Source organism: Rhipicephalus sanguineus, chromosome 7 (assembly GCF_013339695.2).
Source record: "Rhipicephalus sanguineus isolate Rsan-2018 chromosome 7, BIME_Rsan_1.4, whole genome shotgun sequence".
In the NCBI taxonomy this organism is placed as follows: domain Eukaryota; kingdom Metazoa; phylum Arthropoda; class Arachnida; order Ixodida; family Ixodidae; genus Rhipicephalus; species Rhipicephalus sanguineus.
The window spans coordinates 25,167,223-25,222,096 of record NC_051182.1 but is presented as its reverse complement, the minus strand read 5'-3'; the positions used below and the strand labels follow the sequence as shown (position 1 = coordinate 25,222,096).

Sequence of the window (54,874 nt, the reverse complement as noted above, 5' to 3'; positions counted from 1 at the left end):
AACGTCGGGTGTTCTTTGCATTTCGCACCCATTGAAATGCGGCAGCCATGGCCGGGTATTGGACTTAATTGCGCCCTGATCTTTTATCGAGGTCACTTAATTGTCATTTCACGATGATTTCACGTTGCCACATTTCATTGCTGCCTGGGTGTGAACGCATGCCCGCGTATTTCTTGCCTATTGCAACTGAAGTGTCCGATCCCCGCATTGGAGAAGGACACGGTCAGTACCGAGCATTGCGTAATGCGATAGAAAGAAAGAAAGGAAGAAAGAAAGTGAAAAGTAGTGCACGCACATGCGGACAGCTTCTCTTGCCACCGTTTTCGCGATAGGGCAAGGGCTCCTGCATTCTTTTATCTCAATTGCGCTACATCCACTTGTTGCACTCTCCTGTCACAATGATGCGAGAGGAACTTCCACTACAACTTTTACTTTCGTTTTGGGAAATTTGCAGCGCAGACACGGTCGTGAGGAAAGAAGATATAGCGCAAACTCACAACTCAGTTAACTGGTGAAAAGGAAGCACACACACACACACACACACACACACACACACACACACACACACACACACACACATATATATATATACCCAGGGGTGCTCAAGAGTGCATGTGCGCTTGTATATACCTTCTTTCCACACGTCCTTCTCTGTTGTGTGCGTGCTGGAAATTTCCCAAAATGTATCCATACCGACTTGCCCAGCTTTGTGTACGTTTACCTTATATTTTACTTTCGTAGTTGATGCTGGGCACGACAGTGGCTGAAGACATCACGTAATTATTACATACATTTATAGGAACTCAAATTTGGGCGAGATTGTAGGTGGTCATAAGAGCACAACAAAAGAATTACACAAGAAAGAACAAAGGGACAAAACAAGCGCTAAACTTCGAACTAACGTTTATTCTCGGCTATCCGCACCTATTTATCAATCAGACCAGATAAAAAAAAGTACATCATGCCGATTGAAGTTTTAGCAATGCCCTGTTGTTACTTCTAGCATAATATTTTTCATAGTGCTCCTCGTTTAATTATGTATATACATATATATATATTTAGCTGTGCATATCGGGCAGATTTTCTCTGCACACACGAAGTTTTGCAAGGTGGCACATAATGTACCAATTCAAATACACGGTCGACCTTTTCTTTTGCACAGAAACTTGCGCAGATTGCCAAAGCCACAAAATTCCACCTATGGAACCAGCTGGTCTGCTTTAGCCTCTATGAACCCCTCATGCACCTTTTCAACAGGTTGTGATAGTTTTTCTCAGGGCGTTTCCTAAGTCTTCGGATGATAACCACTGTAGTGTTTTTGCTACCGGCTACTTGACTAGATACAGTGAAACCCAAGCCGTTAAGTGAGCTACTGCTTTCAATGTGGCCAACTTCTTTGTCAAAAACATTGTTCTCCGCCATGGTGCCCCAACTGTCGTCATCACAGGTCGTAGCACAGCAATGACGGCACAGTTGCTCAGAGATATCCTTCATCGGAGAGGTACGACACACTGAACGGCAACTGTGCACCACCTGCAGGTTAACCGAGCATCTTAACAAAATCATTGCAGATGTGCTTTCGATGTATGTCACCATGGATGATAAGAATTGGGACAAAATCCTCTGACATGTTCCATTGGCCTATGACATTGCTCTTCAGGAAACCACTGGTTTTCTACTTTTTAGCCTGGTTTACAGCCTTGATGTCACCACGATTCACAACGTAATGTGCCTACCCACCACGTCTGACAAGACCACTCCAGATGCAGAAGTCTTTGTTCACCGCGCCAAAGAAGGGCGGAAGCTTGCGTGGCTATGCATTTTGTTGCAACAAAGTCAGGATGCTCACCGATACAACATCCATCAAAGAGCTGTAACATACGAGATGGGTGACCTAGTCTCTGTTTGGACCCCTATACGGTAAAACCACCCAGAAAACTGTTGTGCCAGTACTTTGGACCCTAATGTGTTCTGCGTCACTCAGACGAAATCAACTACAAAGTTGTTCCAGCAGAGACATCATGCCACTCTCGTAGACGGCATTCATCTGACATGGTTCACGTCACCACGACAAAGCCGTACCACTCACGCTGACTGCAAGTTACAAACTTTATGGTGGGGAGGCTCGTTTCTCAGTTCTTTTATTTTCTCCTAGTGGCGTTTAACCCATCACTAACTTTTGTGGCTCAGCTTTCACTCTTGTTTTAAGCTATGGCATTGAGACGATGCCTCTTTTTTTTTTGTGGGGAGAGGTTATGCCACGCTTTAGTGGCAGTAGAGGTTGAGGAGGAAGAAGTTTGTGGCCGCCATGGCCAAATGTAAGCAACCGTTCACTGCGAGCTGACTGTGAGTCATTTCTTCTCACAATTTTCAGTTGGGATGGCACCGTTCGCAACATGCACTGCCTGGCCATTGCTCGCTGCTTTTTACAACTGTTCTGTTTCGATTTCGTATCCACCAACAGACGTCCGTGATTGGGTGAAACCTTTTGCAGTGATGGGAATGGCTAAGACAACGAGCTGGCCAAGAGCATTCAGGAGCACATATTGTAGCTTAAAAGATTGCGTTTTGTAGCAGCTGCTCTCAGTTTTGTAGGATGTTGCCAAGGCAAAAAAAGAATTACTACAAATTTAAACGTTGACTAGAATGAATGAATGCTGGTTTGGAATCAAAGCTGGGCTAAAATTACAACAGCAATGTCTCAGAATGCTTCTTGAAAAGCAGTAACAGTAAGACATCAAAACAACACCGCATAAGACACGAAACAAACTGATTTGAAAAACTGCCATGCTGACAGGACTTTGAAATGTGGCTTTCAGCCGGCAACGGGGAAGTTTTATCACCACAAAAACACTGCAGTTACCTCTACTGAGTTGAATGCTTTTTCGTAGCACTAACTGTTTTGCTGGCAGAAAACGTACAGTTAGATGTAAATATAACAAAATACGCAACTTTTTATGATTTTGAATCAGCTCGCACAGAATAGGGTAAACTGGAGATCAGTGGGAGAGGTCTTTGTCCTGCAGTGGACTAAAACAAGCTGACAATGGCGATGCTCATAGAACACCATGTATTTTAATCTGCATATAATAGAACATATTTACCCACAATTTGAATTAATCACTAATATTTCAATTTACTGCCTCATTGAACAAACAAACTACTGCGGGCATCAGTGGTCAAACAAGTGAACTATTGGGCATGCAGTTTTTTTGCATAGAGGAGAATATGTTGCCAGCAATATTGGGAGAAAAAGAATGTCGCCTCACCAACAAGGCTAGTAGCTTTTCAAGCGATCACAATAAACAAGAAGTAGGGTGTTCACCTGTTCTGAAATATCACAGTATAGAAAGAAGCTATCCTTGACTTGCCGAAAAAAAAAAACCCCGACCAATTAGAGGCTTTTACCACAAATAAAAATGTTTTTCCTGTACACTGCTTGCTCCTGCAACAAAAAGTTATGTGATTTCTCTTTGATAAAACCGACACACAAGATTTCTGTTTAAACAATCCGTAATGGTGACTACCGTACAAGGTGTTGCTCGATTCTTCAGACTTTATGCACACGCAATGCCCCAAGACATAAAATGGGATGGTCATAAAGTTGCTGTAGTAGAGGTTGTTGTTCTGCTTCCACAAAGGCCATGCTAGTGCTACGAGTGCATGGAGTTATTGTATGTGGCTCTGAAAGGGAGCCTTTGGGAGCCATATATGTAACTCTGCAAATGCAGGGCCCAGTGAAAATGCAAAATTGCCCAAGCACACACATTTTCGCATAAAAGAATAACGACATATTTTCTTGTGCGTGAGTGCACGTATTGCACTTAGTTATATCGGGAAGCTTTGAGAAAGGCCAGAGATGTGATGGCACTCTTCACATTTGGTAGTGACAACTGCTGCCCAGCGTTGGCCACAAGTTCTCTTGGTCACCCCATGCTGCCTATCACCACGCTCCACGCTTCCACATAAGCAGCATGGGGCGATTTTGTTGTTCCGGAAACCTTGAGAGCCACATTTTGGAGAAGCCTCAGAGCAGTTTCTTTCATTTGTAGCAAGGATGTAGCAATTGCAGTGGCATTTGCCACTGCTCTTGGGTCACGCTCACTGCGGTTCTTTGCCTCAGGAAGCAACAAAAGCCATGCCCCTTCACATTAATACGCCGAACTAAGCTATAACTTTTCCAGAAAGCCAAAGAGTGCCCCATTCTATATCGAATATAGAAGATGGCTGCTTCCCAATTGGTCTGGTGCTGGGTGCATGTAGTGGCAACAGCAGGAGCGAGCTTATTTTCACATAGCTATGTTTGGTTTGCTATGGCCTTCAAGCCATTTCTTTGGTTCAGAACAAAATTTGCAACAGTCTTCTATTGTGTTTTGTAACAGGGGCACTCGGCTGCTATTCTGCACATTTTAAAGTTTATTAGGCATAATTTAGCATAACCTCTGCATACTTATCATTTTGACAACTTTTTGCATTTTCAGCGTGGTTTGATTGACAGGAGAAATGGGTGCGGTTTAAAGTTTTCAACCAAGTCGACCTATAATAAGGGGCAAATGGCAAATTCAGAATAAAAACGAGAAAATAATAGAGTTACATTCTACCAACCCAGGAGTGACTTAAGCGCAGCTCCTATGGTGAAGCAGTACAACTCTGCCATGTGTGTTCAAGGGAGGGTTGGGTGTATGAGCAAACTAAAAATGTCAGGAAAAGAGAGTGCTCCGAGGCATTAAGTATGCAGTGCGGAGGTGTTTTTGCCACACGTTTAACATTAGCCACATGGGGAAGAATTAAGCCAGCACAGAGAGACTGCTACAACACGACGGCATTTCCAGCACCTCCAACTACTACACGGACAGCTCAAGCTCCAGTGAACAATGCTCAAGTGCTCCCACGCATGTTGATCTATAGCGTCGCGCTCAAGGAAGTGCATAAACCATGCGGTAACTCACTCGAAGAGGAGTACTGTAGTGCCACAATCAGGTTACACTGCGTGGGTAAAGGTAAACCAAGCAAACATGTTGCCCAATATCATTTGGAGGGAGCTGTAGTTTTTACTGCCCTCTTCAGTGGCAGTGATGCGTAATATCGAACCACCTTGGAGAGAAATGGACAGCAATATACAGGAAGTTGTTTAGTTGGACCTCAAACCGCTAAGCCATTTCCCTCTCATTTCCCCTTGCATACTTGCATCCAAATGTTATTATACAAATTACTAGTGGTTCTGAACAACTGTTTTGTTATCCCATATAAATGTATACGATCTTCCTGTTTAAAGTAACTTGTATGGAAAAAAGTGGTGTGGCATAAAGCCAATATTTCATGCAAGACTCGAACAGCAGTGCCGCCTCATAATAACGAAATATGTTACGACTGAATGATGTACACAACAAAGCTATGGAGTTCACCTCGAGGTGTAATTAAAACCTTTTTTTTAATGGACTAACATTGTTTTGCCAGTACACGTGGCAGATCATCGAGTGGTATATCCCAAATTGTGGGGCTTGGCACTCATTTGGTACAGCAGTTCAAAAAACTCCTGTGCCACATTGTGTACTGCTACAATTAGAAAGCAGTCTTTTTTTTTGGCCTCTTTGTATGAGACACACTGCATGCTTTTTGCGAGTTTCAAGGAAAAAGTTTGCATTTAAGACGGACCTCTTTCTAATGAGGTCAGCCTGATGAAACACAAACATGCAAGCTTGAATACGTTCATTGCGAAATGTAAGAGTCACAGATGGTATTAAATTTCCATAAGCACAGCTTGTAGCAGCTGCAACTTTAGGCAGAATGAAGCTTTCAACTAATACTTTCCCGAGGCATAGAAAGGTATTGTTTATTGCGCTTCACTTGAAGCCACCAAATCCCTCATCCACCGACACATAACGAAACAGTGCTGCCTCTTTGGCCGACACCATTGTACTCATTGGTTCACGAATAACGTGTACAAGCACGACTGCTGGATGGAAACGCACGCAGTATGGCCTGCTGTACACTCTGAAACCAGCCTGATGGGGCTAGTTACCCGGGCCACCACCGTGGCGCCACCACAGGGGGACAGGGGCTGTGGGTGCCCTAGGGATGACATACGTGGCAATTATGTTTGAGCACGTGAGTCTTCCTAGTGACGAGTGCAATCTTTTCAAGTTCACCCAGCCCACATATCAGTTAATTACCACTCTCGCTTGTACATACCTGCTGCTGTTGGGAAACGTTCGATCTTGCCTTGCCCGATATGCAACTTCATGCGCCGATCGCTTTTCGTGGAAGAAGCAGTCACAGACATATTTTGCTGGGGTTTGCAACTAATTGATCCGGAGGTGTTACACAATGCCTAATGCACCAGTATTCTTCATATGGCTCGTAGTTCGTACCTTCAAATTTAATCATTTCATTCAGAAAAAGACGACTTCGAAAAGTGCCGCTGCCACAGTTTAATATCAAATAAGATAATACCATTTCCGTTCTCCAAACATTTTTACAGTGCACATACGATAAAGTACCACACACCACCACCATGAACTAATGCTTATAACATGTGCGTGACAATCTCATAGAGATGATTTGAGCCACTTGGGAATTTCCCAGACTGTAACTTTAACTCCATGTTGAATTCCAACAGTGAGAATAAAATGAGAAAAAAAAAACCATGGGTTTACTTAATACTAAGTCAGGGCTTTCACCTGGCATTGTTCTTTTATTTTGTTCGATTTTACACCTTTACTGAATCTCGTTAACTCTCCTCACAGCCTCAAAACATGTGACAGTGGTTTTTGGACAGCTTTAAAAGCCACTCAACCGCTGCACTGACGTTGCCAGTCCAATTTCAAGGCAAAGGTTGGAGCAACTTCCTCAAAAGTATTTCACAAAGTTCCTTCGAATACTCTGGGGCGTTCGCTTCACACATTAATACAGGACACTGGATGATGTGTGGTAACAGTGTGGAGCAAAACAAAATGCACAGTTCCCACTCCTTCTCAGATCCACTGACTTCATCACTCTGTTGACGAAGTTGCATGTCAGCTTGCAGATTCCAATGAGCGCTGGTGTCGGGCACTTGAGATGCCTGCTGTCAAAGGCTACTCCTTATGTCGGGTTTAAGACTTGTAGCCACACCTTGCTGCTGCAAGTGCACGTTCTGCAAGTGTTACGGATCTGTGCAGATACAGTAAAACCTCGGTAATTTGTACTCGGTTAATTGGGAATCCCGGATAATTTGTATTATTTGCGCGGTCCCAAATTTTTACATGTAAATTTAACCAGATAATTGGTGCGGCCAGTCTGCGACTTCCCGGTTAATTGGCACACTTGGCCGCGACTTCCAAGATATACAAAGGGTGTTGCGAATCTCGGAGGCTGTAACTAAAACATGCATTTTTTTTTTTGATGTACGGATCTCGAAGGCCATGTTTTTTTTACCGGAAATACGTCGTAGACGCCATGTTTTAGCAATTGCCAGGCGGCGATGCGTGCGGTTGCGATCATGATCATCATCATCTCAACAGCGATGTTAGCCACTCTAGCGAAGTGAATGTTTTGTGGAGTCTTTGTGCCATTTGGATGTCGGCTGGCGAGCATTGTGCGATTCGGTGCGACTGCTCCATTTGTCTCCTGTCTCCGCTTGAGTGTCTTCCCTGTGAATTAGATGATTGAGGTGTGCTTGGAAGGAAGATGCTGAAGTACAAGAGCTTGTCCCTGCACGAAAAGGTGTGCTTAATTGAAGAGGCCAGCAAGTCGACGGCGTCGAAAACGGCTCTCGCCGAAAAGCTCGATATGAGGCTTTGCACGCGGACGAGGAGTGCACTCCAATTGGATTCTCCGAGTACGCAAATGTCGAGTGCACAGTGCAGACGTGTTACGGCGACATCGACAGCGAGATAGCTGCGAGATCGACCGATTCGGCCTCTAATGTTGACAGCGATGACGAGCCCTCCCGAGCACCCCCTTTGGCGGATGTCATCGATGCCTTGAGTGTTGTGCGCAGCTTCGTCGAGTGCAACGGCGGCGAGGCTGAGATGCTGCGCCTCATTGACAGGCTGGAAAATCTGACTTCCAGTGCTGGGAACTACCGAACGCGTCAGTCACGCATGGAGGAATTTTTCTCCAAGTAGGCTGACTTGCCACAATAAAGGTGTGACTTCCGTACATCACGTTTTCTGGCTGATTTCTTTGATTTCGCGTTGTTTCGGATAATTGGGAATCCCGCTTAATTGGGATATTTTTCTCGGTCCCGAGGCCTTCGAATTAACGAGGTTTTACTGTACAGTAAAACCTCGGTGATACGATCACGGCTCGTACGAATTTCGGGGTGTTACGAATTTTTCTTTGGTCCCGGCCAATGCCCATTAGCCTGTAATGTATTGGAGTACGGTTGTTGCGAATCGGTTTGTACCCCACGACGTTTGATACGAACGTACGCTAGCGCACAGGTACAAACAGGTGCTGCGCGCGCTGTGGCGGAAGACGCAGCAGTCACGTGCAGGCGTGGGCATTCGCGCTGCGCGACCATCAACGGTGCGTCATTGCCTCCGAGATAGTTCGTGCGACTCTTGGAGGCCTTTATGCGCCTTCGTGTTTAGATTACAGATGACGGTGACGTCGCGCTTTTTTTTTTTCTCGACGCGTTGACGTGTGCTCCTGTACTCGATGCAGCAGCGTCTTTGTACTGCGTTAACACGTGCCTGCCACATCGATGCAAGCCATGTCCCCGCAATCAGACGTTATATGAAACAAGACTGAAACTTAGGCTGCGGGTCCATCATGAAGTCCCATGAAACGTGGACGAAGACCCCAAGAGACGAAGCGGACGGTCTTGGCAAAAGAGCTTGGCCTCTATCTATCGCGTGCAGAGCGCTTCTTAAGTCACTTTCGCCGCAGGGCTTTGGTGTCATGCAGAAAGGCGTAGTAAGATTAGGAAGGGGCTACTAGCAGTCACAGGGCACAACACAGGCACGTAGCCAGGATTTTTTTTCGAGGGGGGGGGGGGCCCAAGGCCTAATCGAAAGAAAGTATTTCCATGGCAAAAATAAAACAAAAGTTGCCCGGGAATATAGATGGCCGGACGAATTTCGATGGGGGGGGGGGGGGGGGGCCGGGCCCCCCGGGCCCCCCCCCTAGCCTACGTGCCTGGCACAACACATCTGGTTCATTGATTACACATGCGTACATGCACCGTACATTTACTATCACAAGTATGAGCGTTGACGTCTAAAAACTTTACTGGCAATCATTCAGAGCTGTTCATGATGTCACTACGGCCCTGCGAAACTCTAAATCAAAACGTATGCCAACTTTCTTATTAATTTTCCATGTTTTCTGGTGATACGAATTTCAGATGATACGAATATATTTGGTAACCGCGCGAGATTCGTATCACCGAGGTTTTACTGTATAATAATTAATGACAATAGTTGTTGGGGTTTAGCGTTCCAAAACAACAATATGACTAGAGGGACACTGTAGTGGAGGGCTCCGTAAATTTAGACCATCTGGTGTTCTTTAACGTGCACCTAAATCTAAGTACACGGGCCTCTAGCATTTTCACCTCTATTGAAAATGCAGTTGCCGTGGCCGGGATTTGATCCCGCAACCTTCGGGTCAGCAGTCGAGTGCCATAACCACTAGACCACCGTGTAGTGGAGACGCCGTAGTGGAGGGCTCCGGAAATCTTGGCCACCCGGCGTTCTTTAACGTGCACCTAAATCTAAGTACACTGGCCTCAAACATTTTCACCTCCATCGAAAATACAGCCGCGGCGGCCGGGATTCGATCCTGCGACCTTTGGGTTAGACCACCGTGTAGGGTATCATATTCACACATGTATATCCATGTAGACCACTGTGTAGGATATCTGTGTGGATACACGTGTGAATATGATAGCAGCCTTTACTGTGAATGCTGCACTGCTAACACGGCAAGGAGCTGACACCTGTTGCTATAGTCACTCTGCTGTTAAAACAAGAGTCAATTTCTATCCGATGTGGTAGTTTAGCACGTAAGGCATTGTTCTGCTAAGCTCGAGAATACAGGTTGGATTCCCGCTGGTCACAGCTGCGATTCAATGGGGGTGGAATGCAAGAACACCTGTGTGCTTAGAGTTAGGTGCACGTTGAAATAACACCAGGTGGTAAAAATTAATCTAGAGTACCCCACTGTAGTGTGTCTCATAATCGTATCGTGGTTTTTTCGCATAAAACTCCAGAAATTATTAATAATTGAGGGTGGATTTCTGTAAGAATGCTGCTGTGCATGACTTATCTTACTTGTGAAAAGTAAAAAAAAGATTGCATTCACTGCAGAGTGCCCATGATTTTTGCACATAATAAAATACATTGTATGAGACATACCGTGTTAATAATAATATCTGGGGTTTAACGCCCCAAAACCACGATATGATTATGAGAGACACCGTAGTGGAGTTCTCCGGAAACTTCAACCAACTGGGGTTCTTTAACGTGCACCTAAATCTAAGTATGCGGGCCTCAAACATTTTCGCCTCCATCGAAAATGCAGCTGCCGCGGAGACATACAGTGTTATACATTGTATAAAACGTGTTAGACACATTGTAGGCAACATTGTAGACACACTGCGGACAATGCGTTATACATTGCGTAACACGTTGTACAAGACATACTGACAGAAAGGAAAAAAAGAATGTGCGCCCTATACTACTATACCGTAGTAAATTGGAAAGTATGGCAGATGGTACGAACACCATGGTTAACATTTCTCGCATTGAGACTTTCCGTTTTAAGAAAACTAACAATGCAACGAACAACCTAGAGACTAGAAGAACATTGGTGCCTCAGTTGCAGTGGTCGTACGGTGGGAGACCAAACAACTCTGGTTTAAAGTCTTCCAGGGAGTTGAGGCACAGCGTGGCACTCTTGCGAGAGCCTTCGTCCACACGGGGATCGGGCACCATGACCACCTGCATGCCTGCAGCCACGGCGGCCAGCACTCCATTGGGGGAGTCTTCAAACACCAGAACCTGCAGGAGGAAGCACGTGCGTCAAGAGACACACTGGTACTAACAAAGGGGCAGGAATGGAATGACCAATCTCAAAGGGCCCCTAAACCACCCAGAGGTCAATATTTAGTTGTGGTATTGCAGTTGTGCACAAGCCTTCAGCAAACAAGCAGCCACGAGAATTTTTCGAAATGGTGCTGTACTAGGGGAGCTTGATGCGTTTGATGATCCAAAAAAAGAGGCCCTTGCTCACTCTGCTCTTTTTTTCACTACGCTCCACTCGTCAGCTCGTCTCCTTCTGGCCAAGTGCTCTTCCTCACCGTGCAAGCAGGAAGAGAGGTGAGCACATGCACTTGCATGCAGACAAACAGGTTCTTTTTGCGGATGACAAGAGCAGACGTGAATGCTGATGTCATGGCCAGTACTATGAATTACCGAAAGGCCTGGAGAGGAGAGGGATTGTTTCTTGAGATTTGTGGCACACTCGCGGCTTGTGGCACTGCCACATTTGGCATTGTTCATCGTGACGGCATTCTGAACTCGATGCATGGTTTCCTTGAAATTAAAAAAATTATCGGAGTTGGTTTAGGGGCCCTTTAAAGGTAAATATGTCGCGAAACAGGAAAAAACCAGCAGAAAACACATAAGACAATGAGACAAAATTGACGGAACTACAGCTGGCATTTACGACTGAAAGAAATGTGCATTTGGAGGCAGAGGTGTGTGCACGGTGCATGGTTCTCCATTGGGGGGAACCCAGGTTCACCAAAGCACAATCCCCTCCGCCCTTTCTGCTGAGTCTGAAAGAAAAGAAGCCCCACAGTGGATGCAAGTGAAGCGATAACATGGTTCTTAAACGGCCTACCTTTGGTCCCCGGCTTTCTGGGATGGGGGTGGGAAGCAAACAGTTATTGGAATGCAACACTAGAGGTATCCGGACACCATTATTGTCAAAAACCTGCGTTGCCGTAACCCAGCACATTAAGCAGAGGTGGGACAGTAAAACTTCCTGGCGATCAGCTAATACATAATATTACATTTCACTGAATGTCGCCTTGCTATGGAAAAATCCCCAACATGAGCCATATTATCCATATTTAAGGCCGCATAAAAAACTCACGAAAGCGTAAACGTTTGTCCTATGATCGTTATGTAGGGAAAAATTTGTCCTAGCCTAATTTATGAAGAAGAGATTTTTGAAAACGCATTTTACGAGCCATAGTTTTGAGCTTTCTGAGAAACTTCACATATGGTTTGTGGCACTGAAAAATTTGGCGGAAGATTTCTGGCTTTGGATAGATAGTCTTCGATTTTTTTCATTCAAGTCGCAGATGGTTGAGCACCAAGGCTGGGACAGTTGGGGTGGAATAACCCAATGATGATGATCATAATAATAATAATAATAATAATAATAATAATGAAGATGATAATAATAAAATAATAATAATAATAATAATAATAATAATAATAATAATAATAATAATAATAATAATAATAATAATAATAATGATGACGATAATAATAAGAATAATAATTTTTTGGTTTTCACGTTTCAAAACCATGATATGATTATGAGGGTCGCTGTAATGGAGAGCTACGGCAATTTCGACCACCTGGGGTTCATAACGTGCACCTAAATCTAAGTACACGGGCCCCAAGCATTTTCGCCTCCACAGGAAATGCAGCCGCTGCAGCCGGGATTCGATCCCGCGACCTTCGGGTCAGCAGTCAAGCACCATAACCACTAGACCACCGTGGAGGGTCTTGGAACACGCATGTAGTTTGGAGAAGAATGGAGCAATTGGAGCAGCGCTTCCATCCATGTCCTGGTGAGAGAACGAGGGTTCACGACTGACAGCCAGACCCTAGAAGCTCTACAAGAGCACGTGCATCTGGGTCGATTACTAGCAGAGGAGTCTACTCATGCTGAAGAAGTTCATCGAAGAATAGGGATCAGTTGGAGCAAATTCAGCAGACATTCGCAAATCTTGCAAATCAGTTCTGCGGAATCCCGCAAGGTGGCGGAAGGGTTAAGAAAGGGAAAATAGACAACCACCCATTTTGTAGCACGAAGCCACAAGGAAATCCATACGGATTTCTCAGAAATAAAGACCCTTAGTTGCCGAAAAATTCGTCCTGGTCTGGGGATCGAACCCGGGACCAACGCCTATCCGGGGCGGTCGCTCTACCAATTGTGCTAACCAGGAAGCTAGCAATTGGCAGCGCGAGGGCGAATCCATCGACAACAAAAACGGGTGGTTGTCTATTCAACATTCGCACGGGTGCTACAAAAACGGGTGGTTGTCTATTTTCCCATTCGCAAATCTTGACAGAAAGTTTATCACTGTCCCCAAAGTGGAAAATGCGTAACTGTTGCATTTTGCTGAGCGTACTAACATTGGAAGATAAAAAAAAAAACTTAAAAAGAACCAGGGAGTGTGCAAAGCAAGGGAACATGAAACTGTAGCACTGATAGGTTGGCAGACAGCAGGGTGGATCAGAGAACAGAGAGAGGTAGTATAGATATTAAGACGGAAAAAGTGAACCTTGACAGGTCCTGTAATGTGAAGGACAGCCAAGTTATTAGTAGTGTGATGAAATTAAGAAACTTGCAGGCAGAAAACAGGATCAGCTTGTACAAGACGGGGTAAATTGGAGGTCATTGGGAGAGGTTTTCGTGATGCAGTGGGTATAAAATAGGCTGATAATAATAATGATGACGATGATGTTTGAAGCACACAACCTAGCTGTCTACCATATCGAGCTAAGCAGAAAGAGGCAAGAAATATAGACAGGAAAGAGCTGTTGGACGTGAGAGACTTGTTTTACAGCGAAAGCTGTTATGAGATCATTTCAATGGCCGTTTTTGACGCCGTAGTTGTCCGCCGCCGCCGCTGCCGCCGCCGCCGGTGTCCGTAACCGCTATCACACGAAATAAGAAAAAAAAAAAAAGGAAATAAGAAAAATTTCCAGGATGGAACGAGGTTCGAACCTGGGCCCTCTGCGTGGGAGCCCAGTCTTCTACCTCTGAGCCATGCCGGTGCTTGAAACTGCGATGCAAAAAGACCCTATACAGGCTTCATGTCGGGAAGGAACCACACTAGCATATGCAATATAGCGTGATTGAAGAGTAAAATAACAACCAGGCGTCACACAAACGCGAATTCTGTAACCGGGCGTCACACAATGCGAATTGCGCGACGAGTGGGTTGTTGAATGCTTCCAACCCATTACAACGGCATCTGCGATAATTCTTCATCGTCATCAGCCACACCATCAACAAAGTGCGCATAATGTCTTACGGGTGTTTAGCCAGTACCACGGTTCTCCGCAGAGTGACGAAAAATTGCATAGTGGCTGCTTCCCTACTTCACAAAAATTATGATTTACAGCGTAGTGGGTTCCTCGCAAGTGCACTTCTGTTGGTTGCCAAGGAAGCCCATAAGGCTCCCATGATCCATTTCCTCAGGGTCTCAATAAAGTTAATTCCCTCCCTCTCTCTCTCTCGCTCTACGTTTCTCCGGTTAAGGTATGTTATATAGCATGGTGGGACAGTTAAATAACGACCGGGCGTCACACAATATGACTTACGTAACTAGTGGGTCGTTTAAAGCTTCCAACCCATTATAAAGGGCTCAGCCATAATTCTTCATCGTCATGAACTGTCGCATCAACAAAATGTACATAATGCCTTAAAGATGGTACCTCGCTTCTCCGCAGAATAACGAATAACGTCGTAGTGGGTGCTTCCTAACGTCCCAAAAATTATGATTTGTGGCGTAGTGGGTACGTTGTTAATTTACTTGTATTAGTAGCCACAGGAGAGATTATAACGGGCTCTAGAAATGCCGCTCTTCCAGCTTTCGCTGTGACTGTGCTGCGCTTTCCGCGCAGGCCTGGCGTTTTTGTTGTTGAGTGGGGGGCACCCCTCCCCCCTGGATTGGAGAGTGCCTCCAATGAACGCACAGCAGCCAGGGGCAAACTTGACTGTTTTAGCCCTTGTCCCAAGTTCAGTGTCTTTCTTTTTCCCATTTTAAGGCTGTTCTTTCCAGTATTCCTCTATAAATATGAACAATAGCCCTGCAACAAATTTTGTTTAAACTGCTTTAATTTATGATAAGACAAGAATGATGAAATGATACAGTGAGGGTTGCTGAGAACAGAAAGCCACTCCGCGACTGACAACGTGCTCGATGACGAGGCTGATGACGACGCAACCAGCGCAGGCTACAATGAATAAAGCATACCTTTTCAGGTGGAGGTGCATTCTCAAACTTTCCAGCAGCCACGAGAAAGATGTCTGGGTGCGGCTTGCCCCGTGCCACCTCGGCGCCATCGCCGCCACACACTATGTGGTGGAACTTGGCAAACAGCTCCTTGTGACGGCTCGTCTTCAGTTCAAAGGAATCTCGTTTTGAGCTGGTTGCCACGGCAATGGGCACCCTGCTTCGCTGGAGGTGATTCACAAGCCTCTCGGCCCCTGAAAGCACAGTGCACACAGAGCGGCTCTAATGACCAAGTTGTGCCCAAGTAACGACCAATTCTTCAAAATCGATTCGAGCTTCCTACGTGGGGATACGCTTGGCTGCATAAACCTAACCCAGAATGGCGTGGCACAACATACTAGAACCTGATATCACCCCGTATTTATTTTTTTATTTATGTTACCCGCAGTGTCACATGGTATTTCAGTTGTGCCTTACCTATATACGTAGCACAAGTGAACCCACATACAATAACTTATCCTCTCTATTAAACATGTCCTTTGATACTAAACAAACAGGCCATTAGATATACCAGAAATTGGGCTCCATAGATCTCCTGCCGGTGCGCATAATGCCAAGGCAGTGGGTTCGATCCCTACCTGTGGCAAGCTGTTTTTCTGTCCACTCTCATTTCCCTTCATCTCATAATTATTATACTTCAATTAAAAACTACAAATAACACCACTTACACAGTCCTCAGTTTTATTATTTGTTGGCTTGACACGTTTGCGTTTAACGAAAATGGGCCTGTCAATCAATTTCTTTCATTCACTGTTGTTGCACGTTGCACATTGCACTTGCACGTTGGTAATGCCACACCAGTAATAATAATAACTGTTCAGATTTTACTAGGCTTGTGCGAATATTCGAGCAGCTTGAATAAAGTATTCAAATTCAATACAGTTAATTTCACCTCTCTATCTCTTTCTCACGTTAGCATATGTTACAAAGCGTGGTGGGAGACTGAAGTAACGACCGGGCGTCACACAATGTGAATTACGTAACTAGTGGGTCGTTTAAAGCTGCAAACCCATTACAAAGGGCTCGGCCATAATTCGTCATCAACTGTCGCATCAACAAAGTGCGCATAATGCCTCACAGATGGTACCTTGCTTCTCCGCAGAATAACAAATAATGTCTTGGTGGGTGCTTCCCAACTTCCCAAAAATTATGATTTGTGACGTAGTGGGTACGTTGCTAATGTACTTGTTGTATTAGTAGCCACAAGAGAGTTAACAACGGGCTCTAGAAATGCTGCTCTTGCAGCTTTCGCTGTGACTGTGCTGCGCTTTCCGTGCAGGCCTGGCGCTTTTTGCTAATCGAACGTGTTTCCGCGATCATTTATTAGCCCCGCGATGCAGCAACATGATTTCTTGTGCTCTGGGCTTCCCCAACATTTACAGTAATTCTTTAAGGAAAAACTGGTATGATGCAAAGGAGACGGGGACGAAGCGAAGGCACAAACTGACAGACACGGGCGCCAACCAGTTTACCAGTTCTTCCTCAAATAATGAACCAACTAGCTCAGAAACAAGCCTTGTTTACAATAATTCACCTGGAACGAAGCCTCACCACTTCTCGAAAGCTTGTTTAGAGGAGAGACATGAACACGGATTCAAGTTGTTCATTGCGACAAATTAGGATTCTCCTTTGTGTTGACTGATCGTGTTACTGCAGGGTCAGCTGGTCAGGGCTTAGAACATTGTGCCATATCGGTCATTTTTCGATGCAATTGTTAATCACCGCATGGCCTCTAAAACGCTGTGTGTTGTCTCGCCGATCAACAACTGTGTGTATATTTTTCCACCATCGTTCTTATTTTTTGGTGCGCAACCTTGACATAACAGTCTAGAGCCTACGAGAAACACACTAAAATCTGTGGAGGGCATTTCATGGCCAATACAAAGACCATACAAGAGGAGCACATTGTCTGCTTGCTAAAGCATTTTTTTTAATTTTCATTTTCTTTACAAGAAGGCTGGAACAGCTGGCTCGGGCCTCTTTTCCAGCCACTGCGATGGTGGCTTAGACACTTCAGCAAATCTTTGAATTCCACTGCATGTGCGCTGCTTACATTTCCAGCTGAATGCACAAAGCTACGACTAATGCGTGCAGCTTAGCTGGGTGATACAAGTAAGCCTTGTCTTTTCTGTTTATTTCTTTTTTTTTTGGCCTGGCTATACTTGGACTTTTTGTGTATTCCTTCCTTGCATTTGGCATACCTATGCTCTCGGATGACTTGATTACGAGTGGCAAATTCCGTAGCATGTTTGCACTTGCCGGACATGTCTGCTCTGCATTGGTGAGTTTAAAGGGATGCTGAAGTGGTTTTACAATTCGGTAAAACTTTGTTGTTAACAAGGACCAACATTATTGTCGACGATGGCGTAATTTTTTTCGCTGTTGTGGCAGCAGGAGCTTTAAAATACGCGAAAGAAAAGTTCGTCTTGCTCCGCCCACGCGAACGCGCCGAAAGTGTGGGTGTGACCGGATCTACGTCATCGTCGGTAGTTTTGGCCACGGTGGTAGAATAACAGGTGGCCCGACGCGCCGCTCTGCCAATGCGCCGCGCGTATCACGGAAGTGCTCGAGTTGCCGCCGCTTTTCCGCAAGGTGGCAGCAGGTATCCGCCTCGTGCATCGGTATGGTGGCGCCACCGCTCGGCTAAGACGGTTGTGCCCTCTCCCAACCCCCCATAGGATCTCATGCATTTTGAATGAAGTTTGCGATTTCGTTGCGCAAAAACAAACTAGCGCCATCTCTCGACAATACGCCACACCGACGACGCAACACTTCCTCTTGCTTCCACCGATACGCGATGCTCATCTAGCCACCATAGCGATGCTCCTAGGTGCCCCTCTCTCCACTTTCTTTTATTTCTTTCGGTGGTCGTGAGAGCGCGCGCTGTGCTGTAGCGCACCCGACAAGACCGGCTGGGCTCGTCGCTTTCATCGCGTCTTCCTTGAACGTTGCAACGTTAATATTGTGTTAAGGCGGTGGCCACACGTCGGACGATGAGCCCTGATTTCGTTCAGCTGCCATCTCATCAACGGCAATGTTTCAGACGCCTCAGTTGTGTACTTTTGTCCGTTGGTTGCGGGACAAGATGGCCTCCTGCAAGACCGCGTTTTTCCAAGTCAGCTGTGTGCGTAGTTGTTGGCGTCGCAGCAGTTTGATGACGCGAGGACGTCAACTGGTGCTACATCGTGGGAACCGCTGAAGTGACTGCAAGCTTGACGACATTGTGCCAGAATATTCTAGCGTACTGCGCGCGCACGATTGTACTACACTTAAAATACCGCGCTTAGCCTCGCGTGTCAACCTGGTACGCCTGTGTGCAACAAGTGTGTTGTTATCGTTGTTGCGTCGGTGTTATGCAGGTTTAGTGTCGTCAGGTTGTTTTAACTGAGGCAAGGCCTCTGACCGGAAATGGAAGGAGCCATTTTCGAACTCACACAAAAAGATAACTTTATGGCGCACAAAGGAAAGATAAAACAACAAAAAAAAAAAACACAACAGCACCAAATAAAGTCAAGCTATGCCTAAACTAACATCATGGTGTCCGGGGCTATCAAGTGTATTTAAGTTTCGGGGGACATTCGAGAAAAACAAGTCACCGGTTTTGAGTCGCTGGTGGTGGCTCGGGCGGCGGAGACGTCGCTGACACGCTGACGGTGACTGCGCTCGTGGAGCGGACGATGGGTTGAGTCGGCGCAGAGGTTACCGGAGGGAGCGGCCTTGGCAAAGCGGCTGGCCACCTTCCTGCCCACGCACCTAGCGTGGAACCTGGCGGCAGGCACCCGGGCTCGTCCCGTGGCTGGCAACTGGCAGCAGGAGCCCTCTAAGCAGCCGGGACAGTGATTTCTGCACTCCACGGAGGCTCAGCTGCCCGGATCCGCTGCTCGGACGATGGGAGCGACCAATTTCCAGAATTGCCCGTCTCTCGAGGACGGAGGCAGACGCTGTCGGGCCCTTTGTGCTCGAGTCCGAAACCCGACGGCACAGACCCTGACACCAGCGTCTCGTCCGAGCTGTCCGAGTCAGACTGGCTGCCTTCTATTCCTCCTCTTCCTCTTCTCACCCGTCCGCCGTGCCATCTTCCTATTGGCGGCGGCCACACGTGCCATGCCCCGCCGACGTCTTCCTCTTTGACGTGTCGCACGTGTCCGTTGCGCGGTGCTTCTGTAGCATCACCCACCGCGTTTGGAACCCTTGCGCCACCAACACCGAGACACAGCACCGAATACATGACGCGCGCATTGTTCGCGCACTCACTCATCACAAGAAAGTCCCCCCCCTCGATAAGTTTTTTTTATATAAAAAAAACTTATAGCGCGATGAGTGAAGCTTAACTAGTTAAACTGTCTCTACATACATGCATGGTCACTTCATAATCGCACCTGCACGATGAACAGTCACCGATTAAGTATTCAGTCCTAAATTCTGCTCAAAAAGTCTGCACCGACATTTTCTGATCCTTTTATATGTTTACTCTGAAGGAATACTCCTGTAGAACAAAACACCATCGAAGGACCCTGCTATTAAGGTGTTTAGCCTGAGAGAGATATGAGAGAGGTTGGTGGTCGGTTTGAATGACAAACGTGGTCCCGTAAACGTAAATGTGAAATTTCTCAACAGCCCAGACCAATGCCAGACATTCTCGTTCAATGGCCGAGTAACGAGTTTCACGCGGAACCAGTTGTCGACTAGCATATGAGACCGGATGCAAGACGCCGTCGTGCTCTTGCATGAGAACGGCTCCTATTCCTCTGTCTGACGCATCGGATCGAATCACATACTCTTTTTCGAGGTCGGGCGCCTTGACAATAGGTCGAGATGCTAGTGCCGTTTTAATAGCTTCAAATGCCGCCTCTCTTTCGGGTGTCCACGTTACACGGTTGCTCTCTCGCTTTCGGGTCATTTCCACCACAGGGAGGACTTTTTCAGCATAGTGAGGGATCATGTCTCTGTAGTAGCCGGCCAGTCCTAAAAATGAGCGCACTTGCTTCTTGGTTTCCGGTTTTGTCGCTTCCAAGATCTTTGCAGCCATGCTCTCCATCGGACGAACCTCACCACCTCCTAAGACATGGCCCAAGAAAGTGATCTCGCGTGCTCCCACTTCACATTTTTGGGGTTTCACTGTCAGGCCAGCATCCCGTATTCTGCTGAACAGTTGTTCGAGCGTCTTCAGATGTTCATCCCACGTGTGGGTGGCGATGAGTACATCATCTATATAATGAACGACATTTGGGATCCCAACCAGCACAGCCCTCATCAGCCGTGTAAAAATAGCCGATGCCGTCTTAATCCCAAATGGCATGTACCGAAAGTGGTAGTGGCCTGATTTGGTCGAAAAAGCGGTCTTTTCTCGGGATTGCTCTTCAAGTGGCACCTGCCAATATCCCTTCGTCAAATCTAACTTTGAAAAGTACCTTTTAGTTCCGACGTCTGCGAACATCACATCTGTTCTCGAAATAGGCTCGGCATCGGATATCAGGACGCTGTTTATACGCCGGAAATCGATGCAGGCTCGATAGGTCTTATCAGGTTTCTTTACGAGGATGAGAGGCGAATTATAAGGAGATTGGGATCGTTCTATCACTCCAAGCTCCAACATATCTTTCACTTCTTTTTCGACGATCTCCTGCATGGCAAAAGGTAAGGGATATTGCGGCGTGTGTATGGGGTCTGACGTTGTCAGTTCAAGTCGGCACTCCACCAGGTTTGTGCTCCCAGGAGTCTCGGCGAAAACATCCTTGTGCTTATTCAGCACGCTCTCTACTTGTTCCCTCTGTAGGTCGGTCAAGTCTTCCGACTTTCGGACGGCTTCAATTCCGAGTCCTTTTCTTGGCTCCAGACATTCAATCCGGTTGTCAGTCTCCTCTTCCTCAACCACAACGAATGTCGACGCTTGAAAAGGGGCTGTCGGTTCTCTCTCCTCGTATCGTTTCAGCATATTGATGTGGAACAGCTTTTTGCTGTCGCCAACATCCAACCAATAGTCAAAGTCGTTTTTCTTGCCCGAGACGAGGAAAGGTCCTTTCCAGTGCATCAGCAGCTTATTCTGCTTGGTTGGGAGCAATACCAACGCTCGATCTCCCACCTTCAGTTGACGGCGATAACTCCGCCGATCATAATATTTCTTTTGTGAGACTTGGGCCTTGCTCAAGTTTTGATGCGCGAGGCGTATCGTTTCTTCTAGCCGCTCACGCAGGTCTAAGACATATCGGTACGTGGTTTTCATTTCCTCGCTTATTTCGTCTTTAGTCCAGAGCTCCCTCAGTACGCTTAGCGGACCTCTTGCTTGTCGCCCGTATATGAGCTCGAAAGGTGAAAACCCGAGACTTGTCTGCGGCACCTCGCGGTAAGCAAACAAAAGAGGAGCGAGATATCGATCCCACATCTTTGGTTGCTCTTGGCACAACTTGCGTAGCATTCCCTTCAACGTGCCATTAAAACGTTCTACCATCCCGTTGCACATTGGGTGATATGGTGTGCAGCTGAGGTGTTTGATGGCTAGCATTTCATTCACATCCTTCATCAACTTGGATGTGAAACAGGATGCGTTGTCACAAAGAATCTCTCGCGGGAAACCGATTCTGGAAAACATTTCCAGCAGCCCTTCTGCCACTGTTGCCGAATCGATCGCAGGTAGTGGTATGGCATCAGGATACCTAGTGGCAAAATCGATCAGCGTCAGGATATATCGGTTCCCTTTGCTCGAGATCGGTGACAACGGACCGATTAGGTCCACGGCCACTCGTTCAAATGGTGTATCAATTAGTGGCATGCGTCCAAGCGGAGCTTTGCCGAGTTTTCCCTTCGGTATGGTCCGTTGGCAAGAGTCGCATGACCGGACGAATCTTTGAATGTCCGCTTGCACTCCGGGCCAGTAAAATGCACTGAGTATTCTGTCGGTGGTCTTCTTTATTCCCTGATGACCAGACAATGGATTTTCGTGGGCTAGTACCAATACTTGGGCACGAAGACTTCTGGGAACCACCGCTTGCGCAACAGTCTTCCCTGGACAGAACTGGTAAGAGCGGTACAAGATTCCGTTGTCGGTGTAAAACGACTGCGCTGTGGACCAAGCGCCAACATTGGTCCGGCCAATCTTCTTCCTACAAACCTCCAGACTCGAATCTTGCTCTTGCTCCCTTTGGAACACCCGCCTTGACACGTTCAGTAGTGCCAGATCACTCTTGTGGTGCTCCTTCACGACTTTCACACCAACGACCGCCGGATTTTGCCCGCTTATCGAAGTGAGCTTGCGCTCCTGCCTTCGGAATCCATGGTCGCCTTCCGTGACTTTCGTGAGGTTCTTCCACTTAGGATCGGGGTCCGTGTGGTCCCGTGCCCCAGGGACATTGCCGACTATGACGTCGTAGAGGGGGTTTTCCAAACATTTTACCACAGCTTGCCCACTGTAATAGGGTGAAAATACGGTGACCTCCGCTTCCGGAGCTTCAATCGTGCTCCCATCCGCGAGCAGCAGCTTTGCTTTGGTGCCGATCAAAGCTCTATCGGGGACCAAAGACCGGCGTACTACCAGACTGTTGCTGCCCGTGTCCCGTAGCACTGAAACCGTCTGTCCGAACACCTCCCTTGGCAAGACAGGCAGGTTGTAGATTCCATTGGGTGGATGTCCGTACGCTCGTCTTGTACCTTGACTGGAGCCCCCCGAGCTCTCCTGTCCTGAAACAGCGACTGGTGACGAAAGACAAGCTGTAGCTTCCTTTCCGCCTCCACCTTTCCGTCTGCAGGACTGAGTGTCGTGACCCGCTTTCCGGCAGAAGCCACAATAGGGTTGGCTGACTTTCGTGCGACAGTCTGACGCTTGGTGTCCTGCTTTGCCACACACGAAACATTTGGCTGGGGACTTGCCAGGTTCGCCAAGGTTTTTCTGCCGGCTTTCTTCTTTTTCCCGAAAAACAAGCAGGTTGTTTTGTCGCTGGGCTTCCATGAAATGATCAGCCGCTTCTGCTATTTGTTGAACCGTTTTGCAGTTTCTTTCGCGAAGAAACAAAGAAAGACGGCTATGGCAGTTGTTGAGAAGCTGTTCTGCGACTATCAAATCTCGCGCTGCTTCAAATGTTTTATCGTGCTCGGCCATCTCTACCCATCGATCAAAAAAACTAAACAGCCTCGTAGCGTACTGCCTAGCAGTCTCATTGTCGAGGGGCCTACTGCGACGGAATTTCTCTCGATATCCATCAGCAGTACAACGGAAACGCTGGAGCAACGCCTTTTTCACAGACTCATAGTTCAGCGAGTCTTCAGGCGACAAACGGCCAAACACCTTTAATGCCTCACCATCCAGGCACAAACTCAGGCCAGTGGCCCATTTCTCTTTAGGCCAATCTTGACCATTAGCAACCACCTCAAATCGCTTTAAGTAAGCGTCCAAATCATCCCGGTTCTCGTTGAACACGGGAATCAAACTATGAGGGTTCACGATTGGTGGACGTGTTACCTCCGGTTCTCGGACTCGAGTGGTTGACTCTGTGGAACCTCCAGCTTCAACTATCTTAAGGCGTAGCTCCAGTGCTCTCTGTTCAAGCTCCAATCTCTGCTTTGTTGCTTCACGCTCTGCGACCCGTTCCTCACGCGCTTTGTTAGCCTCTTCCTGAGCCCTTTCAGACTGCTCATCTACCCACTTTTTCAGTTCCGCGCCCTGCAACCCCAAGCGCTCGCCCAATGCTATAAATTCTGCCGTACTCATAGCGGTGATCGTCTACTCAGAGAAATAAAAAAAATGGCTTCGTCCTGTTCTGTCCTGTCGTAGCGGACGCCAATTTGTTATGCAGGTTTAGTGTCGTCAGGTTGTTTTAACTGAGGCAAGGCCTCTGACCGGAAATGGAAGGAGCCATTTTCAAACTCACACAAAAAGATAACTTTATAGCGCACAAAGGAAAGATAAAACAACAAAAAAAAAACACACACACACACAACAGCACCAAATAAAGTCAAGCTATGCCTAAACTAACATCATGGTGTCCGGGGCTATCAAGTGTATCTAAGTTTCGGGGGACATTCGAGAAAAACAAGTCACCGGTTTTGAGTCGCTGGTGGTGGCTCGGGCGGCGGAGACGTCGCTGACACGTTGACGGTGACTGCGCTCGTGGAGCGGACGATGGGTTGAGTCGGCGCAGAGGTTACCGGAGGGAGCGGCCTTGGCAAAGCGGCTGGCCACCTTCCTGCCCACGCACCTAGCGTGGAACCTGGCGGCAGGCACCCGGGCTCGTCCCGTGGCTGGCAACTGGCAGCAGGAGTCCTCTAAGCAGCCGGGACAGTGATTTCTGCACTCCACGGAGGCTCAGCTGCCCGGATCCGCTGCTCGGACGATGGGAGCGACCAATTTCCAGAATTGCCCGTCTCTCGAGGACGGAGGCAGACGCTGTCGGGCCCTTTGTGCTCGAGTCCGAAACCCGACGGCACAGACCCTGACACCAGCGTCTCGTCCGAGCTGTCCGAGTCAGACTGGCGGCCTTCTATCTCCTCCTCTTCCTCTTCTCACCCGTCCGCCGTGCCATCTTCCTATTGGCGGCGGCCACACGTGCCATGCCCCGCCGACGTCTTCCTCTATGACGTGTCGCACGTGTCCGTTGCGCGGTGCTTCTGTAGCATCACCCACCGCGTTTGGAACCCTTGCGCCACCAACACCGAGACACAGCACCGAATACATGACGCGCGCATTGTTCGCGCACTCACTCATCACAGTCGGTTAATATTGAATTGCAATTGGAATACCGTTTTTGCAAAGGTGAGTGAAGCTGTAAGTAGTTGCCCTTCTCTATGCTCGCTACTCCTCGAACATTACTTCCAGAATCGCATTTTATGTTTTGTTGCACGTACCAAAGGAGAATCTAGCATATGAGATACATTACACGCGTGCGCATTTCCTATATAAATCTGAGTAATGCAACGCGTGCGCATTTCCTATATAAGTCTGAGTAATGCCATGATCAATTTAAAGCGCATGTGTTAGAGGATTGTGGCTTCAATGGTGAAAGTGATTAGATATTCCGAAATATGTGATTGCAATGCAGTTACAACTTTCTCATATGTTAACACGGTCTGTGAACAAAAAAAAAAACGCTGTCTGAATGTTTGTTGGTCATTTGCTTAAGTACTTTCACGCATTATTATGCAGCTGTGTGACGGCTGTTAAAACGTTCAGCAAGTTAGATTTTGGTTTTCTTGGCCTAGTTGAGTGCTACGAGTGTTGGGCGAAGATAAAATCGTGTGTCTTTTGTGCGTTTCTTAAGCAGGCATACAGCCGTAATAGTCATTGTTGTTGTACTGTTTGGGGTGTTCAATAAAACAAGAATGCTGTTTTGTACTGCAACAATTTTTATTTCATCTGTGTTAACAGATCACGCAAAGAACTTGGACACATGCACGTAAGAAACGTACGCAGTGCATCGCGCGCACGCATAAAAAACGGGCCTGTCATTTTAAAACAAATAATATAGAACAATCGACGTAACAGACGGCATGGTTGTCTAGTGGAGCAGCGTCAGCAGTACAAATATCAAACCAGAATGAAACATGAATAGAAAAACGGAGAGTAACAGGCGCTTTGCCCACGGCTTCTATGAGCCGCGCATATCCACCTATCGCCACCGTCCGCCGTTGGTGGCGCCACCAGTACCACTGAAAGCAGCAGCGCACGAGGCGGATACTCTAGGCCGATATCTCCGCTCCGGCGCATTTGAAAGCTTATGGCCAGAGTGCGTCGCGAGCATTTAAACTGCAACTTACATCTTTAACTTATGAGAAAGTGATCCGCGGTGTATATATTACACCAAAGAGGCCTAAAGCAACACTGAAGAGTTGCCGTCGCTTAGAACGGACGCGCCACTAATGAAAGCATGCAACGCAACCAGCATTGCAGCCGCGTCTCTTCCTTTCTGCTTGATCATCTTCCATAAATGCGGAGGCGTCCGTGGGTGCAAGCGTCCGAAGAGCAAGAGCGTCCCTATGCGACGCAACCAGTGTCGCAAAGTCGCAATCAGCCTTCGAGTCATGATCACGGCCAGATCACTGTGGTCGTGATTAGGTGATCCCACGGCTTGAGATCCGCTCTGATGCGTCGCGTTTGTTGCGCTCTGTCAAACCAACGCACGTGACCGCATAGGTGTTTCCGCTCACTTTGCAAGCTGGAACCATGGCTGAAACCACGGTGACTCGATCTGTGCCGCTGATGCGGCTCCAAATTGCAAATCTGTCTACAAAACGTGCAAAGAAAAGCTGTGTCTTTTCTCCGCGCCGAAAGACGAAAAGCGACTGCAGTTGTGGAGAAATGCAATTCCACGGAAAGACCGCCAGCTACAGTCCTCCGACATACATACGATAACGTGAAAACCAAGTGCTTTTTTTTTTTCACTCTGTACACTCGCTGGTAGAAATTTTCACGCTTTCGAAAAAAAAAAAACGCGCGTGTCTCTTGCAATCGGCACCCTGTCAGTCATATCGGGGCTACCCGCGCCAATTAAAAAATTTTAAGCTTCATAAAGCCTGGCGCTCTTACTTTGCGGTCGAAGCTGGCAGACAGCCACTACAAGCTAGTAAAAGCACAAACAACCGTTTAAAGCCACAAAGTTAGCTAGAAAAACCGGTTTTTACAGCCCAGCGAGAGCTTGCAATGCGCATCTTTCGGCCCAAAAACTCGTCGCGAACCTAGCGGCGGCCGCGAGCAACTCGAGCAGTAAAGCGGCACGCTCGCGGCACTCGATGGGCCACCTGTTTTATTCTACCACCGTGGTTTTGGCGGAGCCGTGGCCTCCGTGACTACTTCTGGCTGCGCGCGTTGGTGGAACTGATCGCGAAGGCCATGCTTTTACAGAGCTGATGGCGCCGATGACGCGGCACACCGAAGTTCACGTCACCGCCTTCGCTCAGCAGTTCAAGAAGCCCTGCGGCTGCAGCCGCTCTTTTTTTGCCAAGAAATGCCATTTGCGTTCACTTCTGTGAACTCTTACATTGGTTTTCGAATTCAGCAAGGATCAAACTATGATTACACATTCCAAAGTCATTTTTTTTTTTAAAAAGTGCTTCAGCTTCCCTTTAAAGGGACCCTGAAACGGTTTTGACGAATATGTACGAACACATTGAGCCGGTAGAACAAGTCCTAAGGATCATTTACAGACCGATTTAAGCTCTGTGCGAAAACCGTGTAATTTATTACAAGGCTTTAAAGCTGCGAATCGCCACCGATCACAGCGGCTCAGCCAAACGCGTTTTCAAACCGCCCACTTCCAGTGCGCGTCGTATTGGAAGCGCGACGTCACGCAGGCGGCTGATCTGATTGGATATGTCCAGTACACGTCACTGAACCTCCTGTGGGCAGCGAGCGTCGTCTGCCTGTGTTACAACGTACTCCGTGTTGACGTGAGCTGAGCGAGAGTGTTTATCTTGAGGTTTCTTTTCTTGGACATAATTAATTGCCCCAGCCTTGTTGTGTACTACGTATCTAGCAATTTCTAGCAATTGGTGACTTGTAAAGCTGTGACATCGTGCAATGTTCGTGAGGCATCTGGCGAGCGGAATCCCTTCAGCTTGTCGCTGCAATGAGCGTCGCGCTCTCGCTATTCGTTCAACGCCACGATCCACGCTTTTGTGGCTGTAACTTCACCCCTGAAGACACAACCACATTGCCCAAGTTTACGCTTATCGATGACCGTTCTCGAATTATTTTTGTTTGTCCGCATGCTGTTGCAGATTGTCGCCGTACAGGAGAATAAAATAAGATCTGCTGGTAGTGTGGCGGCACCTGTCGGAGCAGATATCAACCACTCCGCGAGCTTCGTCTTTGTTGGGCCTCCGAGATTACGCGCAACCCGTCGCGAAGCTCAAACCGTCGAGTGCGCTCATGAGAGCGCTGCGATCGCCGGCGATGTCAGGGTGTCTGTGAGTTGAGGGTGCAAGGCAATGGTGAGGAGGAGGGTATAGATATAAATTCCGTAGCGGCCTTGGTACAGAGTGTGTCGCTTAATTTCTGGTGCGAATAATTTGGGGATGCTCCTGCCTAAACGCTGACAAAACTTCAAAAAACCGTTTCAGGGTCCCTTTAAGGATGCATTTGCTTCCAGAGAGCTTACATACAGGAAAGCTGGGTGAAGCGTAACAATCCCAGGGAATTAAAACCCTTATCTACTATTAACCTTGATGGTTTTTTGAAGGCACGTTGATCCGCGTTTGGTAGACACACCGGCCTTAGTGTTCTTGCATCTGTACACCGAGTTAATTCTTTAATATGGACATGGCATGTTTTTTAGAGCAGCCTGCCTTTAGCGATGTTCATTCAAACCTTGAATGATGTCCATTCAAGGCTTCGGCATTCCAAAACCCAGTGAGCAGTTTTAGCAGAACGCATGTAGACAGTGTGCTCACGCACACCATACAAACAGTACGCAGGGAGGGCGCTGAACCCCCTCGCACTTGTGGCACTGCCTGCCCAAGCACTGTGTGCCAATGGAGGCAGCGTGCCTGGACCTACATCACAGTGACAAGCACCAGGTACATGTGTTGTGTGCCTAGAAGCCATTTCAAGGCTGCTCACATAACAATGCTACTCTACACTCAAACCTCGATATAACGAACACGAATATAACGAATTATCGGTTATAACGAAGTAAATGAAGAATACTCTTGTCACAAATACAGTGTTACCAATAAACGTTTACAACGAATTTTCGGATATAACGAAGTTATTTTCGTGGCAGATGTGGCTTTGTTACAATGAGGTTTGAGTGTATTACCAGCCCAGTCGCAGCTTTGCCAGGATGGTTTCAGTGGCACATACAACTCGCATGTAATGAGCTCAGCCAAAGTGAAATCTTCGTGCAGTTGGACTTCAAAGCAGCCCTGCTACACCTTTTGAAGTTCCTGTAAAATGACCTTTCTAAAGAACTCTGTTGCCGAACAAATCTCCTGCCACAAGATGTTTGAAAATCTGTAAACTAAAAGCGGTGTTACTATTGCACAAAACGGGTGCTTTCATTTTCCTTTAATCACCATGAATGATCTGGAAGCTACACAGGGTCCATGAGAGACAGCAAGCAGGTAACGTGCCCCCCAAAAGATACGACACCGTGCATCGAGTGCTTTTTGGTTTTTTTTCCCCTTGTTTGGCGCTACTGCCTGCTACTTGTGGTTCAGACATGTGTGGCTGCAGTACCTGCACACTTCATTATGAAGAGCGTAGATATCCACAGACTTCGAAATCAAATGTTGCAGGTTCGGGCCCAGAGGTGTTTCATTATCCCTTTAATTAATTTTTATTTATGTCATACTTACGGCACTACAAATAGAAACTACAAATAATGTTCCCCGTGCCTTAAGTGGCTTCAATATTTGTTGACTTCATTAAATTGTGTCTAACAAAGAAACTAGCCCACAAAACCATTCCCTGGCCTTCATTTGTTCTCTCTTCATTAATATAGAAGAGAGGGCAAGCGACTTCTGGCTGTTTTTGACAGGAAATTGTGCATTCCCTGCTCCATGCAGTCCCAGAATATTTGGCTCATGTGTAGAGTGCTCACAGATTGAAGCATGGCATAAAAACTTTTAGTGCGACAACTCGCATGTGCAACTGATAAACTGATAAATAACCACGTCATATTGCTACAAATCTGACTGCTATGTGCATTGGCTCTGATGTATGCGTTAAAGTTGAAATTACGTTGATGTGACACGAACTGAAGACGGTGTAAATGAAAGTACACATATTGCTTAGCCCGAAATTGTCTCGTTCCAATCCATGAGCACTGTACACAGCAGTCTTGACTACCAATTGGCGGTATTGTTTTACTTATATGATTTTTTATAAGTGCCTTACAGGCCCCTAGAGGCATTGAGTAAGGGGGATAATGCAATAAATAAATAAATAAAACAAAAGGAACGGGTATAAACGTACACAGAAAATGATAATATAATAATATAATATGTGGGGTTTTACGTCCCAAAAGAACAATATGATTATTGATCAGTGCTGTTAACTTTTTGGCGAAGTCACCAGGTCGCTTCCTAAAAGTCGCCAATTTTAGCCAAAAGTCGTTAAAGGATGATGATGATTACTTTTATTTCATATTTTTTTAGTTTTCGACTGGATAAAAAAAGATAACACGTGAAGGGAATTTTTTAAACAATATTTTAAATTACTTTCTGTGGTGGCGAGTGAACTGAACGGTCGGAATACAAAGATACTTTCTAGCGTTGGACTACGCTGCTCAGTTCTGGCCTGGACAAGCAACTCTGGGCGATCCAGCGGGCCGAGGAACATGGAGCTGCCGGGAGACGCCGCTACCTCCTCTCCATTAGCTCCTGTGTGGGAGCCCAGCCCAGCAATCTGCCGGAAATTAATACAGTCAAACCCCGCTACAACGAAATTGACGGTGCTCAGAAAAATGTTCGTTGAAGCGAACATTTTGTTGTAGTGAAATCGAAAAATATATGGCTGACCTGAGCTAGTAGAACAGTGAAACTTTTATTTCCAAAATTCAAAAAGTATCACCTGCTTCCTTTGCGTCCCCAGCAGCGTTACGACGCGATTCTCATATATGCATAGTGACGCCACGTTGAAAAGCACGCAGAAACAACGGCTTCCGCGAACGAATCAAACAGGCATGGGTGCGCAACACGAACTGCACAGTTGCACCAATACGCTAGCACAAGCTACTCGCCGACAATGGCTACATGCAGGCGTGCTATCGCAGTGCGATGACTTACGCCTTATTCTATGCTATTCTTAGCCACCACTCGCGGCTGGCTGATCCCGTTGATAACGCAGACGAATTGTTGCTCTGACGACCGGTTGCACTGGCCAAGCACGAAAAGCACTGGCATTGGAAAAGGCACCATTCCGCGACTGCACCCCAGTGCTGCTCGGGTTGATAACGTGGATGTGACGGATGTACCGTCGCTTTGATCACTAGCGAAGCGCGAAAAGCACGAAAAGTATTGCAAAGGCACCGTAAAAGCTATCGTTTCGCGATTGCACCCCAGTGTCGACAACTGAGCTTTGGCTTCGGATTGTCTGCGACTCAGAAGCAACTCAAGCCAGTTGCGAAAGCAGGGCAGTCTGATCGCCGTCGCTATCAAGCAATGGCAGCCCCCATGCTCACTCAACAGCGGCGGTTTCTGGTGGTTCCAACACGCGATTCAGACTTTGAATTCGTATTTTTGTTCTAAAATGCATCAAAATGTCCGAGATTGTGTTTATTGCATGGTAAATTAAATTTCTGAGCCCGGAATGGCATTGTCAAATTTCGTTGAAGCGGAACGGCAGCAGAAAAAGTGTTCGTTGTGGCGAGCATATTTATGCATAGACTCCTATGGACTGTTGACGGGGAACCGAGAATTTTTCGTTGTACCGGAAATTTCGCTGAAGCGGAGTTCGTTGTAGCGGAGTTCTACTGTACATTTCTTTCCTCCCTCTCTCTTCGCGAAGCAGAGGAATGCATAGTGTGCGTAAATTTTCTGCATGTTCACCATGCTTTGTCCGCTTATGAAGATACTGCAATTCTACCAAAACGTCCTTACATCGTTAATTTGCTTTCAGCAATAGCCTACTGCATACACAGCTGCTATGTAACGTTTGATGTAATATATTAACACAATGTTAAGGAACAATAAAACCTAAAATCATTTTATTGCACACATTTCACACAAGTCGCTACAGTCTACACGACAAATCGAGCAAAAGTTCCACCTCACCACGCTTCATCGTCTGAAGGCTCGACATTGCTTTGCGCACATGCACTGCTTCCTGGCGCGAACGCTGAGGAGTACGCTTGCATGGTTCCAACTTTTCGTGTCACTCTGTCAGGCAGGTCATAAGTGTAGCAGCACTTTCCAAGACGGCGAAGTCTGCTACGAACGCTTAAGACCGCGTTTGTACTGGCAGTGCTGAGAGAATTTCTGTGCTTTGTTTAAACCATGCTTAGTTGGCTAAAAACTCTTTCCACTTCAGCGTTTGAGAGTGGCAAGGAGAGCACATCAACTGCGAGCTGGGCGAGCTCGTGAAACGGGTTCGAGCCAGCTGCATCACGGTAAGCAAGGACCAAGATGCAATGGTGTGGTTGGTGCTGGCTCAGCTCACCAGGGTTAGATTCTTCCACTGGGTGTCCATGAGATCTATGTTGTTTGGTTGTAGACCAAAATGTTCAGCCAACTCCGCGACTGGTTCCTTCAGCACTCACAAGCATGCTCCCACAGACAGCCGTGCCATGACCTGCAATACGTTGAAGTTCGATGGCAGACGTTGCCGAAGCTCACTTGACAGCTTAACTGTGAACGCAACGCAGCGCTGGCACACCAAGTCGACTTCGGGACCAGCTAGCAGCGTGTTCGCGAGTTTCTCGAACTCGTATCCCAAGTATGGCTTGGGGTCCAGGTGACCATTGATGGGCTGGCACAGTGGATCGATCTTCGCCGTTGGAATGATCACTTTGCTGCAAATAGTCTTAATCGGGAGCGTGAGATCTTCAAGGAGCTTTGCGGGATCCACATCGTTCTTCTCGTAGGCCTTGTTCATACGCCGAACTTCTCATAGAATTGGCCGAAGGTAGAGGAGGTAAAGCTTATTCAGCAGATCAGAGTACATCTGATACAGGAGTTCTGCGGTATAGCATACTTCCATCAATCTGGCCTGTTCAAAATGTTTGAGCAACATGTCCTATTGATCGAGGACTCCGACCACCGCCGGCTCCAAAGATATCCATCTGGTATTGCACACCCTTGGAATCGCCAGTGGTTCTTCTTCATCGCAGAGGCTCTTGTAAAGCTGACTGAACGCGACCTTGCGCTTTGAAGAATGAGAAAACCACATGTGTGTTTCGCGCACCAAGAAGTCCATGTTCCTGGGAAGTGTTCCCTGAATAGCGTGGGAAAGTGTGAGTTGCAGCGAATGGCAAGTACATCTTACCATAGTCAAGTTCGGGAGTTGCCACTTACGCTTTGTTTTCTCGAAAACGCCGTTGTTGACGCCCGTATTCACCAAGGCGTTGTCAACTCCAATGCCGAGGAGACGCTTCGTGTCGAGTCCCATGCGCGCGAGGAAATTTTTCAACGCCCTGACGATTGCCACAGCCGTGCCATCGTCCAATTCGACAAGCGCAAGGAACGTTGTCACAATGTTCTTCCGAGCAGCACTGAAGTATCGCACCACTACACCCAGTAACTTGGTGGTCGAAACATCTGTGGCCTCGTCGATTATCAGGCTGTATTTGAGGTCCCCGATGTCAGCCACCAAGAGCTGTTCGAAGTGCGGAGATAAGAGATTCACTATGATATCCATGCACTTGCTCCGGTGCATGCACAGGCCTGCTGCGCTTTTGCTGTCCACGAACTGTTTTTTGCAAAGTTCTGTCAGGTGGTCAGCGGTGAGGAATGCTGTGTGCTCACGTATGAACAGGCAGAGAGCGGCTTCACTTTTGCCGCAGGAAGACTCGGTTGCGGCTGAATACTGCAGTTTCTTTTGCCGAGAACTGCAGTACGGTTCCGATGACTTCTTGTGTTTGGTGGTGGTGGCATGCTTCTTGATATCGGAAAGCTTGGCATAGAATTCGCTCATACAGTAGGCACATAATGCTTTCATTGTTTTGTTCTCCACAGGATGTAATCAGCCTTTAAACTCGGGCAGAAATTCCCAAATTTTCCGATAATGCTGCTCATACTTGGGAGGCATAATAAAGCTAGAGCCAGCGAGCTGGCATAGTACACCTAGTCCTAGAGTTTACCGGAACAGAAGGAGTGCTTGGAACTACCGCATTGCATGGATGGATGGACGAATGGATGGAAGGTTGTACCCTTTAGATCGGGCGGCGGCTCACGCCACCTAGCCGTAATACAGTTAAGTACCGTACTGCACGCTAAAGATCGCAGCGCCACAAGTGGCTTGATCCTGCTTTGGCCTCACTTTTCGAAGCGCATTCCAAGCACTCCACTGTGCTCATGGAGTTTCCCAATATTCTATCACACTCTACTTCAACTTTTTAAAGTCCCCAAAAAGACGCTAAGACTCCAAAAAGAGAGAATTGTCGCTAGCACGACTGAAAAATATAGCGACTTTCTCGCTAAGTTAACGCCACTGTTATTGATTATCCCTCCCATACCTTGTCTTTGCACTGCGTTGTGACATTAAGGGTCTCAGTGGAAGGGGGCTGGAATGAGTGGAGCCAGGGGTGGGGGTGGGCACACTGTGGTGAAACTTCCCCCCCCCCCCCTAATGCACTCCTATTGCAGGTCATCCCCATAGATGGACGATCTCGAGAGCTTGCCCCTCACCAGGCATGAGTTGGGCCGTGGGGAAGAGTTCCCGGTGCATCTGGTGTAGCTCGGCCTCGAGCTCCTCCACGGTGAGCGGCAGCTGCAGCCTGTCGATGATGATGCGCGTCGGCTCGGACCCAGCGGTGCCCATCACGGCCGACTTGATCTCCCACGTGTAGTCCTTGCCGTAGCGCTGCGTCACCCGTTGCGTTGCCTCCGTGTATAACGACTCTGTGTCTGGGGGAAAAAAAAGAAAGAATTGAGGAGCCATTCCAAACTGAAAGTGTATGGACAGTGAAACTGTTTAGCACAAGACACAGAGGATGCGGGAAAAGACACTTCTGCCCGGTTTAGTGGCACAGGCACTAAGCCATCCCGACATGGTGAACATAAAGTAACAAGCCTAACGTCCACATTCTGCTGGTCGAGAGCCCATGTCCTGTTTGTCTTTTTCGATGTGCCATGTAAGCACAGTTTACAACAGAGGTGACATAGAATTTCAAACCTTCGCTGATCACACGACCTGCAACTAAATTGTAAATGCCTGTCCAGAAAGTCCCTCTTGAATTTTGCGTATGCTCCTTTAACATTTTCCAATTGAGCAGGGTGCCTTTTTTGCATCATCTCGTCTGGCTTGCTGCATGCACTTGGCGTTTTGTGCACGATTTTTAAGAACCATGGACCAGTGGTGATTAGTGGGGCATGCCCAATTTCTGTGGCACATTTATGCTTGCTAACAAACAGAACACCCTAGCCATACATGGCTTCACTGTAAAAACAACGGCAAGTGAATTAAAGAAAAACAAAAGTGAATACAACAGCTACGATACAGTGAACTTACAATTTCAGTGAATTAAAAGAAATTTCAAATTTTTGGTTGGCCTGTTTTGTTTTCAGTGTACTTACAGCTGCACAATTCAAACTGCACCATTCAGTTAATGTTGTGAATTTATACTTTTTGCTAATCCGTAACAGAAACATTAGCTGTCTTTGTTCCCCATGGCTACACATTTGCGCTCAGATTTTTTCAGAACAGCCAAAAAAAAGAAAGAAAGAAAAAAAAGACAAGAAAGACAATTGGCTGCCTCCATTTGTCGATGCACATAAAAATGAAAAAAAAAGAGCAGCGAAAAATAAAAAGAAAAAAATGTAAACGATGTATCAGCAATGCGTGCACTAATTGACCATCTCTACTTGTCCCTATACGTTGCACCGTGTCATATTTACGCTTTCATCTGATGATTCAAACACGATTTTGAGTGCCTTTCAAGTGTGAATATCGGAGGATCTGCCGTACTAATACTAATCATTGTAACGAACTTAGAGCGCGGAAAAGCTGATAGACGAACAAAGTATCACATGACATGACCCTTCCTTGTGATAGTTTCTTTGTTGTCCTTTCTGTGCGCTAATGTCATTACACAAATGTAATTCAGACTAGCCCACCCGTCTATCCTATCACTGTAGTGTAGAATTTTAGCTTATGCACATACTGGATAAACAAAAGATGTGAGAAACCACGTAAGTATAATACAATAGAAAGTCCCAGTCACAAGAGTAAACTGAAAACTGCCTTCAATCAATCAATCAATCATGTTAATTAAGAAAAAAAATGCATTTACAGCATAATACATTGAGGCAATATGTTTTATAAAGGAAGCCCAAGTATAAAAGCTGTAAGGGCCTCCCATCAAGGCGGGATAAAACAAATTTTCAGTGACCACAGGAATGAACTGACATTGCAAAATAGTGCGTGTGGTTTTTCAAAAGAACATCAACGACAACACAGGCATTCTGAATAGCCAATAATTACGCTAATTAAAGCAATGCAAGGAACCACGTTTTTGCAGGGTGGCTAAAACGGACTAACAGCAGCAATTTTTGCCAAAATTCTGTACTGTTCCGAATGGAAATGGCAACATAACAGGCAATTCGTTTTCTGTAACTTGCAGTAAACTTTAGTACAAGAAATTTGTTTGACAGAGGAAATTTTGTTGGACATCAATTAGTAGATTGATGAATTAACAAAGTGTCTACAGAAACTTGAGAATGGATTACTTTAAACTGCTTAAACTACATTCTTGCAGAGAGTAACAAAATTCAGTGGTTTCACGAGTCAAAAGTGCAGTACAATGATAAAACATGCCAGAGAGAAGATTCTGGATTAAGCTTTACCACCTAATGTTTTACCACCTTTACCACCGGGTGTTTAGAATCGACTACATCACAGGCACTCATAGCTCGCTTCATCAAGACACTTTGTGATCCACCCCAGCAGCCAGGCACCGTTAGGTGCCATCAAAACTTGGAAGTGTGCGAATTTTGATTTTTTTTTTTCCGTTGGGGCTTAACGCGCCAAATCCATATGTTTATGAGAGATGCCGTAGTGGAAGGCTACGGAAATTTCGACCACTTGGGGCTCTTTAACGTGCGCCTAAATCTAAGCGCACGGGTCTCGAGCATTTTCGCCTCCATCGAAAACGCGGCCGCCGCGACCGGGTGAATTGTAATTTTCTGGACGGACCCTAATTCAATAGTACCAACATCGAAACGAATACTTCTCAAATACTGATGAATCGTTTGTAAAATAACAACGAAGTGATGCTTACACTTTAGTATTCATAACATTCGTAATACTAAAAGCGCAACCCAGCAGCAACAAATATGCAGGTTCTCGACCTGCACACAACACTTATGTGCAAATGATCGTAAATTATGGGCTGCTCGAACGACACAGGCTGCTGCGCTGCGTAAGCGCTATTTGCACATATGCTTACGCCCGCGTAGATGGAATATGCCGCACTTTTGCACCAATTTTGTGTTCGCTTCGGTGCAACTGCAACCTGGAGATACATGTAAACTATTCGAAAATATATCCGCATTTACGAACAGCGGCTGTTCGATTCGATATCGGAAATTTATAAATATTCGCATGGCCCCGGAATCCAAAGCATCGTGTACCAAGTGCGGTGTTCACCACAACAACGATGGCCCCGGGTGTTTAAAATCTGGACAAAAGATAAATGTAGTGGATCGTTACCCAGAAGCAGACCATCCATGTCAAAAAGCACGTGTGTAACCGGCTTGAAGGCGGCCCTTGAATCGGTTGCCATATCGTGTACCCTACTCGGCAGCTCCTCCTTTGCAAATAGTTGAGGACGCTTTGTCAAAGCGATTCAGTAACGCCACGGCACAGGAACTCGAGTTTGGAACCGGCTAGAACCGGCAATTAAAACTCGCACGGCACCGGCACGCAGCTTTGTCTACGACTCGTTATGACTTGCAGTGGTCTCTGGATAAGTCGCAACCGCGGAACCGCGGTTATTTCGAATCGTGCTGCAGAAGCGTAGTAGTCTCTGGTAGTAGTAGAGGAGCGCGACACAGGGGAAGAAACGTAGTCGAGTGCACAACGCGTAGAAAAACCGCAGCAATTTCTTGAAGGGACAGCCTAAAAAGAACAACAGGACAACAGAAGAAGACGCACAAAGCGCACACAGCAATGTGCAGTCATCGTTTGTTTTGTGTCGCTCATTCATTGGCAAACTGCTAGTTTTCAGTCGTTCAAGAGCGCAATTCTCTTCTCTATTTTCTCGATGCACTCGCAGAGGAAGCTCTCTTTCTGGTTCTCCACTGGAGACAGGTGGCGCAGGCAGAAATGTGGCTGGGGAGATGGAGAGGGGGGTGGCAGGGCGCGCCCTTGATTCGACGTGGAGTATGGGCTAGTATAAGTGTGGTCGAGTGTCGAGTGTCTGTATCCCATGGCAGAAAAAAAATTCGGGAGGGGTGGGGGGGGGGGGCACGGGACCGGTGTGCCACCCCCTGGCTGCGCCACTGCTGGAGACGTGGGCTGCTCAACATGCTGCTACTCGCCGGGTGAGTGATTCACTATCCGCTCAATCTGGACGCGAGTACATTCGTGCAATCATGTGGTGTTTCGAAGCGATTGTGGTATTTTTTATGACGCCGTGAAGCCATGCACGTAGCCAGTGTGTTTTTCTTTCCCTAAAGGGAGGATATAGCACCAGATACCAACCCGAGAATTATATTTGGTGTTAGAGAGAGAGAGAGAGAGAGAGAGAGAGAGAGAGATAACATGCCTAATGGCTAAATACGTTTAGCTGAGCTAGTTGGAACCAAGGAGGTTAAACAAAATTGCTGGAGTGGCAATTATTGCGCAATAGTGAAGCCGTGCCCACCAAAAGATGGCGGCTGCCCCCGCCATCTTAGTAGGGGCATAATAACCCATCGGCGTTTGGCGAAGGAAAGCGAGCGTTTTCCACGCACGCCAGAGAGATACTGGTGCAAGTGTGTCTTTGTGTTACTAGTTTTCGTAAATAAGCCTCAAAGTCATGGCACATTTTATTGGATATCAATCGCCAATACTCCTCTCGACGGGTGACTTTTGTCGGCAACAACGATCTTTTATTTTATAATTAACGTAGCATTTAAAATGACAGATCAAAGCCATTTGATGTCTTAGTGGGCACCACCAGAAAAGAGCATGTTTCCGAGCACTTTGGTGCGCAAAAGCTGGCTTCACTTTCGCTGGCAAGGCGTTTCGAGAGCTCCCACTCCAGAATTTTAGGGCCGAAGCTCCTTAAAGCGGCACCCGTTCGTCCCTCGTAGTTGTCGTAGTCGTAGTGCGTAACCAGTCGTAACGCTAGTACCAGATCTTGACCTCCAAGGTGGTGCCGGTGGGAGATTTTTCCTGTGCGTTGTTGAACAATAAAAAATTCGCAGCGTGCGCGTTAACTAAAAGCCGAATTCTTCTGTCTCTCATTCCCCATTAGCAGCCATTGGCATGTTCCAGTAGGAAACGTTAGTAGAAGTAGAAGTGTAAGTGTTAGCTAAAAGCCGACTTCTTCTGTCTCTCATTCCCATTAGCAACCATTGTTTACCTCCAAGGTAGTGCCTGGTGAGATTTCTCCTGTGCGTGATTAAACAATAAAAATTTTGTTCAAAACGCCGTTGATTGATGAAATAAACCAACGAAAGACGCCAGATGTTTTCTAAAAGCAAAACGAAAGAACGACAGATGTTTCTAAAGCAAAACGAAAAGACGCCAGCTGCTTAACGAAAGACGCCAGATGTTTTCTAAAGCAATGGTTTTCTAAACAATGAAAATTCACAGCGTACATGTAAAATTAAAGTGAGCTGCAAGTCGTCATAACTCATCGAACCTTTAGTATAAACGCGCCCGATCTCACGTCAGTGATGATGTACTGGGCAGAATTCACGGAAGATTCACGGTTTACCGATGAACCTCCGCAGCTTCGCCCACTCATCATCATTCACTCCGTGGATATGCTGTGATTTTTTTTACCAAAGCTTCCCGTGGGAAGAACCACGAACCCCCCTTCCTTGTCCGCTTCAAGTAGCGTGAGGTCGTTGTCAACGAAATGATTCACAACGCGGTGAAGCGCCTCCGAGCTCTTCTTGGGTCGACAGTCGACGCCTTTGCAGAGAGCATCGACTCCTTCGGACAAAACACGCTGCTGCTCATCCTTCTCAGCCTTCTGAGCTACACGACGTACACTCGCAAGAAGTTCATGCCCGCTGATTCTTGGCTCCAAGCTGAACTTGGGGCCCTTCTGAAGAAGGTTATTCACAACTGGTGGTACCGAGGCTCCCTCCAGAAAGGTAACGCTGTCACTGCGGACCTGTGGCCGTATTTTCTTAGGTAAAGACCGCCGCACTTGATGCCATAACACCTCAGTAGCTTGGCTTGCCATGCGACGATGTTCTTGCAGGGAACGGACGCCAGCGGAGTCGCTGGCGTCCGTTCCTTTCTTCGGGTTATTGGAGCCTTCTTCGGGCCACTGGAAGTGTATGACCAAGATCTGGAAATCAGAGTGCTGGAGACAGGTGCGGTTCTTGCATGATTGTCTTCGAATTTTGTGCCTTTCTGGGCATAGCGACTTCGCTGGCGTCCGTTCCCTGCAAGAACATCGTCGCATGGCAAGCCAAGCTACTGAGGTGTTATGGCATGAAGTGCGGCGGTCTTTACCTAAGAAAATACGGCCACAGGTCCACAGTGACAGCGTTACCTTTCTGGAGGGAGCCTCGGTACCACCAGTTGTGAATAACCTTCTTCAGAAGGGCCCCAAGTTCAGCTTGGAGCCAAGAATCAGCGGGCATGAACTTCTGGCGAGTGTACGTCATGTAGCTCAGAAGGCTGAGAAGGATGAGCAGCAGCGTGTTTTGTCCGAAGGAGTCGATGCTCTCTGCAAAGGCGTCGACTGTCGACCCAAGAAGAGCTCGGAGGCGCTTCATCGCGTTGTGAATCATTTCGTTGACAACGACCTCACGCTACTTGAAGCGGACAAGGAAGGGGGGTTCGTGGTTCTTCCCACGGGAAGCTTTGGTAAAAAAGCCTCGGAAGCCATTGCTAAGAATTTCTTGCCTTCACAACACAAGCCTTCAAAACTGAAGTCCTCTGTGGTCAGCTTCCTAAAGGAGCACAATCTGGTTGCCACAGAAGGTGAGTTCTTGCAAAGGCAATCTACTTCGGGTGTTTTTCACCGCAAAAACCCATAAGCCGGATTGCCCGTTGAGGGCTATTGTGACAGAGGCGGACACGTGGCAGAAAGTTGTGGGCCAGTTTCTGCAGCGCTATCTGCGATCCTTGACCTTGCAGGATCCTGACAGTGTAGCGAACTCCTCTGGAGTTGTTGAGCTGCTCAGGAAAGGATTCCCAGGCGCCAATGGTGCGTTCTCTGTTGATATAGAGGACTTGTTTTATAGCATCCCCCATGGTGAACTGTTTTTAGCTGTGCGTGAACTGATTGATCAGAATGGTCCTGTTTCCTTTCAAAATGCCTGTGGGTTGTCCGCTGACGCGTTCCTTGAACTGTTAACTATGTATCTTTCTTCCACGGTCGTGGAATTCAATGGCTCGCAGTTCTTACAGAAAAAAGGAATTTGTATTGGGGCGTGCGTAGCACCGATTCTTTGCCAGATATTTTTAGCCAAGTTTGACAACCTGCTTCAGGGCTCTCTTCATGATTCACGTGTTTGTCATATCGTTAGATATGTTGATGATTTCTTGATCATTTTAAAGCTATCATCTAATGACACCGTCACACTGGCGGCAAAACAAGTTCTGAGTTTCTTCCGAGGTTGCTCTAACGCCCTATCTTTTACTCATGAACTTCCGGTTGACAATTCCATTAGGGTTTTGGATCTTTTGCTTACTTTTAGGGATGATGGACATTTGTGCTGGTGCTTTTCTCCCAGAAGCAAGAAATCCTTGTTACTCTACTCGTCCGCGCACTAAAAAATTGTGAAGAGAGGGATCGCGAGTAACTGCTTCCGTAATGCACTGCAGAAGAGTTGCCACCACTGCGTTAAGTCGAGTTTTGACTGCCAGGTTGAGCGCTTGGAAGCAGCGGGTTTTCCCAGGCAGGTCCTGACAGCTGTAGCAGAAACGCTGCTGCAAAAGGTGAAAAGGCCGGCGAATAGACGTCCAGAACCAATTGATTCCCAGCGCAAGAGTGTTGTAGTGATGCCTTACATGTATACATAAGGTTTCCCACAATGTGAAAAAAGTCGCTTTGAGACAGGGCGTAGATGTTGTCTTTTCGGCGCCTTGCAAACTTTCTGCGCTGTGTGCACGTGTCGCTCGCGGAAACACTAGCACTCCGGTGTGTTCTATTCGGCATAAAACCAAGTACCTGCGCGAAACATGTTGTGTATGCGATTCCGCTAACATGCGAAAAAGTATACATCGGCCAAACTGGCCGATGCTTGAATGAACGACTGCGCGAGCACCACAATTCGTTGAACACGTCAGACGGGGCTAATCTTCCCCGCCACTGCCAGATCTGTGGTTGTGTGCATGCCGCTGTTTTCCAATGTTAAGATTTTAGGCAGAGGGGGTGGCAAGGAGGAGCGCGAAATCCTTGAGGCTTATCATATAAACACGCACCGCGATGATTGTGTAAGCAGTACGTCTATTTCATTACTGCAGAAGGAATGCGAGTTCCTGTCACTCTGGCGGTAGATTCTTGGCCGTATGTAGGCCAATTTCTGCTTTTGCTTTTTCTTGTTTTGGGTTTCGACTTCATGGTTTTACGTGATTAGCGCATGCGCCGTGGTTCTTCTGGGAGGTGCTGTCAGCTAATAAAGCACAGTGGCTAGTCCAGTCCTTGTGTGTGTCACTTCTTCCCCTTGTCCGGCGTCTTTTTGACTGGTTTTTGCCTCAGCGTTCGCGTGTGCTCGAAGGCCCGACTTCGGCCTTTTAATGAGCGAGCCCGAGTCCAGCCCGGCCCGCAGCCTCAAACCGGGCCCGGCCCAGGCCTGCGGTTTCAAGCCCGGGCCAGGCCCGCAACTTCAAGCCCCAGCCCGGCTCGGGCCTGCCGGAGAACGCTTCGGACGGCCCGGCCCGGCCCGCGGGCCGCGCCGGGCCCGTGCAGTGCTCTAGTGGGCACCGCCCAGGTGTATGTTTGGGCACGAGCCCACATGAAGCCTTGGGTTTTAGGGACGACAACGGAAAGCTGTACGCACTCGCGATTGAAATAAGTAAGCGACGGTTAGAGTATTTGTGGCAGAAAATTAGAGAAAAAAAAAGACAGAAATAAGTAATGGGAAAAATAAGGACAGTCTGCCGTAAAGGGCAGAGAACTGGGTTGAGAATTTATCGTTTTTTTTTTTCCTGTAGTAAGATAAATTTTATCGAAGTAGAGGCATTAGGCCAACACAAAAAAAAAAAGAAAAATGGAAAGACATCTTTTTGTTGAGCCTGGTGGTACACTTGTCACCGCCCCCTTATAAAGGGGACGCTCACAGCATGCATCCATCCATCCGCTAGGGTTCGGGGCATGTGTGAATAAAGAGGGGCCGCCGTTGTTGCGCCCTGGGTGCAGCAGACGTTAGGCGGGGTAAAGCGTTCGGCGCTTTACCCCGTTTAAAGGGGTCATGAAGCACCCCTTGGGATGATTGAAAAAACACATCCTGCGGAAAGCTGACACGGCTATGAACTGCTCTGCCAAATATTACAGTCGTGCGCGCCGCGTAATGGCCACAAGCGGAGCGCGAAGTTGCCGTTTCCCCAGGCACCCTCTTTTCAAACAGAGGCCGGTTCTCACTCTCGTCGGTGGGCGGGGCGTCTGTCCGCTGTACGTCGCAAGAGACATAGCATGCTTATTGGCCGATAGCCGACGTAAATCGAGAGCGGCGTTCGGATCAGATGCGCTTCTTGCCGCGGGGTGCCGCCACTTGCCGGCGCCGCACTCCTCAGTACACGGTAGCCGCACTCGCGCAAGCGAATCACAGCGGGAGAGCGATCGCGTTTCATGACGCGCGCTGGCGTAACTTCTTTCCCCCATGCCATCCCTCCCTGTCTAGCTTCCAGTGCGCTCGCCGGCACGAGAAAAGAGAGAAAGCGCTGGGAGCGTGCGCCAAACCCCCGTAACTCCGCTGATTCTTGACGGATTCGAGAAATTTTTGCGGCAATCGATTCGGGAGGCAGTACACTCCGATACTGAGGCCATTAGATCATTACTTTGAAAAGTGGTTCATGACCCCTTTAACGTCTGCTGCACTTTCTATAAAATAGAAATTTTACTGCTGGGAGCATTGTCTAGCTTAAGTTCCCTACACTTAAACGTCTTTTTAAAAGCCAACATTGCCTCAACACAGTTGTGTCATGCGGTGAAGTGCACGAAATGTATTGCGGTAAAGCATACATAGTACGCAAGCGCGTGTGTGCGCCTTAACAGCGCGCGCTGGCCTTAATTATGCGCGCGCCGTCCCCTGTCTCATTAGTGGTGATGCGGCGGACAGCATCGCCGCCAACTTCAGCCTTTGTAACGAGTCCATATCAATTTACTCTGTAAAAAAAATGTGGCAAGCGATTCTTCTCGTTTATTGTAGGATTAATTCAAAATTGTTCCACGACACCTTTAAAGAAGTGCAAAATGCCTACGACAGACTCCAGTGGTACTCCAGATTTCGTGCCATCACATGCTCCAAAATGAAAATGATTATTAAGGAAATATATACTCAGACTAGGCATAGGAGATGATCATCCATATTCAATTAATTTTCTTTGAAAAGTAGTAGCTTATGGTTCACATTATTTTCTTTCGAGTAATCAAGAAAAATAGCTATTGAAGAGTGGTCTAAAATTATGGGTGCAGTTTGTCAAGGAAGCAAGTTGAGCTTTCCAAGAAAATGATTTATGAAAACCATGCTGTGCCAGAGCTAACAGCAAGGTGGTTTCAGGAAACTCACGGTGATCCGCGATAACAGCATGTGTTGAAGCCTCTTACAGGGGCTGCTTGTTGGAAAGATGGGGTGGTAATTAGGCAAGTGCCTGTCATCAGATGGGGAGATGCATCATCAAGTCTTTAAAAAATGGCTATGAAGGGTATGCTAAAAATTTCTTGAAGGTATCAATGCGCCGCAGTACTTATTAAAGCCTCCAATTTAATGAGGGTAGCCCTGGGGCTAGCAGGTACTTTAAATGAGCTGGTCACTTTACTAATACCCCTCGTAGGTCAATAATTATTGGTTTCACAGCATGGTATGAATGAGATAGGATTAGGCAAGTGGGGCAATTAGAAGTAATGAAGTTATATACCTACTTGTTAATAATGCCTGGACAGTCTTAATGCAGAATGAGGTTTTTATCAGGATGAATTTACTTTTGACGATGCTTCTGGTGGCATCATTGCAGTTTATATTCACCGGTTTCATGCACTGTATATCAAGCACCACTAATTTAAATCTGCTTTTGCAAGGCTAATTTACTGATTAAAAAAATAACAAGAAACAACTACATGCTTTCATAATGAGAAGGATTAATGCGAGAGATTATGAGAAGAATGATGCGAATAAGAAGGATTAATTCGAGGGATTATTGGTCAGCTGCCGGCTCGTAAAAATATCACGTGCTACGTGACGCCAACAGGCAAAAAAAGAGTGTTCCACACTCGCCTCCATGGCTGCGACCGATGCCAAACTACTAGGTTTAACACTACAAGGTTTAACGGTACAAATTTTCAAGGGGTCGTGACGTCGACGAAGACAGCAGTCAGCACGTCCGAGATGAAACTGTTTATTTGGCCGAAGTTGTGGCCGGGAAACTGAAAGTCAAACTACAGCAATACACTAATAGCGGTGAACAGAGCGTCGACCGTCGATCAACTGCCCATGGCTGGGATGCACCGTCTTTTACACATCATGCATCGAACTTTCCAGTCTTATCACTAGTTGTCGCGCAAGCACTAGAATAGTGTAGACTATTCGCGTCCTGCGCGCAATCTTAACAAAACGATCCACTACAATCGCGAAGCTTCTCAAACACTGCGGAGCGGTCAGCTTCGAGCGTTGATAACCGTTCTTGCTGGTCAAACCCGAATACTACAAAATACAAGAAGAAGCGGGCGTGGCATTGCCCCTTTCTGAAAAAGAATCGTCTCGATGCTTGCGACAGAACATAGAAGGAAAATAAAAAAAACAAGTGCATACACAAATAAATTACAATACCAAAGGAAAAAGTAGAGTCCCCAGGTTCGATAACGCGCAAAAGCTGCTTAAGGCGCACGACATGGACGACTTCAGGTCGTGTGCGGCGTCGCTGAGAGTTCGTAATGCCGTCCGGGACGACCTCGTAGTCAGGAGCGCCGAGACGTCGAAGAACCTTGTATGGCCCGAAGTATCGCCGAAGAAGTTTTTCACTGAGCCCAAGTCAGCGTATCGGCGTCCAGACCCACACACGGTCACCGGGTTGGTACTCCATGCGGCGTCGTCGAAGGTTATAGTGACGGCTGTCGGCCCTCTGCTGGTTCTTGATGCCCAGGCGGGCGAGCTGTCGAGCTTCTTCGGCGCGTTGCAAATAGGCGGCAACGTCGAGATCGTCTTCGTCGGTGGCGGTTGGTAGTATTGCGTCGAGCGTCGTTGCCGGGCTCCTTCCGCAGACCAGCTTGTACGGCGTCATTTGTGTCGTTTCTTGCATCGCCGTGTTGTATGCAAAGGTCACATACGGAAGGATGGCATCCCATGTGTCGTGTGTTCGACGTCGACATACATGGCCAGCATGTCGGCGATGGTCTTGTTTAGCCGCACGGTGAGGCCATTGGTCTGTGGTTGGTACGCTGTTGTCCGGCGGTGGCTCGTTTGGCTGTATCTCAGTATTGCCTGAGTTAGGTCAGCAGTAAACGCCGTAGATCTGTCGGTGATGAGAACCTCTGGGGCGCCATGACGCAGGATGATGTTCTCAACGAAGAACTTCGCTACCTCGGCGGCACTGCCTCTGGGTAGGGCCCTTGTCTCGGCGTAGCGGGTGAGGTAGTCGGTAACTACGACGATCCATTTGTTTTCGGTACTGGACGTGGGGACCCTTACGAAAGTGCCAGATATGGCCCATATATGTTTTATATACGGACGTGTATGATCAAATAAGGGGACATATAAAGTCATATATGGCCATATATGAATTTATATAATTATATAAAAGTGTTCATATAAGTCCATATACTGCCATAACCTGCCATATACGGCTTCACATAAGGTCATGTACTGCCATATATGGCTGTACTGATATGCATATAAGGGCACTTATAAGGCTATATAATCCCATATATGAGTGTATTTATATGCATATAAAGGCTTATATATTGCTGTATACTCCCATATATGGATGCAAATATGAATGTAAATGTGTCCAAAAATCGCCAAAAATAAGGGAACTGAAGCATTTGCTCGCTGCCTTCATAATTACTTTTTCTGTGGTGGGAGACATCTTGAAATGACTAGACACACCAATTACACCATAATTAAACAAAATAAATTAATTAGCTTTTTAATTAGCGGAGAGACGCGGTCGAGTCAAAAGGGAGAATTGCGGTCCTTCCGGCAAAAAGACCATTGCCGCTTTGACATCTTGAGAAATCGGCCTCTGGTAATTATTGCGGAGGAATGAAATTGAACCAAATTCACTGGCGAAACCAAAACCGTAGCTCCAATGAGCGCAACTGGCAGACGACCAGAATGACGTCACTATGCACGACGGCGATTGCAGTGGTGTTAGTTCTGCATTTGTTAACGTAAGGGCACCATACGTGCTCTAATTGCACACGAAATCCGCACAACCCCGAAGCGAAGTCAATTAATCGGTGGCTGGTAAAACACGCTCGCTCATTCTGGACATCTCGGAAAGGTAGTTGTGCTGTTCCGAGTTTCGGTTTCGCCTGTGAAATTTGTCAGATTTCATTATTCGCTAGTAATTGCCAGCGGCTGCTTTCGCAAAATCAAAAAGTGGCAACAGGCTCTTCGCAGAATTAAGGGCTGCAATTTTCCCATTGGACTGGACCACTTGTCTCCACTAATTAAAAAGTTAAATAACCCAATTTCTTTGATTCCTGTCGTAATTTATTCCTCTGCTCAGCTTAATTTGCCACCACAAAAAAAAAGTAATTATGAAGGCAGCGTGAATATATCTCATGTTTTTATTTCTGAGGATTTTCGGACACATTTCTTGAAACACCCTGAATTAGGGTGCTTATAAAGTCATATACTATGCAATGAACCTACTTTCATTTATTCGAGCTCAATCATGCAGATATGACTTTCCAAAGAATCCATATTGCCTATTTTTGGTCTCTTGACATTGTGCCCCTCATTTTTCATCTGGTTCTTCCACTTGTAGCATTCCTTATTTTGTAATATCTTGAACCATATTGCAGTGAAAAACGAAACGTTTTCAAGCAAACAGCAGTGCCACAACAGAACAACATAATGGGTAACAGTTGGTGTATATTTGTACTTTTTTTAGTGTGCAGACAGTACATTACCAGGAGACAGCAGTGTATTAAAATATTAAAAAAAAGAAGACGGAAGGAAGAAGTTTAAATTAACCATGAGTCGAACCCACAGACAACAGCACTACCAAGCTGTCCGCGTTGCGCGTTAACCGGCTACACCACCCGCGCGCTTTTCTTTCTTTCTTTTTCTTTATTGGATACCGCCCGTGCGCTTGGCAGTACGAAGGCTTCATTTTTTTTAGTAAAAGCTGCGGCCTATAATATCTGTGTTCTACTTAATAACCATCGCGCCAATTAAATCAGTGCTACGTCGTCTACACCAGGCGTGATCTAGATATGAATAGCTCCGTACTGTTCCGAGACGCGCTAGTTGCGATCTCGCTCGATCACTAACTCCGCACTGAACAAAGGCTAATTACCTCAGTAAACAAAGATTTTCTACCGTACAGGGAGCTCTAATGTACGTGCTAGCGTCGTAAGTACGTAGCGGCGACACCAGCAGAGTACGATAGCTTGTTAATTCATTTTGCTTCGACGCAATGTACGTACGAAATGCCACTGTTTGAAAGAGAAAATGCTGTCTTATGTGAAAATTCAACTATTTTTTAATCGACCTCTGATTAAATAAGAACGCACTGTACATACAAGTAATGCAGAGCACTGCTTCGACCGCCGATGGAAAAGTAAAGCGCACTGTCCGCGCTAGAAGCCTATCGTCTGCTATGAAAACGCAAACAACAAAGAAGGAAAATCTGCTGAAGTACTATTTGGCTTACACTGCATAAATTGCTCTTCAAGATAAGCTATTATTTTCATTGTAAACTGTGTTTTTCGAATAACATGCGTGCACTTTTTAATTTGACTCGCTCACGTATTTTTCTTTTTTTTTTCATCAACTCTGCGAGCCAAAGCCATCCACAGTCAAAGCCAAATGTCATTTATTTTTTGTTCTGTGTCAGCGTCTCGTGAGCTCGTTACGTCTTCAAGAACACTAATTTCAAACGTGCCGCCCTCCCTTTTGCGATGTGCAAAGATCGTGCGCAAGTCGTGCGTTTTTTGGAGCGCCAGTCACGTACGAGTCGTTCAAGGAATCGAAGGAATGTACTACGGGCGCTCGTAGGACTCCGCAGCATGTCCGCAGCTGATGGCTGACGCCCGTGGCTACCGACACGAGACCGGATACCGAATGCGTGACAGTATGAAAGGTAAGTGGCACATGTTATTATGCAAAGTACGCAACTCGCGGAAGGCTGTGTTATCGCACGCGTACGAGGCGTTGTAGAGACGCAGCCTTATGCCCATTTGCGAGTGACAAACATTGTCATTGTCCCCGCTACCGATTCGCTATGACTACGCTCATACGAGCAGAAAGAGCCACGACGCATCGGTACGGCTTTACGGAAGGAAATTTGTAACAACTGAGATAACATCCATGCGTATGATGATCGATTTGTCTGATGAGCATCATAGTGAGCAGGACGCAAGCGTCACTCGCATTGCATCGTTGTTAAGACAGCAAAGCAATGCTGCAACGCCATTTACTGTGCAGCCTTGTGCTCACGTTCGTGTGCAATGCGATTCGTGTGCGAAGCGGTATAATAAGCTGAAACTAATGGTGAAGTGTTGACTATCCGCTTAGACACTGACTTGAACTGGGTAAACGTAATAATGTTAATAGTGAGCTGGAGCCGTGTTTTCAGCATAGCGTAGAGACGTGTTCGTGCAGTATGGTGCGTGTGTATCACCTTCACTTGTCAGTAATATTGTACGAACGAGCATCCACGATTATGAAAACTGGCATGCACAATGCGAGATTTCATATTCTGTCAGAGTGACCATGTGAACCTTATCCGAAGCAGCAGATTTCATATTCTGTCAGTGTTGCTTTTTATACATGAGTGTACTGCCTTCACGTAGTTGTATACATTACACTGCTGTGTGGTAGTGGTTTAATTAGCATGGTACTGTGCGGTTGCTTATGTAAACACGTTAGGAGGCAGAAGGATCTGAATAGGCTAGTTGTCTCATGAGGAATGTAAGTGTGCTAGCACAAACAAGACAAGGACAGAAGAAAGACGTAGCAACAGGACCAGCACGCTTACGTGTCTACCTTCTGTCCTCATCTTGTTTGTGCTAAGACACGTAGGTGAATATAATTTAGCAACAGGCTGTTTATGTAATGCTTTTGTTGCCCATTTAATGCTTCAGAACAAATAAAATAGATTGTGCATATATAAACACGCCTTGACAAAGCAAATTTCATGCTGTTATGCCGAACACCTAACAAAAGCCTGTCACGTGGTCACTTGCTTTTGTTTCAGCTCCTGAATACTGTTTATTTTTATTAGTTTCTAACTTCAAGAAATTGCACGTCAAATTGATTAATGCTTCTTGACCTTATAATAAGTGCATTGAAAGTATTGCACGCAGTTACAAAGTGTGACCTTACACATATTCAATGCTGCTGCCTGCACAGCTCTGTCATGCTTACTGTTTCTCATTTCTCCCTAGCTTATTGCTTACCGTAAAATCCCGAGCAAGCGCCCCCCCCCCCCTCCCTTCTTCAGGAGATTTCAAATATGCAACCCATTCTCTCCTCCCACCATTTTCACTGTTTTCATTTGTCCAACGAGTGTGAATGAAAACAGGGAATGCATGCGTATTCAATAAAGCATTTTATTAGAAGCACGGGTGTGCATTTTGTATTCTTAGCGGCTCATCCACGGCCACCTTCAATTTTGATTCATGACCGAGCAAGGGCCCCCCTCCTAATCTTGTCGGATTATCCCTCACTGTAGAGAGGTGGCGCTTGCTCGGGATTTTACGGTAGTGTTTCTTACTTTCCTCTTTTTAGACACATGCGTACAACGCGGTAAGGTAGGCCGCTTTGCTAGAGAGAAAATTGGTGCAGTCGAATATGTAAATAATCCTCGTACCTCTCAGGAGTCGCATACACCTCGCATAGCATGTATAATGTACAGTACTCACGGATTGAAATAGGACACTTGGAGCGCATATGGCCGCCGGTATATGCAGCGCCGCTCGTGGATCCTCATGGAACCAAGGTGGTGCATTGGGGTATAAAGCAAGGGGAAGAACATCTACGCAGCAGGATTGCTCCTTCCGGTCGCCAACAAGCCGGCCTGTAGTTCACCACGCTGAGAGTGTGGCGCTGGAAGGCTTGCGCGCTTTCATATGCCGACCGAAATTGCTTGCCTGTGTGCACCTCTTATATTGCCGCGCGAGCAGAGGGCGCTCTCGTTACACGCGCTTTGGTGATGCAGCACGAATGCTGTGCAAGACTAAGGGATTGTGCCTTACAGTGTGCATGTAAGCAGTCTATTCTGCCAACATTTAAGTGCAGGGCCCGCTATCGTCGCGGTTAATCGCAGTGACAAATCACGGTGAAGTGAAATAATGTCTGTGTTCTTCCCGCTTTCTTTGCCCATGCTCAACGCCCAATCTGCATCGTGTTGCAAGCAGCGGCCAATGTAGCGTCAACAAACACATGTAAGGCACAATCTCTTAGCTGAATCCTGTGTCTTACTTGCACAGCGTGCGTTCCACATCGCCAAAGCACGTGTAACGAGAGCGTCCTCTGCTCGCGCCGCAATATAGGAGGTGCGCACTGGGGAGCCATTTCGGTTGGCATACGAAAGCACGCAAGCCTTGCAGCGCCACGCTGGCAGTGTGGTGAACTAAAAGGCCGACTAGTTGACAACCGGAAGGAGCAAACCTGCTGCGTCGATGTTCTCCTCCTCGCTCTATACCTCAATGCAACACCTTCGTTCCATGAGCACCCACGAGCGGCGCTGCATATACCGACGGCCATGTGCTCCGAGTGTCCTATTTCAATCCGTGGGTACTGTGCACTGATCATATAGTCCCAATTAGCTCTGATCGATTCATTTGTTCAGTTATGCTCTGCTTAAAAAGCGCAAATGAAGGGAAGGTGTTGGCATTTGTCGGTTCAGTGCATTACCTGGCCATCCTTTTTTTAAATTATTTTTTGTTCTTACTTTAAGAACTATGGCAGCGCAAGTTAGGAGGCAGACACAAACAAAGTGACGCACAACACAAAGCCTCAAATGCTAGTTGATAGTTTTATACAGGCAAAAGGGACAGAAAACTGGAAAACAGGTAGGGGGGGGGGGGAATAAGTGGTTCTGAGTCCATTTAGTTATGCATCACTGTCGGGAGAAAATGAAAAGTGTAAGAGCAGTGAAAGTAGTGTCACATATGGTTGCTGAGTCGGTTGGCCTTCAAAAGTCACAGCCGCACTTTTGTGGCTTTCAGCAGCCTTGATATTGTGACAAAGTAGGACAGTAGCACTGGCGATTGGGCGAGTTGGTACGGATGCATAGATTTAGCACGGTGCAACAATTCAGACGAAAAGACGAACAACCGATGGCACTTGTGTTCGTGTGAGCATTCATTTTTTCATCTGCCTTGTTGCGCCGTTCTAAAAGTGGGAGAGACAAGAAAAACCAGAGAGCATGACAGATTGACCGGCTTTATAGATACTGAACAAGCAGTGTCCTCATTTTTTCATTGAACTAAGGAACCCGTGCGTTTCATTGTCGTCACCATGCCCTGGCAGGTACAAGTGAAATCTGTGCGGCATTTGGCCCATGCTGAAAATTGTGTTACATCGTCGTCGCTATGCCATGGCACATACACACTTCAATATGGCCGTGGGAGTACGCACAACTATGGTCCTGACATCTTGTTCAACATTCTATTTGGCTGCCAAGAGAATGCCTTGTAATCAGAGGCTCAGAATAGAAGCCAGCATGTGACAGCTCTCAGCATGTGTTCTGCACAGCACTGTTTTGCCCCAAGCTTCTAAAATCATGCTTTGTTTATGGTACCACTCATGCAGAATTTGCCTTTGCTGCTGCATTACTATCGTCTAATCTCATTTGTCGTAAGTGTAAATACAGTGAAACCTCGGTGATACGATCACAGCTGATACGAATTTTTCGTTGGTCCCGGCCAAGGCCCATTTGCCTGCAATGCAATGGAGTACGGTTGTTGCGAACCAATTTTCACCAGGTGATGTTTGATACGAACGTATGCTACCGCACAGGTACGAAGAGGTGCTATTGGTGCTGTCCTGGAAGATGCACCAAGCACGTGCGAGCGCGGGAACGCAAGCGTGGGCATGCGCGCCGCACCGCCAAATTGTCAGAATCACGGTATCAGAAAACACTTTTCTTACGGTCAGAATAAACCCTCAGAGATGCGTCACGGCCTCCGAGATTGTGTGCCCGAATCTTTGAAGCTCTTAAGTGCCTCCGTGTGCCTTCGCATTTAGATTACAGAGGATATTAGTGCCATGCTTCTTTTTCTAATGCGTCGATGCGGGCTCCTGTCGTTGTACTGTGTTTACACGTGCGTGCCTCATGCATCAGACATCCTATGAAAGGTGGTCGAGGACCAAAAGAAGACCAGGACGGTCTTTGCGAAGGAGTCATGCCTCACAGCGTCAACATGCACGACCATTGATTTCGCACTTGTACGGGCATGGCCGTAAATATCCCAAAAACATCCCCAACACCTCCATGATAACAAAATCATAACACAAGACCGTGGTTCTGTAATTTTGTGCCCTTGATCCATGGCGTCAAAGCGCTTCTTTCGTTACTTTTACTGCAGTACTCCGGTGTCATGAAAAAAAACATACTAAAATTTTAAAGGGGCTACTGCTGTCGCGGGTCACAACGCACCTGGTTCATTAATTAAATATGCGCGTATGGGCCATATATTTATCAGTACTGGTATGATTGCCGACATCTAAAAACTTAACTGACAATCGTTCAGGGTTCTTGCGGACATTGCTGCGGCCCTGAAAAACAATAAATGAAAATGTACGCCAGCTTTCTTTTGTCGCATGCTAATTTTTCATGCTTTCTGCTGATACGAATTTTGGATGATACGAATATTTTTGGTAGTCCCGTGAGATTCGTATCACTAAGGCTTCACTGTAGTAGTGGGGCATGCTCATGCATAAATATCGTTCCTCTTCTGAACTTTTGGAATGGGTATCAACGGAAGAGTGTCTGAAGATATTTCACCACCATAGAAAGGAGATGAGATTTGTCTCGTTTCTGTCTTGTCTCCCTTCTATCGAGGCTACATGTCTTGTGTTTTTCAGTTGAGGGGTGATTCTACAAGAGATCAAACATGCATGTCCAGTCGATATTTTTGTTTTGTCTGGTTTTTTTTATGTTATGCGGGCACATTGAAAGCGCATGGAACCGAAAATTTTATTTCCAAAAAACGCTCCCAGCGCGGCAAAAAAATATTTGAAAGCGGCGCGTGGTGTCCTGTTTTTCCTCACTGCAATATTTTTAAATTTTACGGCCGAATTTAACGCGAACTATAAATTCTGTGTCGAAAACTTTTTCTGTTGATTTTAATACACATTACTGTGAATTACATCCATGCTTTCTTTATGCCGTCCTCAAAAGGAGAAAAATGTGAAAAAATGACAAACAGGGCCCAAATCAAAAAAGTTTGCCAAGTTTGATGTGCCTTGGTGCCTTTTCTATTTCACACAGAAACTTCAAAACAGTGTCAAATACACAAAAAAGCCTTTGCA

At 46.8% G+C, this 54,874-nt stretch overlaps 1 protein-coding gene across 2 annotated transcripts; it reads right to left on the bottom strand.

Annotated features, from left to right (window-relative positions):
* Nucleotides 1–6,416: 6,416 nt before the first annotated feature.
* LOC119399333 (pseudouridine-5'-phosphatase) lies at nt 6,417–37,776 on the bottom strand. 2 transcript variants are annotated; one of them, XR_007416825.1, is made up of 5 exons: nt 37,545–37,765; nt 34,523–34,741; nt 15,215–15,447; nt 8,270–10,988; nt 6,417–7,172 (listed from the first exon to the last, which is right to left on the bottom strand). XR_007416825.1 is itself a non-coding variant. In XM_037666151.2 (4 exons), exons 1-4 carry the CDS (start codon nt 37,615–37,617, stop codon nt 10,803–10,805), a joined length of 711 nt encoding a protein of 236 aa, XP_037522079.1. In that variant the 5' UTR covers nt 37,618–37,776; the 3' UTR covers nt 6,417–10,802. The 2 variants fall into 2 exon arrangements, 1 of the variants encoding a protein (XP_037522079.1); XM_037666151.2 differs by having other exon boundaries at nt 6,417–10,988; nt 37,545–37,776.
* Nucleotides 37,777–54,874: the final 17,098 nt, after the last annotated feature.

Excerpts from the sequence above, each read along its gene's own strand:
- LOC119399333 (XM_037666151.2), bottom strand. The coding sequence starts at position 37,617 with ATGGCAACCGATTCAAGGGCCGCCTTCAAGCCGGTTACACACGTGCTT. Across the intron at positions 15,448-34,522 it reads CACGGCCCAACTCATGCCTG|GGGCCGAGAGGCTTGTGAAT; the intron begins GTGAGGGGCAAG and ends CTGTGCTTTCAG. Across the intron at positions 10,989-15,214 it reads ATGCACCTCCACCTGAAAAG|GTTCTGGTGTTTGAAGACTC; the intron begins GTATGCTTTATT and ends TTCCTCCTGCAG.